Genomic DNA, 71,523 nt, shown 5'->3' with positions numbered 1-71,523 from the left:
TGTCAGATGCCCGAACCACCTCAGCTGGCTCCTTTCGATGTGGAGCATCAGTGGCTCTACTCTGAGCCCCTCCCGGATGGCCGAACTTCTCACCCTATCTCTAAGAGAGAGTCCAGCCACCCTTGGGAGGAAGCTCATTTCTGCTGCTTGTATCCGCGATCTCGTTCTTTCGGTCACTACCCACAGCTCGTGGCCATAGGTGAGGGTGGGACGTAGATCGACCGGTAAATTGAGAGCTTCGCTTTTACACTCAGCTCCCTCTTCACCACGACGGACCGGTGCAGCGTCCGCATTACTGCAGCTGCAGCCCCAATCCGTCTGTCGATCTCCGGCTCCCTTCTCCCATCACTCGCGAACAAGACCCCGAGATACTTGAACTCCTCCACTTGGGGCAGGAACTCATCCCCAACCTGGAGTGGGCACTCCACCCTTTTCCGGCTGAGAACCATGGCCTCAGATTTGGAGGTGCTGATCCTCATTCCCTCTGCTTCACACTCGGCTGCGAATCGTTCCAGTGCGAGCTGGAGGCCCCCACCCGATGAAGCCAACAGAACCACATCATCCGCAAAAAGCAGAGATGAGATTCTGAGGCCACCAAAGTGAAAGCCCTCCGCCACTTGGCTGCGCCTAGAAATCCTGTCCATAAAAATTATGAACAGAACCGGTGACAAAGGGCAGCCCTGGTGGAGCCCATCACCCACCGGGAACGAGTCCGACTTATTGCCGGCAATGCGAACCAAGCTCTTGCAACGGTTGTATAGGGATCGACTGGCCCGTAGCAATGGGCCAGACACCCCATACTCCCGCAACACCTCCCACAGGACACCCCGAGGGACACGGTCGAATGCCTTCTCCAAGTCCAACTCCCATGCACCTTCAAGTATCCTCGAGAGGATAAAGAGCTGGTCCAGTGTTCCACGACCAGGACGAAAACCGCATTGTTCCAACCGCAGTGTATCTGAGGTTCGACTAGCGGACGAACTCTCCTTTCCAGCACCCTGGCATAGACTTTCACAGGGAGGCTGAGGAGTGTGATCCCCCTGTAGTTGGAACACACCCTCCGGTCCCCCCTCTTAAAGATGGGGACCACCACCCCGGTCTGCCAGTCCAGGGGTACTGCCCCTGATCTCCATGCAACATTGTAGAGGCGTGTCAACCAGGACAGCCCTACAACGTCCAGAGCCTTCAGGAACTCGGGGTGGACCTCATCAACACCAGGGGCTCTGCCACCAAGGAGTTGTTTAACTGCCTCAGTGACCTCGCCCCCAGAAATTGGTGGGTCATTCCCCTCATCCCCAGACTCTGCTTCCTCCTCGGAAGACGTGTCAGTGGGATTAAGGAGGTCCTCGAAGTATTCCTTCCACCGCCTGACAATTTTCTCAGTCGACGTCAGCAGCGCTCCGCCAACACTATACACAGTGCAGGTAGAGCACCGCTTTCCCCTCCTGAGACGCCTGACGTTTTGCCAGAATCTCTTCGAGGCAGTCCGAAAGTCTTTTTCCATGGCCTCTCCGAACTCCTCCCACACCCGAGTTTTTGCTTCAGCCACTGCCCGAGCCGCATTCCGCTTGGCCTGTCGATACCTGTCGGCTGCCTCCAGAGTCCCACAGGCTAACCAAGCCCGATAGGACTCCTTCTTCAGCCTGGTGGCTCCCTTCACCTCTGGTGTCCACCATTTGGTTCGGGGATCACCACCACGGCAGGCACCAACCACCTTGCGGCTGCAGCTCAATGCAGCAGCTTCGGCAATGGAGACGCTGAACATGGTCCATTCGGACTCAATGTCCCCAGTCTCCCTCGGAATGCTGTTGAAGCTCTGCCGGAGGTGTGCGTTGAAGATCTCGCGGACTGGGGCCTCTGCTAGACGTTCCCAGCACACCCTCACTACGCGTTTAGGTGCACCGGGTCTGTCCAGCGTCCTCCCCCGCCACCTGATCCAACTCACCACCAGGTGGTGATCAGTTGACAGCTCAGCCCCTCTCTTTACCCGAGTGTCCAGAACATATGGTCGCAGGTCTGGTGATACGATTACAAAATCAATCATCGACCTACGGCCTAGAGCGTTCTGGTGCCACGTGCACTTATGGACACTCTTATGTTCGAACAAGGTGTTCGTTATGGCCAAACTGTGATTTGCACAGAAGTCCAATAACAAAACGCCCCTCGGGTTCAGATCAGGGAGGCCGTTCCTCCCAATCACGCCCCTCCAGGTCTCGCTGTCGTTACCCACGTGAGCATTGAAGTCTCCCAGGAGGACAACAGAGTCTCCAGGTGGAGCACCTTCCAGCACCCCCCCCCCCCCCCCCCCCCCCCGGGACTCTAAGAAGGCTGGGTACTCTGAACTGCCACTCGGTGCATAAGCGCAGATGACAGTCAGGACCCATTCCCCGACCCTAAGGCGCAGGGAACAAACCCTCTCATCCACTGGGAAAAACCCCAACGTACCGGCAGCAAGCCGAGGGGATATTAGAATACCCACCCCAGCCCGCCGCCCACCAAGGGCAACTCCAGACTGAGACAGAGTCCAGCCCCTCTCCAGGAGACTGGTTCCAGAGCCCAAGCCATGCGTAGAGGCAAGCCCGACTATATCTAGCCGGTACCTCTCAACCTCACGCACTAACTCAGGCTCCTTCCCCACCAGAGAGGTGACATTCCATGTCCCTATTGCCAGTCTTGGCAGCTGGGGATCAGTCCACCAGGGCCTCGGCTCCTGGCCGCCACTCGGCACATAATGCACCCGACCCCTATGGTGCCTCCTGCGGGTGGTGGGCCTGCGGGAGGATGGGCCCATGTCTCCTCTTCGGGCTGTGCCTGGCCGGGCCCCATGGACTAAGGCCCGGCCACCAGACGCTCGCCCTCGGGCACCCTCCCCGGGCCTGGCTCCAGGGCGGGGCCCCGGTAACCCTATCCCGGGCAGGGTAAACTGTTCCCTCGATGTTCTCTTCATAAGGGTCTTCTGAATCGCTCTTTGTCTGGTCCCTCACCCAGGACAAATTTGCCATGGGAGACCCTACCAGGGGGCAAAAGCCCCCAGACAACATAGCCCCTGGGATCCCTGGGATACACAAACCCCTCCACCACGATAAGGTAGCGATTCACGGAGAGGAAGTAAAAAATTATGCTAATTTTACATGCCTCTTCAAACACTAGAGAATTGTAATGTAACCTTATCAGATGGAGCCATTTCGTCAAAACAGTAAAATGACTAATTAGTGTGTTTTTAAAAAAAATTCAGATCCCTGTTAAGGCAATGAGGAACACAGCATTGCGGCATATTGAATCAGGAGAGTTTTGACCCAGAAACTGAATTCTACGTCATTACTTCCCCAGATTACACTACTTTGGAATTAATAAAAAGACATTGAAAGCCATGATTGTTTAATTCTGGAGAGATCACTACTGAATAACAGGATTGTGTACTTGTTTAGATCACTAGATTGATGGTAGCCCCAGATTACAGGGAGTGCAGAATTATTAGGCAAATGAGTATTTTGTCCACATCATCCTCTTAATGCATGTTGTCTTACTCCAAGCTGTATAGGCTCGAAAGCCTACTACCAATTAAGCATATTAGGTGATGTGCATCTCTGTAATGAGAAGGGGTGTGGTCTAATGACGTCAACACCCTATATCAGGTGTGCATAATTATTAGGCAACGTCCTTTCCCTTGGCAAAAAGGGTCAAAAGAAGGACTTGACAGGCTCAGAAAAGTCAAAAATAGTGAGATATCTTGCAGAGGGATGCAGCAGTCTCAAAATTGCAAAGCTTCTGAAGCGTGATCATCGAACAATCAAGCGTTTCATTCAAAATAGTCAACAGGGTCGCAAGAAGCGTGTGGAAAAACCAAGGCGCAAAAAAACTGTCCATGAACTGAGAAAAGTCAAGCGTGCAGCTGCCAAGATGCCACTTGCCACCAGTTTGGCCATATTTCAGAGCTGCAACATCACTGGAGTGCCCAAAAGCACAAGGTGTGCAATACTCAGAGACATGGCCAAGGTAAGAAAAGCTGAAAGACGACCACCACTGAACAAGACACACAAGCTGAAACGTCAAGACTGGGCCAAGAAATATCTCAAGATTGGTTTTTCTAAGGTTTTATGGACTGATGAAATGAGAGTGAGTCTTGATGGGCCAGATGGATGGGCCCGTGGCTGGATTGGTAAAGGGCAGAGAGCTCCAGTCCGACTCAGACGCCAGCAAAGTGGAGGTGGAGTACTGGTTTGGGCTGGTATCATCAAAGATGAGCTTGTGGGGCCTTTTCGGGTTGAGGATGGAGTCAAGCCCAACTCCCAGTCCTACTGCCAGTTTCTGGAAGACACCTTCTTCAAGCAGTGGTACAGGAAGAAGTCTGCATCCTTCAAGAAAAACATGATTTTCATGCAGGACAATGCTCCATCACACGCGTCCAAGTACTCCACAGCGTGGCTGGCAAGAAAGGGTATAAAAGAAGAAAAACTAATGACATGGCCACCTTGTTCACCTGATCTGAATCCCATTGAGAACCTGTGGTCCATCATCAAATGTGAGATTTACAAGGAGGGAAAACAGTACACCTCTCTGAACAGTGTCTGGGAGGCTGTGGTTGCTGCTGCACGCAATGTTGATGGTGAACAGATCAAAACACTGACAGAATCCATGGATGGCAGGCTTTTGAGTGTCCTTGCAAAGAAAGGTGGCTATATTGGTCGCTGATTTGTTTTTGTTTTGTTTTTGAATGTCAGAAATGTATATTTGTGAATGTGGAGATGTTATATTGGTTTCACTGGTAAAAATAAATAATTGAAATGGGTATATATTTGTTTTTTGTTAAGTTGCCTAATAATTATGCACAGTAATAGTCACCTGCACACACAGATATCCCCCTAAAATAGCTAAAACTAAAAACAAACTAAAAACTACTTCCAAAAACATTCAGCTTTGATATTAATGAGTTTTTTGGGTTCATTGAGAACATGGTTGTTGTTCAATAATAAAATTATTCCTCAAAAATACAACTTGCCTAATAATTCTGCACTCCCTGTAGGAAGTAAGGTCACTCTGTGCTTGCTCAGAGTCACTCAGAGTTATTGAATCCACATGATTTTCAGAAAACGTGACCTCTGACCTTGTGGGTCAAGGTCACGAGGAGATTTTTAGTAGATGTACAATGGATGACAATACACCATCAGCTTTTTGCGGCAAAAAAGCCTCAAATGCAAAACAGGAATCAATGTTGCTGAACAGACCAATTACAGGAGTTGTGTGCTGCGTTAACCCGACTCACATTTTCAGGGAGGTGAATAGATGACAGCGTAGGGATCATAGAGGTTCAAAGTTACACCACAGGTTACAATGTAGATTTTCTGCTGAAGCTTAAATCCCCAGTTAAGTTACGTTCAGGCAATGTACACTGAATATGGCATGTGAAACAAACACAAAAGGAGAATTCAACATTTCATTCACATGGGGATGATCCATCCATCCATTCGCTTCCGCTTATCCTTTTCAGGGTCGCGGGGGGCGCTGGAGCCTATCCCAGCTGTCATAGGGCGAAAGGCAGGGTACACCCTGGACAGGTCGCCAGTCTGTCGCAGGGCTAACACATAGGGACAGACAACCATTCACACTCACATTCACTCGCACATTCACACCTAGTGGCAATTTGGATTATCCAATTAACCTATCCCCACAAGCTGCATGTCTTTGGACGGTGGGAGGAGACGGTGGGAGGATGACATGAAAATAATACATACAAAAATCTAAAATAAAAAAAACAATTAATTAATTAATTAATCAGTAATAAATAAATGTATACCCCTGGATTGCCAGGGGTACAAAGTCTGTGAGATCAATTTTGGCAGACAACAGACCATAGACGCCATACTTCCTTGGGTTGACTGTTGATGTATGGCTCAACACAAACTGTTCAGCCAACAAATAAACAAAAAAATATTAATACCTTAATATGCCTAGCAGCAAAAATACTTCTCATACTCTGGGGCTCAACCCCAGGACTAGTGAGATAATAACACCCAACTGGCCTCTTTATAAATATTTCAACCTTTCTACCATATGGCTTTAGCTTGCTCGCGAAAAACTGATTCAAATCAAAGTTATTACCTTCAGCTATTGTGTGATGTTTTAATATATATAAAACACAAAAAATATGCTGATTAGTGAAAATTACAGAATAATTCTCCCTCAAAGTTTTGTTTGTTTTCCTCAAACTGACAATTGCAAAATGGACAGATTGCTAGGTTAAATGTGTAATTATTGACAGAATTTCACGGTGCCCTCTAATGTGACAGTAACAAGCAATTTTTTAGAAAGAGAAAAAAGTCCATTAGCTGTAGCAATGGAATCATTTGGACTCATTTAAATGTTTCAGCTCCCAGCCAGCTTCAGTCAACACTGCTTCTCCTCCATCAGCCAACATCACTGCTCGTCCAACCACCAGCACCCGGCCTGCACCACGTCTTCCACCTTTCAGCACCCATCCATTATCACTGTTTTCCCAACTATGAGGTCTGAGTCAACAGTGCTAATCTTTTATCTAACATCACTCAAATAACACTGTTGGGTCCAGACTGTTATCTGTGCCAATGTGCTGAACCACAGCACCCAGCTTTCTTGGAGTCTTGGAGTGGCCATATGTTCTGGACACTCTGGAAGTGAAGAGAGGTGCTAAGCTGTCAAATGATCACCACCTGGTGGTGAGTTGGATCAGGTGGCTAGGGAGGATGCTGGACAGACCTGGGGTGCCTAAATGTATAATTGGGGTGTGCTGGGAACATTTGGCAGAGACCCCGGTCCACAAAATTTTCAACTTCTCCTCTGGCAGAGCTTCAGCAGTATCCTGAAGGAGAATGGGGACATTGAGTTCAAATGGACCATGTTCAGCATCTGCATTGCTGAAGCTGCTGAGTTGCAGCCACCAGGTTGGTGCCTGCCATGCCTGATATAGGAAGAACAATGTGGTTTTCGTCCCGGTCGTGGAACACTGGACAAGCTCTTTACCCTCTCAAGGATACTTAGGGGTCATGGGAATTTGACCAACCAGTCTACATGTGTTTTGTGGATTTGGAGAAGGCATTCCACATACTTGGGAGGGAGTATGTGGTTTCTGGCCCATTGCTACTGGCCATTCGATCCTTATGCAACCATTGCAAGAGTCTTTTTCACATAGACAGCAATAAGTCAGACCTGTTCCCGGTGTGCAGTGGACTCCACCAGGGCTGCCCTTTGTCACCAATTCTGTTCATAATTTTTATGAACAGAATTTCTAGCTATAACCAAGTGGTGGAAGGCTTCCAGTTCCAGAATCCTGTCTCTGCTTTTTGTAGATGATGTGGTTCTGTTGGCTTCATCTTCACCGTGGTGCAGAGAGAGCTGAGCATAAGAGCGAAGTTCTCGATTTACCAGTAGATCTATGTACTCACCCTCACCTATGGTCATGAGCTTTGGGGAGTGACCGAAAGAATGAGAGTATAAGTACAAGCAGTGGAAATAAGCCTTCTCCGAAGGGTGGCTGGCTTCTCCCTTAAGGTGAGGTGTTCAGCTATTCAGGAGGGGCTCAGAGTAGAGCCGCTACTCCACAACCTTGAAAGGAGAAGGTTGGGGTAGTTCATCTGACAAGGAATTCTCCTGTGTGAGGTGTTCCGGGCATGTCCCACAGGGAGGAGGCCCTGAGGCAGAACCAGGACAACGCCTTGGTGTTCCCCAAGACAAGCTGGAGGAAGTGGCTGGGGAGAGGGAGGCAAGTGGATTGATTCTTTTATAGCACTTTTCTACTTTCCCAACGCAGGCACTCAAGCACTTACAGTGCATCATACAACATGCCAGATTCAGCCATTCACACAAGAACTGTCATGATCCGGAGTCTGCGACTCCGTGTTTGTTTAGTTTATTAGTATTCTGTGGTTTTGGTTACCTTGGGTGTTTATACTCTTCTGTTTCATGGTTCATGTTCCTATGTTCTGTGTCCCCCAGTCTGTGTTAAGTTGGTGTGTTATGTCATTGCGTGTATGTGTTTCCTGTTTTATTGTGAAGGTCTGCGTCTTATGTGAGTGTTTCAGTTTGTCTCCCTACTCTCGTCACGTGATCACTCCCAGCTGTGTTCCCACCTGTATGTAATCTCCCTGTGTTCTCTGAGTGTATTTAAGTTGTGTCTTCTGTCATAGTAATTGCTGGTTCGTCTGTGTTGTTTCCCCTCGGTCTCCCTGCGTCTTCCCGTATGTATTTCTCCGGACCTCCCTGCATCCTCGTTTCTGGTTTGTCTTATTAGTTTACCCAGTTTAGGTTTCCAGTTTCATGTTTTGTCGCCACCGTTGTTTGTACTTACCCACCTCTGTGAATAAACACTCACCTGCACCAGAGCTGCCGCCTTTTGGTCCCTTTCTACAATTCCACACGGCTTGCCCCGGCAATCCGTGACAGTACGAACCAGCCACCATGGACCCAGCGGCAGTAAATCCGTCTGAGGAGCTCCGGGACGACGTTACATATAACGTGGAGATTCTCCTCGGGCTGTGGCTTGAGGACCCTCCAGAGGAGCTTCGCCGCGCCGTGGAAAGTCGGCTACAACGGCTCTTTTCCGGCCTGCCATGGCTTCTAACTTCGCTTCCTCCGACCGTGCAGGCTTTTCTCCGGCACACACCCCACCTTCTCTCAGCCACTCCTGCCTCACTGCCCGACTCGCCGGATGTGATCTTGCCCGGCCCGTCGGAGCCGTCTGCGGGGAGGAAACGCAGATCGCGCCGCAAGCGCGCCACCCCACAGCCGGACGTTCGGGCTTCTAAATCGCCGGCTGTGGTGAGTGAGGACTCTTTTTCATTTTCGGACTGCATGACTGTTCATTCAGGGGCTGCGTTTTGTGTGGCGGATGTCAACGCGAGCTGCTTATCGCCTGTGCAGCTACTGGCAGCTCAGTTAGCTCCCCCGCAGCCATTCTCAGCTCAGTTAGCTTCCCCGCAGCCAGTGCTCCTCTCACCTCAGTCTCCTGTGCCTCCTTCAGTTCAGTCTCCTGTGCCTCCTTCAGTTCAGTCTCCGGTGCCCCCTTCAGTTCAGTCTCCGGTGCCCCCCTCAGTTCAGTCTCCGGTGCCCCCCTCAGTTCAGTCTCCGGTGTCCCCCTCAGTTCAGTCTCCGGTAGCTCCAGTGCCGCCTGTAGCGCAGGCCCCAGTAGCTCCAGTGCCCCCGCTACCCGTAGCTCTGGCTCCAGTATTACCAGTTTCACTCATTCACTCCATGCAGGGAGAAAGTCTAATTTCAACTCAAGGTGCTTTTCATAGTTTAGCCGCCATTGGCACAGTTTGCCGCTCCGGGGCTTCCCCAGAGGCTAGGTCTCAGTCCCCAGCTAATTCTGGACCCCTGAAGTTTAAGCAGCCACCTGAGAACTGCACCATGTCAGCGTTGCCTGGGCAGAGCCAGTGCTCAGTGCATTGCCAGTTGCCGTTGTGTCAGCTAGTGGCCTCCATGACTGCTGGCTTAGTGATGACTTCTGCTGGAGGGTCCGAGGGACCGCTCCGGCCTTCGTCTCTAGTCTCCGCTGGAGGGTCCGAGGGACCGCTCCGGCCTTCGTCTCCTGCCTCCGCTGGAGGGTCCGAGGGGCCCGTTCAGCCCCCTGCCTCCGCTGGAGGGTCCGAGGGGCCCGTTCAGCCTCCTGCCTCCGCTGGAGGGCCCGAGGAGCCCGTCCAGCCTCATGCCTCGTCCGCTGGAGGGCCCGAGGAGCCCGTCCAGCAGCCTTCCTCGTCGGCTGGAGGGTCCGAGGGGCCCGTTCAGCCACCTGCTGCAACATCATCATCATCCTCGCCTGCTGCAGCATCATCATCATCATCATCAGCCTCGTCTGGTCCAGCCTCAGAGCCTTCAGCCTCGTCTGGTCCAGCCTCAGAGCCTTCGTCCTCGTCTGGTCCGGCTTCATCCAAGCCTTCGTCCTCGTCTGGTCCGGCTTCATCCGAGTCTTCGTCCTCGTCTGGTCCGGCTTCATCCGAGTCTTCGTCCTCGCCTAGTCCGGCCCCGGCCTGTGCTTCGCCTGGTCCGGCCTCTGCCTGTGCTTCGCCTGGTGCGGCCTCTGCCTGTGCTTCGCCTGGTCCGGCCTCTGCCTGTGCTTCGCCTGGTCCGGATCGCCATCGCCTGAGTCGCCGCCGTTGCCTTCTGCACGGTCGGCCCCCTGAACTGCTCCGTCGTCTCCCTCGTCGCCGCCGTTGCCTTCCGCGCGGTTGGCCCCCTGAACTGCTCCGTCGTCTCCCTCGTCGCCGCCGTTGCCTTCCGCACGGCCGGCCCCCGGACCCTCTTTGCCTGAGTGGCCGCCGTTGCCTTCCGCACGGCCGGCCCCCGGACCGCCATCGCCTGAGTGGCCGCCGTTGCCGTCCGCACGGTCGGCCCCCCGAACTGTGTCCACGTCGCCGCCGTTGCCGTCCGCACGGTCGGCTCCCCGAACTGTGTCCACGTCGCCGCCGTTGCCGTCCGCACGGTCGGCCCCCTGAACTGTTTGGACTCCTGTGCTGTCGGCCCCCTGAACTTTTCTGTTTTGGACTCCGTTTTTCTTGGGCTGTGGTGTGTTTCGTTTCATTGGTTTTCTTGGGTTGGGTCTCGTGTTTTGTTTGGAGCCAGCCTTTGAGGGGGGGGTCCTGTCATGATCCGGAGTCTGCGACTCCGTGTTTGTTTAGTTTATTAGTATTCTGTGGTTTTGGTTACCTTGGGTGTTTATACTCTTCTGTTTCATGGTTCATGTTCCTATGTTCTGTGTCCCCCAGTCTATGTTAAGTTGGTGTGTTATGTCATTGCGTGTATGTGTTTCCTGTTTTATTGTGAAGGTCTGCATCTTATGTGAGTGTTTCAGTTTGTCTCCCTACTCTCGTCACGTGATCACTCCCAGCTGTGTTCCCACCTGTATGTAATCTCCCTGTGTTCTCTGAGTGTATTTAAGTTGTGTCTTCTGTCATAGTAATTGCTGGTTCGTCTGTGTTGTTTCCCCTCGGTCTCCCTGCGTCTTCCCGTATGTATTTCTCCGGACCTCCCTGCATCCTCGTTTCTGGTTTGTCTTATTAGTTTACCCAGTTTAGGTTTCCAGTTTCATGTTTTGTCGCCACCGTTGTTTGTACTTACCCACCTCTGTGAATAAACACTCACCTGCACCAGAGCTGCCGCCTTTTGGTCCCTTTCTACAATTCCACACGGCTTGCCCCGGCAATCCGTGACAAGAACTTTCTTCTATGCTTTAAGTGCTTTCTATCTAAGCATTCAAACACATTCATACTCTGATGAATGTGTTTGAGCATGCCGTAGAGCATGCCCAAAGATACTTGGCATGCAGAATGGGGCAGCCAGGGATCAATCCACCAGGTAGAGCAGGTCACCAGCTCTACCTCCTGAGCTACAGGCAGGTCCATGCTTCTCTGCTTAGGTTACTGCCTCAGATAGGTGGAAGAAGATGAATGGATGGACTTTCAACAGGGCTGAGTTACATCATTATGTAAAAATCCATTACAGAAAGCAAAGGTCAAAATCAAGGTGTTCATAAAGTGCTGGGTTTCTCCATCTTCTGGGACAGGCCTCAGTGGGTCTCTCTATCCGTGAGTCAGCAGAACATCTGGCACAGGCAGTAGTGATGAAAGCCAGCTTGGTCCTGATTGTTTCCCTCACTTGTTTTCCCCCAGGATTAATGTAGCTGTTGATAATAATCTGGATGTTGGATCATGTTATCAAAGTCAAAGTCAACTTGAATCAGAATCAGAATCAGAATACTTTATTGATCCCTGGGGGAAATTATTTTTATTTGTCATTTGTCATTTTATTTTATTATTTGTCAATTCTGCCACATGTACAGGACATACAGAGAATAGAAATTTCGTTACTCTCAAACCCTAGATGAAATAGCAAATGAACATTTAAATAAAGAGAGTGATTAAAAAATGTAAATAAAATAATTAAAAAGTAAAAATTTAAATAAATAAATACAATACAAATTAACAAGAAATCTATGCAATATACAATATACAATATTCAGGTAAGGGTAAATGACATTGAGTGTAAACCAGGCAGAGTAGTGCAAATAGGCAAATAGTGCAAATGGAGATTTAGTAATGTACGGTAAGAGATAGTATAACAACAAAGTCGTATGAGGTAATGGCAGTCCAATGCTCCACAAAGTGACTGGTAACTGGTGCAGGCCAGTGAGTGAGTCAGTGTGTGTGTGTGTGTGTGTGTGTGTGTGTGTGTGTGTGACAGAGTTCAGTGAGACCATGGAGGAGAGAGGGGAGAGGGGGCAGAATCGGGAGGGAGTTAAGCTTCCGGACAGCCTGATGGATGAAGCTGTCCTTCAGTCTGCTGGTCCTGGCCTGGAGACTCCGCAGTCTCCTCCCTGACGGCAGCAGCTTGAAGAAGCTTTGCATTGGGTGCGTGGGATCAGCCGCTATGCAAAGGGCTTTTTTAGTGAGACGGGTGCTGTAAATGTCCTGGAGGGAGGGGAGAGAGACACCAATGATCCTCTCTGCAGCTCTCACCATGCGTTGGAGGGTTCCATGACAGGACGCATTGCAGGCTCCAAACCACACAGTGATGCAGCTCGACAGGATGCTCTCGATGGTGCCTCTGTAGAAAGTGTACATGATGGGGGCTGGTGCTCCTGCTCTTCTTAGTTTGCGGAGAAAGAAGAGACGCTGCTGTGATTTCTTGGCCAGTGCTGTGGTGTTGTACGTCCAGGAGAGATCCTCTGTGATGTGCACACCCAAGAACTTGGTGCTGCTCACTCTCTCCATAGACGCTCCGTCAATGGTCAGAGGAGCATGTTGGGTGTGCATTCTCCTGAAGTCCACAACAATCTCCTTCGTCTTCTCCACATTCAGAGAGAGATTGTTGTCAACACACCACCTGGCCAGGCGTCTCACCTCACTTCTGTAGTCGGTCTCATCCCTGTTGCTAATGAGACCCACCACCGTTGTGTTGTCCGCAAACTTGATGAAGAGGTTGGAGCTATATGATGGAGTGCAGTCATGGGTCAGCAGAGTGAAGAGGAGGGGGCTCAGCACACATCCCTGCGGGGCCCCCGTGTTTAAAATGATGGTGCTGGATGTATTACTGCCGACCCGTACTGCTTGAGGTCTTCCGGTGAGGAAATCCAACAGCCAGTTGCACAGTGAGGTGTTGAGCCCCAGCTGGACCAGTTTTTGAGTGAGCTGTTGGGGGATTATAGTGTTGAATGCTGAACTGAAATCTATGAACAGCATTCGAACATATGAGTCTTTTTTGTCCAGGTGTGTGAGTGCCGAGTGGAGTGCAGTGGAGATGGCATCATCGGTTGAGCGGTTGGGCCGATACGCAAACTGGAAGGGATCCAGGGAGGGGGGCAGGACAGACTTGATGTGTTGCATGACTAGTCGTTCGAAGCACTTCATCAGGATGGGAGTAAGTGCAACAGGACGGTAGTCATTAAAGCAGGAGGGAGATGACTTTTTTGGAACCGGAATGATTGTGGTGGCTTTAAAACATGTGGGGACGACAGCCTGGATGAGTGATATGTTGAAGATGTCTGTGAAGACATCAGTGAGTTCCACTGCACAGTCTCTCAGTACACGACCAGGAATGTTGTCAGGACCCGGAGCTTTACGTGCATTGATCCTGCTGAGGGATCTCCTCACGCTGTCCGGGGACAGAGTCATCACCTGGTCACCAGGAGGGGGTGGGGTCTTCTGTGCAGTGGTGCTGTTTTGGACTTCAAAGCGAGCAAAGAAAGTATTCAGCTCGTTCAGCAGGGGGATAGTGCTATCACAGGTCTGTGGTGGGGGCTTGTAATCTGTGATGGTCTGAATGCCTCGCCACAGGCTCCGTGAGTCTCTGCTGTCTTTGAAGTGATGAGATATTTTCCTGGAGTACTGTCTCTTAGCCTCTCTGATGCCACGGGAAAGGTTGGCCCTAGCTGTCCTCAGGCTCGCCTCGTCTCCATCTCTGAAGGCAACATTCCGAGCTTTCAGCAGCCTGTAGACCTCTCCTGTCATCCATGGTTTTTGATTGGCCCGGACAGTTATGGTTTTCTTGACTGTTACATCCTCAATACACTTGTTGATGTAGGCAGTAACAGTCTCTGCGTACTCCTGGAGGTCAGTGGTGTTGTTATAGGTGGCAGCCTGCTTAAACATGTTCCAGTCTGTGGTGTTAAAGCAGTCCTGTAAAGCCTCTGAAGACCCTTCTGGCCACACTTGTATCCGCTTACGAACCGGTTTGGTGGTTTTAACGAGCGGTCTGTAAGCAGGCATTAGCATGACAGTGATGTGGTCTGAGGCGCCGAGGTGGGGGAGGGGAAAAGCTTTGTAGGCTCCTCTCTGGGTGGTGTAAACAAAGTCCAGTGTGTTATTTCCCCTTGTTGGAAAGTCTATGTGTTGTTGTATTTTTGGAAACACGCACTTTAAGTCTGCATGATTGAAATCCCCAGCCAGGATGAGAAAAGCATCAGGATGGGCTGTCTGCTGCTCACTGATGTGCTGGTACAGTTCATTCAGTGCCTCACTCCTGTTGTTGACATTGGAGGAGGGAGGGATGTACACAGCGCACAGTAGTATGGCTGTATATTCCCTCGGTAGATAGAATGGCCGGCACTTAATAACCATACACTCCAGCACTGGTGAGCAGTGTTTGCAGACCGCAGCAGCATCGCGACACCAGGCATCATTGATGTAAACACAAAGTCCTCCCCCGCGGGTCTTACCTCCCGCGACGATGACTCTGTCAGCACGGTAGCATGTTAGCTGGTCGAGCTGAATGGCGCGGTCCGGGACACTGTCGCTAAGCCATGTTTCCGTGAACACAAAAGCACAGCAGTCCTTTACGTTCCTTTGAGATGAACGTAGCAGTCGGATGTCGTCCAGTTTATTTTCTAGCGAGCGTACGTTGGCCAGAACGATAGAGGGGATGGCGGGTTTGTGTGGGCTAGCCGCTAGCCTAGCTCAGATGCCACCGCGCTTACCCCTCTTCTGCTTCCTCTCACACCGCTTGAGGCGCATCCATTGTGGGCGAAGTGCAGGAGTGGGGGTCGGTGATTGAGTAGGCCTTCGGAGCAGACCCAGATCTTTCAGCTTCTCGATGTCCACAGAGTTTAACTTAAAAAGTTTGTTTCTGCCGATGTCGAGAAGAAGTGTTCGGGCATATCCTCGCTTGCACACAGATAGACGTGACAAAGACTTACAAAAACACTGCAACTTGCAGGACGAAAAACACGAAAAAGTAGTTTGTTTGGGAGAGAGAGAAGCCGCTGCGTGTGCACGCGCCTTATTAACTAAATAGAACAAATTACACTTCTATGAAACCTTTAAGCTTTATTTTTGTACAATGGAAGGAAGTGGGGCCACATCGTCCATCTTTTATAAAGTCCTTTCTTGAACATAAACAACTTAAACAACTCAAGATTGATAAGGCACAACACAAATGCTATGGCAAGGAGGAGCGTGGTGTGTTGAAGGTGTTGTCTGTGAATGTTCACAGTCATCTAGGTCATCGTCATCTAAGGAGCTTAAACACAATAAAAACGAAAACAAGGCCCTCACATCCCCGAGCAAACACCAAAACATCACCATATTACCAAGGGAAGGTACACTGTTGTTCTAAACACAATGGACTATGACACAAAAATTACTTCACTGCTCAGTGACAACAATACCAATGAAGCCTTAAAACGGGGATGCTATACCCTGTATTTACAGACTTCCAAAGATCCACAAAGAAGGAATCCCACTCAGACCCATTGTTAGCAGTATAAACTCAGCCACCTAGAACATTTCCTTTTATTTACAGTGCTCAAAAACAGTCTCAAACATGAAAGAAGTGTAATAGTCCAACAGTGGTTTTCTCCAAGTTCCCAGTAGTGGTGCAGGTGAGTCTCCCCAGTAGTAATCCGAATGTGCTTCTCCTCCCGAGTGATAATCCTAGGGAGCCCTTCTCTCCAACCCTCCGCTCCGTACTTCTTGCTCCTAATGGACGGGTGACAACAATAGATGAGAAGGCTAGCCGGCTAAAGCTACGTCACCAATAACGAGCACACTTTACTACCGAGCTTCGAGTACAATCCAGCGTCGACTGCCGTCTGGACACACCGTTAAATACCTCAGCCCAAACGGGGATGATTAGTGGCAGCTGGGTGGAAGATTAGGTGCAGGTGTGTCAGCAGCTGAGCGGAGACACTTCCGGGTCAGGGGTCGCCACACTCTCACTCTCCCGAAAGCACGGCTCCTAAACATAGACGGACCCGGAGGGAGGGGCGAAGGAAAAAAGGAGACACACACACACACACACACACACAACAAGCAGGTCGTCCAGGGAGGACCGTCCGACCGTGACAAGTTTAGTAAGAGTGAGAAGCCCTTTTTGTTAAAACCCATTTTTTTCTTTTTCCTTCCCACTGTCGCCAAAGCACTTACTCATAGGGAGTTCATATGACTGTTGGGGTTTTCTTTGTCTTTACCTTACAATATAAAGCAATTAAAAACAACTTTACACTCAGGTTGTTGTACAACAAAGGGAGTGGGGAAAAGAACCCACCACCATCCAGATTCCACAGCTACTGGCTTATTCTCAGCCAATAAAATAAGCAAAACAACAAGAATGTTAATGTTATACTTGGTACCAGGCTAGTTGCTTACAGTCATACATTAGCAAAAATTACTAAAATCTATTCCAGGCATACATACAATGTTAACAATGTCTCTCTTTCTCAATCTCTCTCTCTCTCTCTCACACACACACACACACACACACACACACACACACACACACACACACACACACACACTCATACACAATTTGAAAAAAACAAACAAAAACAAAACAATAAAAGAAAATTGCCACGTCATCGTACCCCAGTCCTCCCTGACTTCCTACCAGAGTTTGTTGTTGTCTCTCTCTCTCCCCCTCTGTCTCCTTCTCTCACCTCTTTTGTTTACCTGTGGTCCTCCCTGCTGGTTCCCTGCCCTTGGCCAACTCACCTGCTGACATTCAGACACCTGCAAATCATCATCATCTTCAAAGCCATTGCTTAATTGTCTCTGGATCATTGTGCTTAATCTACTCAGTGTACCCTTGGCTCTCGTACCATCTCTATTTATCTTTCTCATGTTCACGTGTTCTAACGTGTACTTCCTTCTCCTGGCACAGACCTACCTGGATTATTCCGTGTGGCCTTGGACTGTGATGAGCGTGTATTTCTGTAAATGACTGTCAAGTGAAGAGTGTGAAGTCTGGACTTGTGTGCCTTCCTCTGTATTCCCTGGAGCCCTTTCCTCCCACTGTTGTATATAGCACCTGGTGACCACGTTGTAAATAAACACACGTCTGATTGTAAACCTTTGAGTCCTGCATTTGAGTTATGTCTGACTACCATGACAGAATGATCCAGCCATGCCATGGACCTTGTCCACCATGCCCAATTCTAGAGGAGAAAAGGAGATTTTGTGCTACTTGTTTGCCACAAAACATTCAGTGATGGTATGAATTTAAAGTTCATATTCATATTTGGGAGTTAAAAAACCACACCACTCTTGTAGACTTGCTATTGTTGTTTTTTATGTGTTCCAAACATTTGGGCACAGAAACAAAACACACTGGGTAGTAGGAGGGAGGTGAGAGAAGAAAGGGTAGGTAAGAGGAGGGATGGTAGTGTGAGGATGGTGAGTGTTAAGAAGGGCATTTGAACCAGTGGTGCTGATTGGTACTTAATCTTGACAGATGGCTATGTACCAGACTTATTATGTATCTGCAGCAAAAATCATAGCTTGGCTGTGCAAACTCTATACATATTTTCATTGTCTCGATGAAGAATTTTGAATGTTCTGAGAGACAGAAAGAAGAGTTTTATCATTTTTACTTTGTTCAATGTCTATTTCTCAGTCACCACCAAAAAGAATAATTATTAACAAAAGAAGGCAGTGCTGCAGTGAATTATACAAGAATGAAGTCATTTTCATGGTTACTATTGTCATGCCACTTTCGTTTTCCTTTATGTCCTTTATTAAAAGCCTGTGTGACAGGGATCTCCTCTGGTGGGCAGGCCTCCAAAAGCATCAATTGAAGGTGTCATGTGGAATCATTTCATCACACTGGGTGAGGGAATTAACCTTGACGTTCAGTAGCAGGGCTGTAATTTATGATTCGCAGCATTAGAGAAGACTGCCTGTCAATTTTGATCCAGTGCCAGCTTTTTTACTCCATTTGCTCGAGGAGGGAATGGCGTTAGGGTTTGATCTACCATGAAGTGCTTGAGAGTTATTTAAGACAACATTTAATTCATTAACAGTGTTTCTTTGATGTTAAGAAATGTTCTAACATAGAACCAGGCTTTAGCTTTTACTGCTGGTTGAAGCACTGCATTAATCCAGTGCCCTGGAATACTGCACCAAGAAAGGTTCTCAAAGTTCTCTGTTTTTAGATGAATTGTGATCAATGGGCAGAGCGCCTATCCCAACTATCACTGAGCAAGAGGCGGGGTACACTTTGGCAGTTCAGTGTCGTTCTAATGATGTGACAAAGATAATAAAAAAAAGTCAAACATTGTGGCACAATCATTCGTGAAACAGACAAAATGGGCTGTGGGCTTGATAATGCCACGATAACACCAGCTAGTTAGGAAGCATAACTGTGTGTTAACACCAGCAAGGCCTCCTCGCCCTCCTCCTTTGCTAGATTTAAGAACGGTAAAAACTGATGTAGAATAAAGGAAAAATAACTTGAGACCCAGAGAGGACATGTCTGCTGTTTTTCAGTTTAAAAGACTAAAGCTTGGTTTGCTGTTATTTCCATGTGGGAGCTTTGTTTGTAGGTTTATTTGAAATGACTGATAACTTTATAGCTGTGGAAGAAATGAGTAAATGTATGGGCATTATTATTATAGCTAATATTATTAGCTTTATTAGAAAGTGTGAAACCATTGTCTTTGAGCAGTGTCTTTTTATATTTAAATGCTCGTCAATTCACATATATCAGTAAGGATGAAGGCAGTTATCTTTGCATTTTGAGAGATTGGTTCTATTGACTCTCTAATTATAAAACACCTGGCACCTTACTTAAAGCTGCCTTTTAAACAGAGGACAGTTGCTCTTCCACCTCAGCGTATTCACACTAATGCGGCACCCACCGTTCTGTGTTAATTGTTATTCACTGCAGACTATGCATGTAGTAGTTGGGTTTAACAAGAACTTATTCTCCTGTCTACAGTGTGTGCTCAGTGATGCTATAAGTGTTTGTTTTCTGCAAAATACCAATTAACTCTGCGAAATAATCCTATGTGTACTGTGTGTATAGAGGATTACATAGCAGATGACTTGGCCCGGCTGCTGTTGGCAGATTTTACAGCATAACATTTCAAATATGCACCATTGATATGCAGCTGGTTTCATTTCTTCTGATAGGAATGTAACATACTGGACTCCAGCCCTGAATGCAAACATTTAATCAGTATGTTCTTCTCATGAATCATGTTGATGCCACTGTTAGATTCCATTAAGGGGTTAAATGCTGTTTCCAAAGCTTTCACATTTGCGGACTAACTCCCTGCACTATTTTGAAAATGGAAAAATATAAAAATTTCAAGAATTGCCACCAAATTTCATGGATCAGTTCTCAGGTACTGTGCTATATAAAGTCAGTATCCTTGTGAATTCAGAAAGCTGACCTAGCATGACGATGTGTAGACAATACAGCTTGTTTACATTGGTAAATATGTCCTGAATTTAGAGGACACATCTGCTTTACTGTTCACTTTCAAGTCTTACATTCAAAATTCAAAAGTAATCAAATATTAAAAGTTAATTTAAATATTTTTATGGGGTGGTATACTATGACCTGTTACATTTTTAAAGCAGGCTTCACAACACTACTTGTTTATGCAATGTGCTCTACATCTCCAAAAGTTGATTCTGTTCATCTGGACATAGCGTTTTGTGGGAGAAACGTTTCGTCATCATCAGGTGACGTCTTCAGTCTCAGCTGCAGGTTTCAATCTTATAAACAGGACATTTGCATAATGACTGAAACCAGCCCACTGAAGGAACAATGGGCTGGGAGGTCAGTTCCTTAATCATAATTATGCAAATTCTCATGACCATTGATCAACAACCACTGATCAATGGCCATGAGTCCCATTCACAGAGAGCTGGGGAATGGCTGCAATCACAGCGTTGTAAAAACGTGCTCCACAGTTTCATGCATGTTGCCTTCTCTGTGGCATGTTTTCTCCTTGGCTAATTGCTGGTGTTTCTTATTCTTTTTTTTTTCCAAGTCCTGTTATCTTCCCTGTCTTTACCTATGTCCCTCTCTTTGTTGTTACTTCCAGTCTTATTTTATAAGTGGCTTGTGTAACCAGCACAATAGTGCACCTATGTGGAGTTTGCAAGTTCTCCCTGTGGCTCTGTGGATGACCTCTGCATTCTCTGGCTATTTCCCATAGTCCAAAGACAAGTTAGGCCATTCTAAATTGGCTATGGATGTGAGGTAGAAAAAATACCTAGAAAGTATAAAACAAAACACTGTATGTTTGCACGGTTAAATGTGGCCTTGGTGCTCACTTTTCAGTAGGACTAGAAAAGTGCTAAGCAAATCGTTTCTTATGTTTTTTACTCGTCTCCCTGCCTTTATTCTTTCCCATGTCCCATTTCCACTTGTGTTTTTCTTTGGTTCCTGTTTTGTTTGCATAGACTTTTGGACATTTGTGTTCTTGTAAGTTTGAACAAGTTTAGTTAAAACTAACCTTTTATTAGACCATTTGCATTGGGCTTCTCCTTTTGATAATCAACCATGCAGTACATCAACCAGATTATGATGAAATGCTAATATTCTCTGTGCTTTCATTGATCGGGTGAAAAAACAGCCACAACTTCTCTATGATCAACTGATCTGACCACTCAAACAATCACAGTTACTTTCAGCCTTATCTGGCATTAATCTGAGTATGGTTATCACAATACTATTATCCAGTCTTAGACATGTTAAAGAGACATCTGTCTGTTGGCTGGAGATACTGGAGTCGACTGCAAGCACTGTGTTTGAGTCAATAATCACATTTCTGGGTTTCTGTGTTGTTGCTCTGGCATTGGATCCCTGAGAGCACAGCAGGTCATGATAGTCTCACCATCTGCATCTCTGAGCTTCTAACCAACTATAGGCTCAAAGGGAAATAATCTCCCTCATGGAGTATTTAACACTACATGTCCCACATTCTCCACGTTCTGTAAACTGTTCCAGACTTAGCAGTCAGATCACTGCAATCTGCTGACTGTGTGTGTGTGTGTGTGTGTGTGTGTGTGTGTGTGTGTGTGTGTGTGTGTGTGTGTGAAAGTTCACCATGGCTGAACAGCCCAACATCTTCATTCACTGCCTGTCGCAATAATCTGATACACTCCTTCACCTTTCACTGAAGCCTGCACACATGTGTGCGTGTGGATGTGTGTATGAGTGAGTATAGTGTGCGCAGCTTGTGGCATATGGACAGTATCCTGTCACGGTCATCAGCATGCTTTCAATCCTGCAGGTGCTCAAAACTCCTGCTAATATTTTCATGAACAGCTTTGCCACAGCAAAAATCTGTAGAGATGTGTGTGTGTGTGTGTGTGTGTGTGTGTGTGTGTGTGTGTGTGTGTGTGTATTCATAACTACATCTTTGTGTGAACAGAACAGAACTGAGCTTTAGATGATGAGAGTGAGCACAGAGGCAGGTTTGGGGAGTGAAGTATGCCACTGAGGGTAGAACAAATGTATGTTTCCATTTGCTACATTTGAGGAGACAACGTGGAAACACTGCAGACATCACTGAATAAAACTGTGTGGGCATTGAGTTGGTATGCTTTATTTTTCATAATATGGTTTCTGCTGCTGCTGGGCCGTCTGTTAGACAACAAGGAAAACATAATATTAATATTACATAGGATATTACGTGCTGTGCATTTGTCTAGAACATTGCTCAACAATACATAAATAAAGAAGAAGGACCATAGTTTATAAAAGATAAAGATGTCACTGTGACATCATCACAGGTTTACAAAGGCTTGAGGTGTTCTCGCCATCACCTTTTCAACTCTTTCATAACTCAGGCCTCACCGCTGAACTCAAGGACAACACATGCTTATCAGTCAGCAGGTAGTCCTTCAGTATCCTGTTTTTCCTCTAATGTGGAACATAATTTACTAAGTGGACATCACTTAGTGATGTTAATGAGACGTCTTAGAATAAGACTATTTTCAGTCTCATTAGTTAATAAGACATAAAACTATGAAAGAAGGGAGATTTAACACGCATCCCCACTGGCTTTATCTTCCGTCATCTCAGGTACATATAAGACAGTACTACAATATTAGCTAGTTGGTTGTGTCACAGTCTGCAGAAGCAGACAGTCTGGACGGCGCGTTAACGAGCTAACCTCGCGTCAATCCGCGCTAAGACCCGAACTCTTTCACGGCATTTTTAATTTCTCTTTGATATTTGGGCATATTGGGACTCGATGAATTTAAAAACAAAGAATTACCACTTTTTTTTTGTTTTGTTTTTTTTAAATTTTACCTAATTTTTGTTTCTAAGAAACATCAGAGCCACATATGAGGATATTCGTTTAAACTTTCGATAGAACAGTAGCAGGATAATGTCCTCGTAAGTAGATATCTGGCCCTTATAGAGCAAAATTGAGTATTTTGGTCTAAATAACCCAAAATGTGATGTCCACATGTGGACGCCAGGTCCTAGGAGTATATGTATATAACTGAAGCTTCCAATGAGACAAAACGGAGGACAAGGCTCCCAGGGGGCGGACCTTCAGGAGACAGCATGACTTTTGAATATCCTAAGAATATGTGAAAAGCACAAGAACAGAATGTGGTTAGGTGAGAAATACAAACTAGAGGATATAAGATATACATGCAGTGAATTTCCAAATGCAGTAACCTTCCAAATGCCATTTGTTTTTCAGAGCAAAGATGTGCATGTATCCATTCATTTTATTTATCCTTTCCTAATGATGTCCATTCATCTATTTCCTTATTAAACCTATTTCTAGTTTCTTTTTATTATCTCTCTCTTAGCTTTTCAGCTCCACCTCAAAGTGCTTTTCAGCGCTTTGAGTGCTCAGAAGAGTAGAAAGGCGCTATATAAGAACCAGTCCATTCCAACCAGTCCACCTTTTTACATTTGCCTGCCCAACTTTATCAACCACTTCTTCCACACACTTTAGGGTGGGTGCACAGTAGCTCATAACCTGTCATATTACCAGTCCAGCTCTGCTTGTAGTGTGGAGTCTGTCTCACAAGAGCTAGTTACCAGTCTCTTCCCACTTTGCTGGGTGACCTTTTTAACATTGAGGTAGTGGGCACTGTCAGCCCCAGTGGCGAGCTTTCTAAGGCTGCCAGTTTCCATCAAGCTCTGTTGCTGTCAGGAGCCTAGCACAGAGTGAGTGGTCCACAGAGTGCTTTTCTTTGGTAGCCATATCTGTAATCTACATATGTGGGGGTGGGGGAGGGGGGCATCTGCAGGTTGCTCATTAAGCCTGTGTACTGAGGGCTTACCATATAAAAATATCAGGCCATATGCAGCTCATCGAGGTTACAGACATACACCGAGCACACACGCACACATTTAAGCTCAGTGTGGTGCTTCAGCCACAGAGTGCCTTAGCTAATGAGATCTAACCAGCAGAAGTGGGAATGAAAAGCACTCTGTGTATTCTGTGATTAGATCATCCATCATCAGGAAAATGTCATTTCCTTTTGTCTATTTTACTGATTTTATGTTTAAGTTTTGTAATACTTGTTTGCCACGCCACTACAGTCACTACAGTCACTTTTAACCTAATGTCTAAGCATTACTCAAGCTCATTTACAGCTTTTTTCTGTTGATCGCTATCACTGGTCCTGAATGCATCATAAATTAATCAGATAAAATATTTGCGGTTTTAAAACTGTTCATAGCTTTGAAACATATGTGTTCAGGGAACAAAAGGAGACCTATATCTGGCCTTGGTTCCAGAGGTCTGTCAGCAGTTCTGCATCTCGTATACATACATGCTTTCTCCCCCAGTCCAAGGATGAGCTTTTCAAATGGTCTGGAGACTAAACAGCTCATGTGATCATGTGAAACCACCTTCCCAGACTATTGCAGCTTATGGGTGCTGTGCTGGGAGAGGTTACAGTGGGAATGAATGACAGTGAGACTTTTATGGAATACCAACAAAAATGAGGCTGTATCCTTCTGCTCATGCCCTGAAAAAGGCCTTTATTGTGGGAGCTGGCTTAATGCACTGTGCCATGATCATAGGGCATAGACTGCTGACCAAAAAATCATTTCAGTCCAATTAAGTGTTATACTGAACACTTGAGTATAATTAGTTGTTTGTTTCTTTTCTCTAGCCGCTAATCTCCTTATTCACCTTATATTCACCTCTGCACTGCTGTTCATGACAGGGAACAGAGCCAAACAGCTGAGGAAGTAGAAGAAGAAAGTCAGCGAAGGTGATGATCTGGGGCCATAAGGGAGAGTGAAGAGTGCTGAGATGGGATCTGGACACTGCGCTATTCCATGTCAGCTGAAGGGCTTTTTCCATCATCTGTCAGTTTCCTGTAGAGAGAAACCTGCTGATGGCAGGAAGATCCTCTCAGCTGGGTCAGTCTCCTCCATATGTTTCTTGCAGGCTGTGTCAGAGTCTGTTAAAGACTGCGAGGAGCCCTGATGGCTGACAATATCCAGAGTTAACACAGGGCTCTTAAGGCTCTCTACTGTAAAGATGGGATCCCACCACCACAATTCAATTCATTTAATTCAGTTTTACTCATACAGCACCAAATCACAACAACAGCTGCCTCAAATCACGTTATATTGTAAGGTAAAAACCCTGCAATAACACAGAAAACACAAACAGTCTATGAGCAAGCACAAAAAAGTTCCCTTTTAACAGGAAAAAGCAGAACCAGGCTCAGGGAGGGGCAGTCATTTGCTGCAACCATTTCGGGGTGAAGTGAGGGAGACAGGACAAAGACTTACTGTGGAACAGAGCCAAAGATTAATAATAACTCGTGATTAAATGCAGGGTGGTGTGTAAACACCTATTAAGTGAAAAAGGTGTGGAAAAGAATCATGAGAGGCCTCCAGCAGTCTACACCAAGGATTCATATAGTCCTAACTATATGTTCTGTCAAAAAGGAAACCACTAATGGCATGAAAGCATGGATAAGTCTAGAAGTGGTATGTAACTGTGTACATTCACTCAGTACATTTATATTTAAGAACTTTACTGAAGCAGAGTTTTAGTGTATTTCTGTTTCTGCATTTTGGTACTTTCTACTTCAACCTCATATTTTGGATGCAATATTTGACTTTGTACTCATACAACGACCAAGGAGGAGAGGAGGCTGCAGTGGAAGCGGGTCACGAGAGCACCCCGACTGTCACAAAACGGCCGGAGGCCGAGCACCAAAAATCAAACCCACGTGCAGAAAACCCAAAGCGGAGGCTGAAGAAAGGGTTTAGCAAAGGTTTATTAACTAGCACAGAAATGACGTTTACGATAGTCCTTGATTTAAAGCTTGACACATGGGGCATGAGGGTCTTGGCCAGGGGAGAGGGATAAGCAAGGGGACAGGTCCAAGAAAGCATCGGGAGCTGCTGGTGATTAGGTACGTACTGGAAGAGAGGAGAGCAGTGTTAGAGCGGTAGCCAATGAGGAGTTCTGGAGAGGGTGGAAGCTATGAAAATCTTCGTCTTACTGTGCAGGTGGGAGATGGAAGTGTCGAAGGAGAGGTGGTGCGGTTCAGGTGGGTTTGGTGGTGTGTGGCAGCTGTCCTGAGCGGTGAAGGTCCAGAGGTGGTGTAAGGGCAGGAGGGCAGGCAGGTGAGGCAAGGAGATGATTCTGAAAGCAGGCGGGTTAACCAGATTTCCAAGACGAGAGGTTCAGTGTGATGGAATTTCCAGGAGTAACTAGAACACAAGATGCAAGCTAAGTAGAGCACTTGAGATTCATAGACATGAAGCATGAGGCCTGGTTACCAACATAGAGTAGTTGACGAACTGGCGAGGAAGCAGCGTCAGCAAGCAGCTTAAATCTCCAACCTGATTGCCTCAATCAGCTTCAGGTGAGGGAGGCAGTAGGCCCTGCCCATGGGTGGATACCAGGGAGGGCCAGACCTTCAGTGGAATTTTACAGCCACACACCCAGACCATGACACCGACCTGCTCGAGCACCGGAGCTGCCTTCAGCTGTTCAGCGCCAACTTTAAAAAGAATGAAGAAATTAAGAGATATTGGAGAGCAACAAGGAACCATTTACACTGAAGAGAATTCTCGGTCTCACTGCCAAGGAGGGTCTCCAAGTTGTTTTCTGCTGTGGTAAAGAATGTTGCGAGTGAAAATATTGAACTCAAGAAGCTGGTGTACGTGTACCTGATGAGGTATGCCGAGGAGAAACAGGACTTGGCATTGCTGTTTATTAGTATATTCCAGCGGACCCTTAAGGACCCAAACCAGTTCATTAATGTCATGTATATGATTCTGAAAAGCATCTTTCTATATTATTATTATTATTATGTGGCCTTGCAGCAAGAAGATCCCCAGTTCAAATCTGCTGGTCAGCAGGACCTTGGTCTGTGAAGTTCGCATGTGGCTTCCCTCTGTTCATCGTGGTCTATGGACCACCATGAACTTAAAAGGCTGCAGAGACAGATATCACTGTGTGATCCAGGTGATGGCATCCTTCATGCATCCTTTCATCAGGTCCAGCATCCCCCACAGCTTTCTGCCAAACACTAATTCAAAGGGAGAAAATCCTGTGGAGGCCTGGGGCACCTCCAGCACTGCAAACAACAAAGGGTCTAACCAGCGATCCCAGTTGCGTTCATCTTCGTGAGTGAATTTATGAATCATGGACATGTCAGAGGTTGGTAGATGCTGGTCCAAACAGATTTAATGTCCAGTAATTCATACAGTTCTTTTACTTTGTGAGACATGAATATTGTGCACTGGTCAGTCGATATCTCTTTCAGGATGCCAAGTAGGGAGATGACCTGAAACAGCGCCTGTGCTACACTTGGCTCGACAAGGTCCATGCTAATGTGCTCAAATGGGACTTCCATTAATGGTAACGGGCACAAATGCGCTTTTGGAATTACCAACTAGTTAACTAGGCTGAGCTGAGCATAGGGTGTCGTCACAAGTCTGTTCTAGTGGAAAATGTTCCATGAAGTGAGTTACCGGGACCGGCGGTGCCTTCACGCCCCCCTCAGTGTCGGACGACTGCTTCGCTGCTGAGCTCAGCACAAACCCTGTATATACCCTTTGGCACCTTATTACACTCAACAAAAATATAAACGCAACACTTTTGTTACTGCTCCCATTCCCCATGGGATGGACGTAGAGACCTAAAATTCATTCCAGATACACAATATAACCATCCCTCCCAAACAGTGGTCACAAATCAGTCCAAATGTGTGGTAGTGGACACATCTGCTATATTGAGATAATCCATCCCACCTCACAGGTGTGCCACATCAGGATGCTGATCTGACATCATGAGTAGTGCACAGGTGTACCTCAGACTGCCCACAACAAAAGGCCACCCTGGAATGTGCAGTTTTTTGCGCTATTGGGGGTCTGGGGACCCAGAACCGGTCAGTATCTGGTGTGACCACCATTTGCCTCATGCAGTGCAACACATCGTCGCATGGAGTCTATCAGATTGTCAATTGTGGCCTGTGGAATGTTGGTCCACTCCACTTCAATGGCTGTGCGAGGTTGTTGGATATTCGTGGGAACTGGTACACGCTGTCGTATACGCCGGTCAAGCACATCCCGAACATGCTCAATGGGTGACATGTCCGGTGAGTATGCTGGCCATGCAAGAACTGGGACATTCTCAGCTGCCATCTGCCCTGAACAATGTGAACCATGATTCATCCGTGAAGCGCACACCTCTCCAACGTGCCAGACGCCATCGAATGTGAGCATTTGCCCACACAAGTCTGTTACGGCGACGAGCTGGAGTCAGGTCAAGACCCCGATGAGGACGACGGGCATGCAGTTGAGCGTCCCTGAGACGGTTTCTGACAGTTTGTGCAGAAATTGTTTGGTTGTGCAAACCAATTGTTCCAGCAGCTGTCTGGGTGGCTGGTCTCAGACGATCTTGGTCTGAGACCAGATGTGGAGGTCCTGGGCTGGTGTGGTTACACGAGGTCTGCGGTTGTGAGGCCGGTTGGATGTGCTGCCATATTCTCTGAAACGCCTGTGGAGACGGCTTATGGTTGAGAAATGAACATTCAATGCACGGGCGACAGATCTGGTTGACATTCCTGCTGTCAGCATGCCAATTGCACGCTCCCTCATTGCTTGTGGCATCTGTGGCATTTTGCTGTGAGACAAAACTGCACATTCCAGGGTGGCCTTTTGTTGTGGGCAGTCTGAGGTACACCTGTGCACTACTCATGATGTCAGATCAGCATCCTGATGTGGCACACCTGTGAGGTGGGATGGATTATCTCAATATAGCAGATGTGCCCACTACCACACATTTGGACTGATTTGTGACCACTGTTTGGGAGGGATGGTTATATTGTGTATCTGGAATGAATTTTAGGTCTCTACGTCCATCCCATGGGGAATGGGAGCAGTAACAAAGGTGTTGCGTTTATATTTTTGTTGAGTGTAGAACCCAATACGTCTCTCTGGGGGAGGGTGTCAGAGGGCCAGCAACGCAGAACACTAGTCCCACCTCCATCAGACACTGATGCGATCGCCAGCCTCAGCTGTGAGCCTTCCAGCCACACTGACAGGTGGTCCTCGGCCAATTTTACAGCAATTTCCAGGATAACCAGCCGATGAAAGTGGACCCACTCCACCGTTCCAGCCCGAAGCCACTCGTTCCACATCCCTGAAGGTCCTCTCCATGACAGGGAGGCTCATGGTGTAGTCGGGCCTCTCCCCACAGGAGCGGCACCAAGCGGTAGGGCCCACTCCTCCTCCGGCCACCAGCACACCTCCACCATGGGCGCAGAGATCTCCTTCTCCTAGGCGTCATCTCCCTCCACCATCCGGTGAAACATCACAGGGAGTTTTCCAATACCTCTGTCTGTCGCTCGGCTTGGCCCTGCACTGCCTTCAGTCATTTAGGATGACTGTTACATTACCGCAACTCAAATCACCATTTGCGCCAGTGACTCAGGCGGCTGCGCGGGACGAGGCTCCGACATGCCGGCCGGGTTTTGGCACCATTTAAAAGGGCCGGCACAACTCAGTACTAAGCCTGTGTTCTTTGTGCTTCTTTCACACATGCCTGCTTTTCCCAAGACCTCGCACCCAGAGGTGGAGTGCCTGCTTGGTGCTCCGTTCCAGTCGTTGCTCCATCAGCTTCTTCGCACTCTCTCCTCTTCCCAGTGGCTACTAAAATGTGGAAGGCATGATTAGATGACGTTCACCATCTGTGACAATCAGCCTCCCCCTGACACCATGCCCTAAACCCACTGCTCCACCCGTCCTCTGCAGTTGAGCCACCAACCACACCCCACGACAAATTCATTCATTTCTCATTACTATGCATTACTCTCATATACTGGATCATGTATAACATGCCTACAGTCTCACACACTTACCTAAATCCCTATCTAATGAGGACACGCTCCCTTTGAGTGTTTATGTTTTTAACACAAGCTAACAGCATAGCTGAAAATGACGATGCGTGCACTTCAGGTGTTCATTGTCAGCCAAGGTTTTTCTGTCTTGTGCGTAGTTTGCACTTTAAAATCACATTCATGTGATTAAAAATAAAATCAGTCCAATGGCTACTCCTCAGATGTTGCAGACCTCTCTTCCATATCCTCCTCCTTCCACATGAAATGAGCTAGGATGACTTTATGTACTTTAAATATTCTTTAAAGATAAAATTTTGTTACTGTGTCAGGTGTGTATGTGAATTACGTGCACATACAGTGTGTTGGTAAACTTAAAAGCATAAAAATGCGGTAATTTTATTTTTCTGTTTTTGTTGGCCATGGCACCTAAACTATGTAGCATTATCTGTCTGCACTGACATTAGTCAGAGAAGTATTAGCACACAACTTCTGAGGCCAGTAAACAGCCCCCTCTGCTGGGTATCCTAGCAAACTACATGGAGCCGGTCTCTGGTACCTCTGCAGCCTCTTGATTTTCCAGGTAATTTCCAACCGCCTCAAAAGTTTGAAAAAAAAAATCTCACCTATACAATCTAAAACTATACAATCCATTTTTTTCTATCCATCCATCCATTTTCTTTTCTTTGTCTGTGGCTGGGTCGCAGGGGCAGCAACCTAAACTTATCTGAGGGAGCACGAGGCATATCGAGGCCAGTCGAGAGCTGGGGCCTTCTTCTGGTAGGTAATGCCTGAAACACCTCACTCAGGAGGCATCTTAGTCAGATGCCCAAACCACCTCCTCTCTCAGGTTGCTGAACGCCTCACCCTATTTCTAAATAAGGCAGAGCCCAGCTACCCTTGGAAGAAAGCTTTTTTTCAGCTGCTTGTATCTACAATCTCATTCATTACACTAAACACATAAGTGATTGTGGTGTCGTCCAAATCCAGCATAACATTCTGCCTACTGACAGGTAAATTGAATAACAGTGATTATCTCTTCATCATGGCAGCTGTGAGTGGGTGGAATATATTAGTGAGTAGTGAACATTTAGTCCTCAAATGATGTGTTGGAAGCAAGAAAATGTGCAAGTAGAGGGGTTTAAGAAAACAAAGCCCAGATGACTGGATCAGAGTATCTCCAAAACTGCAACTCTCGTGGGGTTTTCCTGGTCTGCAGTGGTCTGTCTAACAAAAGTAGTCCAAGGATGGAAGGGTGGTGAACCAGAGACGGGGTCATGTAGGGCCAAGCACCACTTAAGCCCACGTGGTCCAATCCAATAGATGAGCTACTGTAGCTCAGACTGGGAAAAAGGTTCATGTTGGTTCTGATAGAAAGATGTTAGAATACACAGTGCATTGCAGTTTCTCAACTTACAACTTAAAGGACTTAAAGGTTACGGTTGTCACTTAATTGTCCAGGCTTTCTTCTAGTTCGTTTTTGTAGTTCATGTGTTAAATCAGCTTGCCTTGTGTTTGATATCATTCACCTACCTGCTTTCACAGACCAGTGGATATGGGCTTTGGACTCATAGTAGACACAGTAGAAGCCTGCCTCCACATCAAGCCTGCACAGCATGTCATACATGCTCTTATTCCGGTCTGAGGTGGTGATATCCACCGCTCAGCCGTGATAGTGCAAAGACTCTTCAGAAAAATAGCCATCCTGATATTTCTTTCCATTAGCTTCAAAAATAATTTTAAGTTAAGCTACACCTCATGATATAATAGTTTTCTGTATTTTTGTATTTCCACTTAGTTTTTTTTAACTAAACAATGACCTGGTTTAATATGTCTTGTTGTTGATCTGACTTTGCATTTAAATCATTTTAGAAACTGTTTCGGACCAGCTGATTCTTTTAAATAGCATCCTCATATGCAAACCATTAAAGGTGGTTGGGTGTCATCAAGGGGTGTAGACTAGATCTCCTGAAAGCTGCACGCTCAGTCCTGTCTAAGTTTACATCCACAGTCACAGTTTGTATTTGTGAACATTGCAGCATCTAACCTTTGGATGAATTAACTGGGATATGTGCATTACCCGTAGATTAAACAGAATATAAAAGAATTTAAAATGAGCTTTAAACCTTCCCCAAAGGTTGATTCGGTTCATCTGGACGCAGCGTTTTGTGGGAGAAACGCTTCGTCACTCATCCAGTGACGTCTTCAGTCTCAGCTGACTGCAGGTTTCAATCTTATAAACAATATATTTGCATAATGACTGAAACCAGCCCACTGAAGGAGCAATGGACTGGGAGGTCATTTCCTTTAACTGACCTCCCAGCCCATAATAATGAAAACACAGATGACATCTGACCAGGATTTTTACATTTAGTCTTCAGTATGAGGTCCATTTTGATTTGTTTGAGTTTAGGTACCAGAACTACATCATTCGGCTTTGGAAAATATTTAGAACTGGGTTCAGACACAGCCATTTAAACCCTTCAATACATTCAAGAAAAGTCCATTCTCTTTGATCCGTGTCGGTTCTTAGCCATCCAAGTCATTGTAGAATAAGAAGCTTGGAAAGAACGCAGCTGGACTTGTTTAAGTTTCGTGGAGAAGTTTCACTTCTCATGCAAGAGGACTCTTCAGTTCTGAGAGTACTCTGAGCAGGTCATCTTGAATACATCTGGATGCCTAAATACACTTCCTGCAATTTAACTATCCAATTAGTATAACCGCACAGTAATAAACGGGTATACCTAATGAAGTGATTGTTGAGTATTAGTACACTGTCTAAAAATACCTTAAGCTCAAGTATAAATCTTAGGGGTTTTTGTTTGTTTTTTAAAATAAGGATTCCAATTCCTTCATGTTCAAATGACATCCACCTATACAGTGTGTAGTGTTACTTTCCTAAACACTTAAGTCACCCTCGCCAAACTCCCGGTGGCGCCATCTTACCTAAGGTGTCCTTCTGTTCAACTTCCCTGTCAGACATGCACCATACACACAATGCAGTTAACTGATAGCATTATTTAAAAGCTTTATTCAACTGAAGCTGGATATCTTAGTTTAATATCTTAAGTGACCTAGCCTACCTACTTCCAGAGGCGCAATATCCACAGACTCAGTCAATACAGGCTGATGGACATCTCATTCTGCACGCGTGCGATTGTGACTTTATGACGACACTTACCTTTGGTTTCAGACGTGGAGCACCTGAACTGGCTGCTTTCCAAAGCAATGCTGAATGGTCTGTGACAGACAGGGTAAGGCTGTAGCTCAGGAGGCTGAGCATCTACTGATCGGCAGGTTAATGGATCAATCACAGGCTGTTCTGGTGAAGCGCTTTGAGTGCTCAGAGTAGAAAAGCACTATATAAGAACTGTTCTAAATATATTCAAATTTTGATAATTATCAATACAAATTTATATACTATGCCATCCAGAGACCTGAAAGCGGCACTGTTTAGTGCACAATGAGATGGAAATGTCCAGTGAGATCCCATTTGTGGTCGTCTGTCCTTTCACAGTGGCCTGACATCTAATTATGACACCTTATTTATTCATCATTATCTGTTTCTTATGTCATGAACTGGCTCAAAGAAAGCAGGAGATTGCAGGGTTTACTTTAATATCGAGTCAGCAAATCAGTGTATGCTACTCGCTTCAAAGTCCGACACATTTTAAAAATGCTTTTTATGCTTTACACTTCAGTGTACACCATTTTAACCTGCCTGTCACTCAAAGTACTTGAGTTTGCTTTACAGTAAAAAAAAATGCAGCATTATCATTGGCAGTATTCCAGTCATCCTTCAAGTCAAGACCGTAAGCAGAACTACTGCCTACCACCTACGTCATCAGCAAGATTTACTGTATACGGTCCACGTTGACTGTGCATCTGAGAAAACCGTGATGATGGCTTGATAGTATTCTTACTTTCCGGAACACTAAGCAGCAAACAAAAAACCTTAAATTAAATAGAACTTGAATAGTTACATAATTATCATTAAAATACAAACTATTTATTCAGAAAGGTGTTCTGCACTTGCACCGATGGATTAAACATTTCCCGTGAAACGCTAATGTACATCTATAATAAAAATATCTCACAGGCTACACTGATGTGGCTCCGTTGAAAACTCACCACCATCAGCTGACCATATTACTGTATTGACTATATTTAAAAGAATCAAATGTTGAACTGTTTTCCCACTCAGAAAGATTCTGTGGAATACTCGGCCACGCCCACTTGTTGGAGATTTCCCACCAGGTGTTTCTTTCAGCATTATACAACTTCTCTTAACTCTCCTCCAACTTCTTTTGAAATGTTTTGCTGGTATAAAATGTACAAATGCATTTCAAAAAGGTCGTGATTGGTTTCGTTTTGTTTTTGTATCATTTCAATGAGGTCTGCAAATCCCAGGATTATATTTTTATTACATTTTGCACAGTTGAGTCTAAATTCTAGCACAATATGTATTGTATACATTACATCAACACAAATATTAAATGTATTAATAGCACAGGGCATCTCTCCAAAGCACGGAGTTGGTATCTAATCAAAACGCTGATTTTGACAGTGGTCAAATTAAAGGAAAAAGAGCATCTCACTACGAGTTCAAGCCGCCATGTGCCACTGATTCTCCATGTCTATGGATCTGTAGTGGAGAGATGGGCCGCGATTCTTCTGTAAGATATTCCATGTTTTGATGATGAAAGTGGAGAGCGTTATCTAACACTGGTCCAAACTCTCCCCGGACGGGGGAGATGTCACTCATTTGCAAGTCTTCCTTGCAAAATGTCGCACAGAGCCGCCTCCCGTCTCCACGGTGCTGCTCATCAAATCTGAAGCAGAGCGCTGTAGCTCTAGTCAGGCTCACTGCTGCTGGGAGAGGACGGATGGAGCTGGGTGCAGTACTTCAGAGGGACGTCCAGACCCACCACAGGACCCACCACACTGAGCCACAACAACACATAGTTCACTGGCCTGCCCACACACACACAGAAACACACACACACACACATATGTATGAATCCAGCTTTTCAAAAAACAGAGGAAGCAACAACTGCATCAAAAAGAAAACTGCAAAGAGTCACGATGTACAGAGTCGACACCCTCTGTCAGCTCAAACTTTTATATACTGGGACAACAAAGGAACCAGATCTTTACCAGGTTTTAAAATGATTTAAATACAGACTCGGATAAACAACAGAACATGAGGTATTATACCACGCTGTTACTTATTGAACAAAAACTAATCCAAAACGCAGAAGCAGAGATGTCGACAGCAGGACTGTATTTCATGTTACTGTTCTCAGACTGGTTTGATGTTTCAACGCACGATCGTAGTGATGTTAAACTCGTGTTGCAAATGACTCTGAAAAGCAACGAGACTGAAAATGTAACGAGTTGAAATCACAGATATTCGTATAAAAATGAAGGAAGATGTTAGAAAAATAAAGAAAAAAGTACCTGAAAATTCTACTTAAGTACAAAATCAAAGTACTTGTACGTACACACACACACACACACACACACACACACACACACACACACCTGTATTTCTGCTTCGTTTTGTTAGTTCCAATATGTCTTGTTGTTGATCTGACTTTGTATTTAAATCATTTTAGAAACTTTTTAGGATCAGCTGATTTTCTTAAACAGCATCTTCATATGTCACCATCAGAGGTGACAGAGGGTGTAGACTAGATCTCCTGAAAGCTGCACGTTCAATCCTGTTTAAGTTTACACCCACAGTCACAGAGTAACAACCAGAGCTACGAGTGGACAGCTGCAGAGTCCTACGGTTCCCGAGTTAATACTTTGAACCAAACTGACATTCAGTTAGTGAAAGCAACAACACGGTGTATGCGTCAGTGTGACACCATGTGTGTTGATGTGATCTGATTTTGCAGCAGCAGAGTTGGTCTTGAAAAAGCGTCCAGTTTTCACTAATGTGGACCTAAAAATAAGTTTGTTTTTTGAAATGCAATCCAAATCCAACCAGGCTAAAAATACAAAATCAGAAACATGCCACAAAAGCCTGAGAAATATTTTAATACAGGAGTCAATGTTCCCGAGCTGCCTGATCAACAGAGCAACACTGAGCTACCTCAGAGTTTTACATCAACAGCGCTGTGGTTCGGCGACCCTACCTGGGCTGTTCCTGAGCCTCCTGCAGCACAGGCCTCATGAACTCCTCCGTTCTACAGGGGTGGAGCATAAAGAAAGGCTGACCCAGCAGAGGATGCTCCTGGCACACAGACACAAGAGTAAGTGGACTGTCAGGAGAAAAGTAGAGATAATGATGCCGAGACTTCCTTTACCTGTTGAGTGATTGCAGTCAAAGGACTGTTCTGAAGGCAGTGTCTGAAGTTTGGATGAACAGAGCTCCACACGTCCTCTAACATCAGACTCCGACCCTCTGACAAAGAGCAGTGCAAAACGGGTGAGTTTATACCACAGGGACCTGCTGAGGGACGACCTCCTGCCACAGGTTAGTGCATCATCACCAACATTAAGTCTGAGTCGCCTTCATACTGATGAGTTTAGTTTTCATTCTTCTGCCCTTTGTTCTGCTGTTTATGTTTCGTGGTTGTGTTACTCGAGTTTAACCAAACATCATCACTTCCACCTGTGTACTTGATTTACACAAAATACCGAGTCCCTTGAAAGAGCTACACAGCAGTTGTGGAGAAAGCTGCTGCGGTGAAACACAGCTAACATCATGTTGGTGGCGAGTGGCAGCAAAGGCAAACGCTGCGGTATCCTGCTCAAACAGGAGGACACGGGGGTAGGTGTGTGTGTGCCGTGGCTGCCGTATGTGTGACTAACCCAGGGTGAAAGCTCTGAAATACAGCACAGGAGCGCTGTAGCTGCAAGAGTACAGGATGTGATACTCGTACTGAAGCACGTGGCTGCTGCCTTCAGACAGCACGCAGACTGCATCGTCCTCATCACCGCCGTCGCCTGTGATGCCATCAGAATGAAAACGGGTAGCAACAACAGGCTGTGGAGGAAGAGACACATTTAGTGATATTTACTGGAGAGACAGCTGGAAAATGAAGCGCTGTTCAAGTTTCACCTGCGTCCTTTCCTGCTGCTGCAGTTCTTGGATGGGGTGAGCGAAAATAGGGGAAACTGAAGCAGCTTCCTTCTGTTTCTGTGCATCACAGCAGTCAGCTACGACTGACCTGAGAACAGTCTTCCTGAGGTAGCCCTCTTCTGAACCCTGTACCAAAATCAGACTGCCTTTAAAGCACAGCTCCAGGCTGCTCATCAAGATCAAGATTGAGAGGCCTCCTCACCTGGACTGCCTCCCAGCTCCAGCCATCTCTCAGATGCTCAGACTGCTGCAGGAGGAGCTGACAGCAGGAAAAGAACTCCTTTTCATTCAGCGCACACCCACTCATCTATGCAGAGGACACACAAAAACAAAACAGTATTTCATGTATAGTCAGACTGTGGATGCACGTGTGCCGATATAAGTTGGGTGCATAAATATCAGGACCAAGACAACTCAGATGCAGGTGAAGTGCAGCCTTTCAGCTTTCATTCAGCAAGTTGAACTAAAAGTTTGCATAAAAATATAAGTAACTAAAGCATTTATTTAACACAATCCCATCATTTCAGGGGCTCAAAAGTAATTGGACAAATCAAATAACTGAAAATAAAATGTTCATTTCTAATACTTGGTTGAAAATCCTTTGCCGGTGATGACAGTCTGAAGTCTTGAACTCATGGACATCACTAGATGTCCTCCTGACTCTCCCAGGCCTTTACCGCAGCAGCTTTCAGTTGCTGTTTGTTTGTGGCCTGTCTGTCTTCTACATGTGAAATGCTCAGTTGGGTTAAGATCAGGTGACTGACTTGGTCATTCAAGGATATTCCACTTCTTTGCTTTAATAAACTCTTGCAGTGCAAGCTGTCCAGCGTTCTTCATGGAACACTGGATATGGACACGCCTTACTCATGGAGAGTGTTGTTCACGTGATTGGCTGTTGTGAAGTCTTTTCTCATCACCATGGTAATGATTCTGCAGTCATCTGTAGACGTCCAGGTCTTTTTGTGTTTCTGACTTCACCAGTGCTTGCTTTCTTTCTCAGGATGTACCAAACTGTAGATTTTCCATATTGTAAAGACATTTCTCGGATGGGTTTGTTTTTGCAGCTTCAGGATGGCTTGTTTCCCCTGCATGGACAGCTCCTTTGACCACATGTTGTCTGTTCACAGCAAAATCTCCAAATGCAAGCACCGCACCTCAAATCAGCTCCAGGCACAAGGAAGGAACTGCCCACACCTGCCTGTGAAACAGCCTTTGAGTCAACTGTCCAATTACATTGGTCCCTTTAAAAACAGGGTGGCACATGTTAAGGAGCTGAAATTTCTAAACTCTTCATCCAATTTGAATGTAGATAGTCTACACATCATGTCCACGTCCATTATAGAACTATAACTGGAATATGTTTCAGTAAACAGGTTAAAAAACTAAACTTGTGTCAGTGTTCAAATATATATGGACCTGATTGTCTTTGAGCTCATTTTACGTACAGATGCACTGACCTCATATTTAGATGGAATATTGCTTAAAGGCAAGATGACTCGTGTATTTCACCCTTGCTGTGACAGCGTTTTTCCTACGTTTGCATAAGTGTTTAAGTTGACTGCTAACTGTGAGTTACCAAACCTAAATGCGCTCACGCTAGAGATGCTCTTCTGCTTCTTCACTCCCTCTTGCTCATTATGGTTGATGTAACAGTTGTTGGGACACTTTTGTTACACTTACAGTAACGTAAAGCATAGTCTTAATTGATATTATCCCTTATTGTCAGGGATTCCACATGGGAGGTGAAGAACCACAAATTGTTCATAGTTAAAGCAAAGTTACGTGCTACATATCTTTATGCATGCTCAAACAACTGGGTAAGTACATCCCAGAAAGTTGATTCTTTTCATCTGGATGCAGCGTTTTTGGTGGGAGAAACGTAATGCAAGCTCTTCAATGCAACCACAGCATTGTAAGAGCTTGAAAGTACCCTTAGTGCACAACCAGCCAAAGCGCCACAAAGACTGCGGGCGCGACACGTGATGGGACACAATCAGTCTCCTCAGACCGTGACCTGTCCTGATGATAAGAGGTTAAAAACAGAGCCAAAGGGTCCGACTGTCCAAGGTGGACGGCTGTGCAGGTCTTGGAGGATCCTCTGATGTTGGTGTAAACCTGATCCAGTGGTTTTCCATTCCATGTTCCAATGGGAACGTTTTTGTGGCACTTTGGTAACACAGACTTCAGGTTTGTGTGGTTAAAGTCCCCCGCCATAATAAAGGAACTAGCCGGAAGTCTTGTTGTTTACTGATGGCATTATGCGGTCTACTCACAGCTAATTTTGCACTGGTCCATAGATGACTGTACACAGCAAAGACAAACAGTGTGCTACGTTCAATGCTGAGATGAAAAGGTGTCCATTTTAGCAATGTGAACTCCGAGTCTATGGAAAATGTTTTTCTCCAACAGCAACATCAGTCCAGAAGTTGTCTTTCAACAAATGCACACACCTCTTCCTTTGTTCTTCTCAGCCTCTGGTGTGCAGTCCACTCTGTAGACACTGTGTCCCTGTGTTTCCACAGCTGCATCTGGCATGTTCTTAATACAGCCATGTCTCGGAAATTATTGTTCCACACCTGTCACTGACAAACTAGAGCCTCAAATCATCCGTTTTGTTGAAAAGTGAGCGAGAACTAAACTGTGCCGAGACTAACATAGCCCGGCTCTAATCAGAGAGTGTGCAGGTCCAGTCGGTTTTGATTCCAGGGCCGAATTTCTAAAAAAGAGATTTAGCTTTGAGGTGGATCAGTGTTCTTTTTGTACTGACGAAAATGAAACCCTAAAACATTTCTTCCATGCCCTATCACACAATGCTTTTGGTGTGACATAAAAAATTGGATTTCTCTAAAAATGAATGATGTGCCACCATTTGAACTAAATCATGTTTTTTTATATGGATCATCTAGCTTTGGATGTCTCTGTCAGAGATATTTACCCAACATGGTATTGAGTAAATATCATATCCATTGTGCTAGATGGGGGAACTCTAAGCCTTATTTCCCTGGTTTTATTAATGATTTTAAGTTTTTTTTCTTCGCTTAAAAAGACAAAGAGCAAATATGCCAAACATTTTTACCAGGGTATTGCCCATCTCCTGCTATTCTAAATTTTGACTTATTTTATGTTTTTTGTTTCACTGCTCCCTTTTATGCACAATTTAAATGCCTGCCATGTATCTTTTGTTTTTTTAATTGTACTTTTTTATTCATTTACTTTTTTATTATTCCCCTAATTCTGTATTTCTTGTACTGTTTCTAATTTTCATTTGCATTATTATCCGTGTTCCTCTTTGAGAGTTTGTATTTTGCAATTGCTCAATAAAAAAACAGTTTGTTTTCCGGATCACGTGACCACTGCGTTCATGATTCATACGTGGGTTCCTCATCCGGCTCCTGAGACGTGTTTATACCGCCGCCATATTGCAACGGGGTTCCTCGGGTCAGCCCAAAATAACAGAACATGCCAGACTTCTGTGCCGCTCTCGGGTGCTCTAATCAAAGGAACGCCAACACCAAGCAGCAGGGAATAACTTTCCACAGGTGAGCCGCTACAATACTACTGCTGTACGAGCATAGCATCTAGTTTACGACTATTAGCGTTTCTTCACACAGCAGAGTGTCAACAGCTTTAACACAGTTATTTAACTTTAAGCTGCCAAACCATTAAAGCGTCAGTGAGGCTGAACATGGAAGCTGTGAGTCAGCTGGGTGCTGTAGTACTGACCCACGGCACGCGACGGATGCGTTGTCTGTGGTAATGTTGCTCCTGTGTGCGGGTAGAAAACGGCTCCAGTTTATTTCATCTGCACTCACCAAGCACAGCACTGCGCGACGGGTCCCGTACGAAACTGCCACATCCGTTTTACGACAGTTCCTACCGCTTTCTGTCATGGCACCGAGTGACGTTGCAGCAAACGTATTTATTATTTATGCCACAGTGATGTGCGACACCACTGATTTCCTTTCCGATCCTTTGTACAGAAACTTAATGTGTGATTTAAACTTCTAGCTTCATAACGATCACAGGACATCAGACAACTTGTCCTTATTGTTTAATTATGAAGGATTATCATGTAGAAATAAAAGCCTGAAGTTGTGCGTTAACTGACGTTATGTGAACACGTATATCGTGTCATTTAACATGTATGTACTTGCCTGGACATTTCAACAAAAATACTCTATTCACACTTTCCCTCATCCACGGTAGTGCAGCGCCACACTACAAATTTTGGTATCAATCCAATACCAAGTAAACACAGGGCCACTATTGCCGATATCCGTACCAATAATTGTAAGTTATTCAGGCAGCTGATTGGGGGAGAGTGGTGTGCCATCACTTACCAGATTAAGTCTCAATTTGCAAATTCTGAGCACATTTTGTTCACCACTATATCACTGTCATTGTTACTTTGCAGAATAATTAGTTAACACAACAAAACACACCTTTCAGCTTGTCATGTGTTTTGAAACTGGGTTTTTGGGGACCTGGAATGTAAATGTTTCTGTCTCTAAAGCACACAAAAAGGTTTGGAAATTTTTTGTAGTGCATGTTTGAGGTTTATTTTTTCAAAGAAATAATTAACACAGTTCAGCGGGCTACATACTGAATTTGAAGGATGAAAGCGAAGTTGGACCGATCCACCCGCCTCTAACGTTTACGTTGTAAAGTGGGACTCCAGTTATTGTTCAGACAACAAGAACAATGAATTGCATGGCCTTCTAAAAGTGATATTGGAAAAAAAATAATAGCTGATTTTTGAATCCAGTAAGTTCAGGTAACAGATGTCTTCATGTACCTGTATGGAGATATTTCCCCATTCAAACAGCAGTGCCCACTTTGTCCCAATGCGCCTAAACAAGAGGAAAATGCTGCTCGTTTGTTTCAGGCAATCCAGCACACCCAGATCTTTGGAGAGTCTCAGCTGCTGGAATAGTTTTTGATCATTTCAGTTTCTTCAGATGTTAACTGTAATTATTAGAGAGATTATTATATTTTTGTCACCACTCTTCCTTGAATACTTGAGATAAAAAAAATCTAACTTTAGTGCTTTGTATGTTAGAACTTTACTCTTCTCATTGACTGAAGCACCAACAACAGCACAAGCAAGCTTGGGCCGGGGGCTAGTTACGTGGTGCAGACGGGGGGGCCTGTGACTGCCCCTGCCATGCTTTGTGTTCCCCTGCTGAAGCATGAAAGAGGCTGGGGGTTTATGAGTCGTGGTTCAGTAGAGCACGCCTGTCCTTGCAGTGGTTTGTAGCCTCTTGGATGTTGATGTGACTCACAGCCACAGGTTCAGATTCAATGGGGGAAAACAAGAGACAGTTCATCACGAGAATGTGCTGAATTTCAGATCTTATCTTTCAGATATCAAAGTGAACATGAAGCTCATTTTCCACATTATGGTCATTCTAGGAGCCAGAAAAGAGAATTCTCCTGGGTATGCCCACAGGGTAATGACTTGCAGCCAATCAGTGCACAGTGTCCTTTGTTTCTCAGTCAGAACCAGCACTTCCACACGGTCAAGGGAAAAACGGCTTAAGGCTCCATAATGGGATATGGTGAACACAAAAACAGGCAGCTGTGTTGAATCAGCAGTGCTAACATGAAATGAGAAAAGCTGAGAATAGTTCATTAAAAGGAGGACAGGGTGCATCAACATGTGGTTGTGTGTATACAGCGTTGACTTTGAAGCTCAGAGGGGGGAAACCTCTGAGTTCTGAGGGACCACAGTAGTGTACTGTGTACCTTGTTGCTACAGACAACAGGACTACATGCTGTTCTCCTCATAAGGCTCTTATCTCTGTAGGTTCCCGAAGGACAAAGTTAAAAGGCAGTTATGGAAAATGGCCCTGAAGAGAAGAGACTTTGAGCCAAATGACCGCTCGGTTGTCTGCAGCTGTCATTTTAAAGCAGAAGACTTTGACAGGACTGGACAGACAACTCGTATAAGAGAAGGAGTGATCCCATCAGTTTTTTTATTTACAAGACATCTTGGCAAGGTGAGTATCACATATCACAGGCTGTGTTGAATCAAGTGATAACTGTGAGGAAAACCTTTTGCACTCTGAACCTTCCCAGGCACATACTGCAACCAGAACAAGCAGGACCTCTCAGAAAGCTGCAGAAGAACCCCCACAGGTGCAGGATGTGGAGCAAACAGCATCTGTGAGTGACAGCTGCCGTTTACACATTCTGGACCGTCATCAGTTAGAAAGCCACTTTTCATTCAGTCGTAATATTTTTCAGGATCATCAGTATGCGCTAGACCCAGTGCAAGTAAAAAAGCGGTTAAATGAGGCCCGGGAGAAGTTGGAAGAATTGCGTCGGGACTTAAGAAATGCTAAGGATCGGGAAAGAAGGCACAAAAAGACAGTAAAAAGCTTGCTGGAGGATTTGAAACACAAACACATGCTCTCAGAAGAACTGCAGCAAAGACTGGATGATATTCTGCTTGGCTAAACTGTGGCCTCTCTTTGTCGCTCCACTGGCCTGCGATGTTCCTAAAAAAACAAAAAAACGTTGCTCAGATTTGATATTAAAGTTCTTAAAAAAACAGTGTTTCCGTGACAACATGTGGGTTATATTAGTGTGATCCTTTGTAAATGTTCAAAATAAAATCTATAACACTTTTTTAAAAACCATAACAAGTGAAGTGATAAACAGTGATAGAAGTTTATCAAACATAACATTCATACTGGAAGCAAAGGAACCTCTCACTCATGTCTCATTAAGTGCTCGTCAGCAAGCAGTAGACAAACGTAGCAGCACAGGTCGCTGTGTGCTGCTGTTCCAGGCTTTAGAGCAATTTAATGGAATAATCTGACAAATAATCTGACCTGCTGTGTTGTGGTTTCAAGGCCTGATATTGCACATAACCTAAGTAGTCTTGCAGACACAGCATGCTAACGATGTCTTAGTCAGGAGCGTCTAAGATCCACTCCAGAAGGCTCGGCTTGTATCTCAGGGCAGAGTTGTGAATAATCCCGCAGCTTTTTACTTTCACATTAGATTTTATGTGACTATTATCAATTCTTTCCCGTTTTGTTGAACTATTCCATTGTCTGCTACACAAACCCAGATTCTTAAGCATTAACAAGCTGTTCTTTTAAGCTTGGTTCATGCGTGTTATAGAGCTCAACCTTCGTGCAGCTCCTCTGCAGTAACATTAAGCACACCTTTGATCTCACGAGTATCCAATCAGATCTCGAGACATATTTTTGTACTTACAATAAATCATTTCATCTCTTATAGTCACTCCCATTTATATTTATTTAAAAGCCCAGCTCCATCATTTAGAGTTGCTAGTATTGAACCGATCATTGTAATACTTGAAGTTAACAACCTTCACCTTGAACGAGTTCAGTTTATTTCTGTAGCACCAGATCACAGCAGTCGTCTGTGCCAGCCCAGCTTCACGTTTGGACTGAAGAGAGCAGCCGCTGCTCAGGTTCCACCATCTTAGTTTAACAGGTCAACACTTACAAACATGAGCGGCAAGACATGGGAAAAGAAGACATTTATTGAAATAATGCAAAAGAAACTAAACACGAAGACATTTTTGTAATTTTTTTCTCCCAATCAAGCAAAATGTAACAGTTTCCACATCAAAAAACATGATCAACACTGAAACAGTCATGCCCGGCTCAATCCGACAGTTCTGTTTGAGGGCAACAGCAAAACAGCAGAGCTTTGTTCCCGGTCTTTTATAACACAGAAAAAACTGAAACACAACACACCGTCCTTTGAAAATCAAATATACATTTTCTTACAATATTTACACTTTGAATGAAAAGTAAAACAATTACCACTCTACATCCTTCTGTCCCGGAGTCAAAGGAAAAGCACATCATGTCGACAAAAGTGAAAATGGCACACAATGTCGCTGCTGCCGTACCATGCTGTCAGGGAGAAGCAGCAGGGTTTGCTTGATTCCACAAAGGATGCTGGGAAGACGTGAGACAAATGAAGGGTCAGGAACATGCTCAGCCTCAGGACAGGGCCAGTCCTCCAGCTGGCTTCACTTCACATCCACTGTCTTAGGAACATTAAACATCCCGCAACTCATGACAACTGTGTCCACACACTTTAGGATCACTTGGTTGGTGTTTTGTCTAATAACTCTGAGCTAGGGGTGGGGTTGTTGCTATTGTGAATGGGTGTATGTTAACCTAAATCATCAGAAGCCCCTCGGACACTGCACGACTATGGTAACGAGTGTCCTGCTTTACTGTTAATTATCTTTTACACAGGAAGCATCGCATTGTGTTCACTAAAACATCAAACTAGTGACTAAGACCAAAAACATAGTAAAAAAAGGGTTTAGGAGAAGTGGGCTAATTGTGTCACACATTTGCATACATGCAGTTGGAGGGCTCCCCCTGCTTGTCATTAAAAACAATGCTTTGACTTATTAAACATTTTAACCCAAACCACATAACCTGCAGCTGATAATCGGGTGTTGTCGCTGCATGTTCCTAACCAAACAGAGTAGAAAAGCGCGATATAAGAATCAGAGTTTAACAATGAATTTCATGACTTTTTTTTAATGTTTTCAGAGCACTAGTTTGACATTTTTAGAGGTCATATTTATATTCAGTATGCTGACAGTATCACTGTTCAGCATCATCTAATTATATCCTCTCCAATGTTAAGTGGGTATCTTCAGTTGCTTTCATGTTTACTACCATTTTCACTTGTGCTGGCAGTGTGTGCTCGCTGACTGAAGAATCAAGCGCTGGTTCGGGATCTGACGAGAGCCTTTTATACTGACACTTGGACTCAAGACACAACTCATTGCGTCTCCTCTAAGGTGCAGAGGCTGCTGGGAGAATGATGAGTCCTCAGAGAAAACCACTGCTTTCCTGGTACTTGTTTCCTTGTTTCCTTGCAGCTGAACTGAGTTTTTGTGTTTCACGAGGCACGTGTTATTTTCAAGAATTTGATGTTTGGAGGGTTTTTGAGATTATTACAGCTGTACACTTTGTTCATAATTACTCAGAAGAACAAGCATTATACTGTGACCCTAACTGCTCCAGCTCAGCAAAGACACGTCCCTGTGCATCATTTCAGGAAACAAGAACTTGTTCCTGTACCTGAGAGCACTATGTGAACAGCTAACCAGTGATGTACATTTAGAAATGTTTCATATGTTACATTCACTTATGACTGCATCTACGCTGCACCTGGAGTTCTGCAAGTATGAAACATTCAAAGCTGTAAGACATCTGGCAGCAGCTGTGTCCATTAGGTGAAGCTTTTCCATTCTGACACTGATTGTAAGCACGAAGGTGCTTTGAGCAAGCACCTTGTTTTTGGTTGCATTTGAAAGTGGACGGCTTTATAGGGAGCTTAACTAACATGTGAGTCATCTTACCCCCAACCCAAATTCAGTTTAACGTGGCAGAGCAGACTCCAGCTGTTTCAGACGTTTATGCTTCCACAGCACCAACACTATCTGCAGTGCAGGATGAGGGGCAGTGAAGTGAAGCCAGCAGGGTGCTTGGACCTTTGCAGACCTGTAAGTGAGCTAAAAGGAGGTGGTGGTGGGGTAGATGGAACTGCTGGCTGAGGCACTGCATTCACACCCATATGGCTTCAGGCCTTCAGACATGTCAGCGGCTTGCAGACAGATGTGAAGGGTGGTGTGGAACTCAGTAATCCGGCCACCGTCATTATTAGGAGCAAACAAAGGCAGAACGAAAGACTTTGCTCCTGTGATGGACTGACTGAGGGTTTGGATACAGTAGAGAGATGGAGTCAGCGCAGGGTGGCAGACGCACTGCTGGAGCTGTGTGTGGCTGCAGCGTGCAATCAGCGTGAGCAACACTTCAGTCTGACACCTTCATACACTGTTCTGCACTGCAATACGGTATGCATAATATTGCTTTCAGTGTAGGTGTTTGCACGTGGTGACACATGATGATTTGTACCAACACTGTTTCGACAGGAGAGTCTTGGTGTCCTGCAGCTTCACTCACGTTCTCATTAGGTTTCCACTGCAATAAAGGTTTGGACCGTCTGTGGATACATCTACAGGTCTGATTGTTTCAGCTTCTTCAACACCGGGCGTTTGGTTTATTTGGCTGCCACCAAAGAAAAGTCAGTAGTTGTGGTCTGTTTAATAGTCCCACTGACATCGGCGGCATGAAGTCAAGGTTTGGTACTTTAACACTTCTGTTGATGTCACCCTACGTCATGAAAGCAGCCTCACGGAAGAAATCTGTTCATTACCACAGTTAATTTTGACTTGAGTGGTACAATGGCTGTCTGAATGGGGAAAGGCTCCAACCCTCTGTGACCTTAAGATGGAGAAGCAGTTGGGAAATTCCCATTAAAACCACGGCTCTAATATCAAAAGCTTTCAAATTGAAACTAGAGGTCATGGTTTTCTCTAGAATACTGTAGACTCTTCACTTTACAGTGTAAAGTGCTTTGAGGTGACTGCTGTTGTGATCTGGTGCTAAATAAATACACCTGAATTGAATATGTCGTCTACAGATATCCCACCACAGGACACCTAAACTCTCCGCTGAAATGTTCTGTTGGCTGACATGGCAGCGTAATGAGACATTTGGCGATAAAGGCCAAAGAGTGCAATGATTTGATGGTGTAACCACATAAATATGCTCAGAGTTTGTGACATTAGTTTTTGTTTCATGTTCCTTGCTTTCCTTCTTGTCTCACTCACCACCCGCTCCGATGTCTTTATTTCGCAACTCTAACACCGTCTGTATTTCAGAGTTTTTCAACAATTTGCAGCAGCTTCATTGAGGCAAGTGACGAAGTCATCAATCCATCCTTTAACAGTCACTTTACGCAAATATCAAGTGATTTTACCGAGTTTGCTCTGACAGTTCAGTCGTGTTTGCAGCGGCGTCTTTCACAAGGTGTGTTTAGCAGCCTCATCAGCACTGCATGCGGGCTGTTCTCACAGTGGACATTTGGACTTGTTACTGTAGGAAAGCACAGACGATGACTCCGTTCCACCAACTTATGAACAGTGACAAGTTATGGAAACAGGTGCTACTTGATAAGGATTTTCACTTTTTATTTAAAATTCATGTGCTGTTTAACCGTGGGTTATAGCAACAGGCATTTTATTGGGGCCATTTGTTAACTGCACTGTTACCCAAACCTCACAGTGTTGCTGTCTGGGGTTGCCAACTGCCCCGTTTTAGCTGTATAATGAGCAAACACTGGTTTGCCCCTTAGTCCACTTTAAATGTCCCATTTATTGACCATTACCTGCAATGTCACATACAGTGCATATGTGCACTACACCCAGCTGGTTGTGTATTGTGCTTCTGGCATGCCAGAGTGTCCCGTATTTGTTAGCTAAAAAGTTGGCAACCCTATTACTGTAAGTGAATGATGCTACTGATGTTTCTGATAAGGCAAAAAGCTGGAAACTGGGGAGCTGATCACCTCAAACAATCAGAAAGGTACTGTGAGGAAGAACTTCTGTGAGGTGCTAGACAAACCACAACGAGTGTGACGTCATTCACCAATGGTTTAGCAATAAGCTACATGCGCTGCATTGGGTGCAAATTTAGGCAGATTGTGTGAAAGACAGCTGCCTCCGTCCAAGAAATGTGCTGATTTAACGGGTCTTTGTTGTTTAAGCTTTCAGTTTATCACATGTATACATTTACTATGCAAACTTAGTCACAGGGTCAGAGGTTAGGTTTTTTTTGTTTCTTAGTGTCCCAAAGGGAGAACATATCCAAAGTATCTGTAATGAGCGATAAATGTAAGCAAGACTGAGGCCTGTATAAAATATTTCTGTGCTAGCTAAAGACAGTTAACCTGTAGCTTTATTTTTCTAACAGACAGCATTTGTGAGGTAAGATGATGTTCAACCACTTACAACTGGCCGACTGTTTCCTACTTAGGATGTGACCATGAAAGAGCACAAAAGTGGACTGAGGAACATTTCAAAGACGATGAGTGCAGGTGTCAAAGGCTACATTCAACAGAGTGTCAGTCGTACTGATGTCTGACAAGTCCAAATGTCCTCTGTGAGAAACGTCTTCAATCCTTTCTACTGCGATGGCCACATTATGGATCCTTGGACAAATGTAGTGCATTTCACTTTTGTTCCTGTTGCTTACACAACAGTTCATACAGTGTCCACAGAGAAGCAGTTAACGGCCACTCTAGAGTAAGCACTGAATTTGCTTTTCCTCTTCCTGTTCTTGGTGTTTTTCTTGTTCTAAACTTTGGAGGACTGCAGTCTTTGTCTTTTCTATAATCTTCAGACACTATTTTGTCTCTTTCCTTACCTGGCTTGGGTTATACCTGTGCACTCCTCCCTCTTTCATTCAGCTACACACAGTTGAAAAAGTTTTCGTTCAGCAATAAGACAACAGCCTCTTTATCTGTGAGAAATGCCGCTGCAGTGATTCCTTCAGAGATTAGGACAGTTTGTCTTTAGCCTAAAGAACCTCCACTTCTAAACATGGGACACTTTGTGTGACTCTCTCGCCTGCTTAATGCTATATAGCCATTTAATGACCCTTGCATTTCGCTCCACAGCCGAAATGCCATATGGCACACGCTCCCCAGCCTCCTCCTCTTCGTCCTCACCCTCATCCCCATCTGACAGACCATCATTGGAAGATCGCCGAGAACGGTCGCAGTCAGAGGAAATCATAGAAGCTGATCGGAAATTCAAACTGACGATATCCAAGTTGGCCCGTGCAAAGTTCTCCGGACCAACCGCCTCCAGCTCCTCAGGGTCGAGTCCGCAGTAGTTAAAAAAGCGTTCCACATCAGCTCCGGCCCGGGCGTAACGGTCTGACAGGTCTGATTTAGATCTGTGCAGCGAGGAGCGACGTGCCACTGACGAACCAGGTTCTAGCTCGAGGTTAGGATCAGCTAACATTTTTGAAGGATCTCCAAGATCACAAGGTAGCGACTGAGGGGTGGTGTTGTCACAAGGTGAGGGGGATGGGGCAGGACGAGGGGGAGGCAGTGACAAAGAAAGTGCAGGAGGAGGGAGGGAAGCAGGTTTGGGTTTTGGAGGGAGGGGCGGAGCTGAGGAGCTACTGGATCGTGCAGTACGGAGCGGCTTGCCATTGCACAGTCGCAGGAGGTCGGAGGATGAGTGGGAAGTAAGCAGAGGTGGCAGCGGGGACCGAGAACGAGCCATAACGCCTCCTTCGCCGCTTCTCTCATCTTGGACTCGTCTGCTGAGATTTAGGTTTCCTCCCTGTTGCGGACTGCGACGCCCCCCGCTGTTGATCGGGGGAACCTTCAGTGAATGGGAGAAGGATCGGAGGGAGTGTGAGGTGCTGGGACTGGGAGTCGAGTCGGGTGGTTGTTCGTTAAGAGTCATGGTAGACCGATAGGTTAACGGCATCCTAGGAGCAGAAAACAGAAAGCTAAAATCCAAGGAGTCCAGCACAAACTAAATAAAGACACAGACACAAGTATTTGGATGGTAGCTTAGCTTTTGAAAACTTGCCTTTATAAACCACCACCATCAGCAGCCAAGTTAATGAACACCAGCCAACTGAGCGGTTGCTATAAGCACAGAGCTAGATTTACTTTTGATGTGCACCAGAGCAAGCCCCGATTTTGATGTTGGAACCTCCTGGTACTAAAGAGAATCCGTGACCGCACAGCTGAATGTTAGCACCGCCCACAGCTCTTACAGTATTTGGCTACGTTAAATAGGTACCATCTGTGGACAGCCGAGTCAGTCTGGGCTGATGTCACCACGTGGATTAGCATTCACAGCGGAGTATGGAACTATATTTATTTCAAAAGTTCAGAGTGAGAAAAAACATTATCTAAAGTCCTGTCACGTAATTTCAAAGTGCGTGCTGTGTGCATGCTTCTGCCGTTTAGCACACGCATGCCGCTGAACGCGCTCAAAGCCAAATCCTGCTCGCCAAATTACTTTTCACAGTTTGGAGGCCAAAGAAAGAGACGCCCTGATGTGACAATGTAAAGTTTGTGAGTTGCATCATGGCAGCAACACGAGCACCGTTTTACATCGGATTTGTTTACAATTTGGAAAATAAGTTATTATCAGCAACTATTGTTTACTGTGTAGCAGTAGAAATGCTGACGACTGTCACTAGATCACTTAAATACTGAAGAAACACTTCAAACCAGAAGATTTTAAAGTGTTGAAACCATTATTCTGGTGTACAATATAACATACCTTTAAAAAAACAAAACAAACAATCGTCATATCAAGGAGCAATAAAAAGGAAAAATATTTTTTGTAGTCAGTTGAGTAAACTTCCTTTTTCAGCAGCAGTCCTGTGAAAACTAAACTGAACCACCCTGAGCAGCCATAGCTGGAGGAGTCGTTTTCTTTATGGTTTTATCAGACTCTCACATTGCTGTGGAGAACTTCTGTCTCCCTCTTCTTTACAAGTCATCGAGGTTTTTGGATCTTTGTTTGTGCTCGGCTAGCTTAAGGTCTGTCCACAGCTTTTCAGTCAGGTTGAGGAAAAGAATCAAGCCTCTGCAGTGGCCCAGTCATTCTGATAGAGTTGTTTCTGTGATTGGGATAACTGGGCCTTATCACTAATACGTCCCAAGAAATATCAGGATTCTTGAAACGTGCCCACCAACCTATTTTGTTCTTACAACTAAACTAAACCAACAGCCAAAGTGGAGAAAGAGGTAATGATGCTGTAAGACAGAAGCCTGCACCGCTGAGGGAAAAAGAAGGACAAAGTTTGACTGAACCTGAAACTATCAGAGGAGGAAGCCAGAAAGTTGTAGTGATGACTGCAGTGACGAGACAGGAAACAAAAGTAATTCACCAAGAAAGCAGCAAAGCTCGAGCTAATAAAAACAGAAACCAGGTACATTTCTATCAGAACAAAAAAACTCACAAAATTGAGATTCTCCAGCATCTCTGGGAAATGAAACTGTAAGACATTCAGCAACAACGGAAATCATTTCATTCTTATTATCATCAGTAATAGCAAAAGCAGTTTTCAGTGTCAAGGCTTGTCTATGACAGCCTGGTCTAAATCGTACTTCATCGTCTTCATCTGTGGGTCTCAGTGAGTGTGAGGCGCTCAGATCATCATCCCACCGCCGCCATGCTGACAGTTGGTGTGAGAGGTTTGTGCCGTTTGGTTTTTCTCTTAAAGTAGAGATGCTGCTGTCTCCACTTTGGTCTCGTCTGTTCATAGGACATTAAACCTAATTGAATCGCGAGTACACAAAAATCTGTACGTAAATTGTGTATACAAACGTTACACGTACAAATGTTGGTTATTTATCATCTAGCTGACTTTGTTTGCGCTTCATGAACACATATTTAAAGTGCAAACAAACAAGTTATGACGGCCCGGCTGTCTTTTGGTCATTATCTATAGGTTTCGAATACACCAGAAGCCACATTTGTCTTCACTGCAGCTCATCTCAGGCTGACACTTCACTTCCTGCTTTCTTATTTTGCTTGTCATATTTTTGTCTTTTGCATATCAACATTGACCTCCAGACTTTTTGTTTAACTTAGTCACAGTGAGCATCTTAGCAGAAACTATTTTCAGAAGCTTTTCCGAGCTGGAGCTTTGATTTTTCATTATTAATATTTTTTAAAACTGTCCTCACAACAGTGGAAACATTTTGGGAAGCTGTGCCTTTTCAGGCTTCCTCTTTGGACACAACTTTTACTTCTTTCAGTCAGAGCTTCTCCAGTTTTGCTGGAGGCGGTCGTGTCTCAGGTGGTAGAGCACGCCATCTACCAATCAGAAAGATGGTAGATCTATCCCTATCAGCACTTTCTCTGCTTCACCTGGAGGTAAACACTACACGTCTTTGGAACTTCATGTCAGGGGTTTGATTCCTGACCAGGGCATCTGTATCCAGTAAGGGTCCCTAGGCTAGACCCCACTTCAGACTCTGCAGGCCTGCTAACTGAGGCCTGCAGAGTCTGGCGTGTAGCTCGTGGGCTTTTTGCAGTTTCTCTGAAGGCTGCATGGTCTGAGCTGGGGGGAATTTGCTGGAACGTGCACTCCTGGGAAGACTGTGGCATTGTGTTAACACACCTGACTGCTGCAGACTAGCAAACTGCCAAAACCTCTGATTTTACAGCTGCGGTCACACTTGATGATCAGTTAATCAAATGCTTTTGATTAACTGGACAGCAGTGAGGTTGTATATAGCTTTTCACAGGACTGTACCAAATATAACATACATTACCAAGTTACACTCAAAGTAACACGTTTAGAGAAACTTTCTGAATGGAGATATTTGAGCGCCACATAATTATTGATTACATATGTACACAAGATAAAAGTATATTATTTTACCCCGATGGTGTCCAACTCCTGGGCATTCCACCTGTTGACCTCATATGCACAGCACTCTTAGCTCCACCTCCAGATCCTGCTGCTGAAGAAGACGATGAGTTTAGCAGATTTTTTAGGATCTCTAGGTTTAAATTCTCCCGTTTGATGCTGCCACAGCTTGTTGCGCACGTGTCTGACTTGGCATTGTTATTGGATGCTTTGAAAGGTAACCCGCCTCCACTGCCTCCTCCACCGATGCCAGGACCTCTCTTGGATAGCAGGGGATGGCCAGCAGGTGGTTTAACGAGCACAGGTGGTTTGATTGGCTCCTGCTTGGCATTGATGACTTCCTGGCTCTTGACATACTTGGCCTTATCAGCTTCTAGTCTTTCAACAGCACTGAGGCGCTTAGGGTTTGGTTCCACCTGAGACACAGGTTAAAAAAGAGAGATGGCATTGAATCAGTCCCTTACCTTATTCTATATGCGTGCAGCAGGGGTAGGAATCGAGTTGTTTTGGGTTATTTCTGTGTGTTTTTTAAAAATCTGTTATTGTGTTCTTCTCACTCCTTGTCTGAAACAAGCGATAGGAGACAAACATGATACAACCCCGTTCATTTGGTGATGCAGCTGCAGATCATCTCGGAAGAGATTCACGAGTTCATAAAGTCAGGAAGTGTTACACTGCCTAATGTTGGGATACAACGAGTGAGCATTGGAAATTTATCCACTCATCTTTTTTCCCTTTTGCATCACATAACGTTTGGACACTATAGAAACAGACACTGATACATCCTGATTTTTACCAAAGTCTTTCTACAAGCACGTCTCACCTATGCAGCACTGATGTACAGAATCAGCAAATGTTATTAAAAATGCTTTAAAATTTGGCAGCTTTGCCTTAGAAAAAGCTTTAAAACGCTTTTTCCCCAGCACGTTATATTTGTACTATACAGGCACAGCTTCGCATCTGTACGAATTCTCTGGCTCGCCTCAGCGTTTTAAAGGAAGAGTGCAGAGGTGATGAGCATTACAGGAACAAGAAAAACGACAGCACGCAGCTCCACCTCTGATGTGCATTTGGAACTGAAACAAGATAATGGCTCTGTGGTGATCGGGGCAGGTTAACTGCCATCTTTGCCATTACACAATTCTATTCTATGCTTATTTATATTTAGGACTTTCTGAGTTTCTCACAGCCCTAAATTTGCAACAAGCTTCCACACTTTAAACATTTACAGCTAAGTGCATATCTACAAGGTCATGTAAAAGTTGTTGCAATTGTGTCTACGAGCAACTTGACGGCAACAGTGACAGCCTACATGATCAGCAACAGACGATGGAGCCCCGTCAGCAGAGCACAGCAATACTTCATACAACTCTAACTGTGACGTGGATTAAGACCAGTCAAAGGAGCTTGCAAAGAAAAGCGTCTGGACTTCTTTAAGTTGCTTGAAGACGTTTCACCTCTCATCCGAGAAGCTTCTTCAGTTCTAAGATCAAATGGTGGAGAGTCCCAGATATAAACCTAGTGGGAGTTTCCCCCCACAGAGGGACAAAAGGACCCCCTGATGATCCTCTAATCGCCTGAGTCAAGGTGTGAAACTGGGCGTGGGTCCCAATCAGCCAGAGTTTCGGGTGTGTTCATTGTGAAACCTGGCCCCACCTTATCATGCGAATTCCTGAGGTCAGCTGGCCCAGGATGTGAGTGGGCGTTAAGGCGTCTGGGAAGGGATCTCAAAACTGGATTATAGATGGCAGAGAGTTGGTGTCGTAAACCCCCGCCTCTGTTCAAAGATGGTCGCTCACAGTGGACATAGATGGCTTCTTTCACTCCTCTTTCAAACCATCTGTCCTCTCTGTCCAAAATGTGAACATTGGCATCCCCGAAAGAGTGACCTTTGACCTTTAGATGCAGATGGACAGCTGAGTCTTGACCTTAGAACTGAAGAAGCTTCTCGGATGAGAGGTGAAACGTCTTCAAGCAACTTAAAGAAGTCCAGACGCTTTTCTCTGCAAGCTCCTTTGACTACAATGACCTGGATGACTGAGAACCTTCACAGACAGATTAAGACCAGTGTTAGTTCCAAATGGATGGACACCTTTTTCTGACAGTGGTACAGTGGGTGTTACTACAACAGGATATTAATTGCATTGTAAAGCGCTAACTAGTTCTTTTTAAGACAAGTTTCACTGTACAATACAGTCACAAATGGTGCAGGCATTTTGATCAGCGCTTATTAAAACACGGTATTATACGACTCACAAATGACCAATTATTATGGAATTATATTGGTTATACAAATGAGCTCGACCCTGGAATTTTGTGGCCAAAACACTTAAAGTTATGACCTCTGATGCTTCAGTTCAATCCCACATTTACCTGAACAGATCTCTGTACATCCTAACACACACAGTACCTGTCTCCTGAAGTACTCGGGGCCCTTGTTGAGGATGCGGAGGGGTACAGTGGAACTGAAGGGCGTTGCAGGGCCAGCAGCCTTGCTATCTGGCAGGGCTGGAGTCAGTGTCTCTGTCGGCATGGCAACAAGGCGATTGGGGTGGTCTGCCGTGGTGGCAACGGGTGTGGGGGGGTCGACACGGGGTGGGGGCACCTGAGGACCCCCAAAGCATGAAGACAGAAGGTGTAGAAGAAAGTGTCTAGAGAAAGATGAAGCTCCTGGCTCGTCTCATCGCCCGTGGGACTGAACCGAACTCTGTGGGTGGGGGCAGTTACATCCACTTGTGTTCTTTCTATTAGCAGTGCTTCTACAGAAACAGCTGAGATGGTCTCCTAGTCTTTGGCGCTTGGATTCTGTTGACCTATTTGTCGAGCAAGATGGGCAGATAGATGATAGGAGAGTGAACGAACAGGAAGAACAGTAGGAGTGTACTGGGCAGTGAGAGAAGTGGAGTTTCCAGCAAAAACACGGGACAGCAGGAGACCAAAGTCCTGCTGCTCTCCACCTTTGCTTCAGCGTTCTTTTCAGTTCACCACACGATCTGAAAGAGGTTAAAAAAACAGAAAGAAAGACAAAAGCCAATCAGATTAGGGTAACACACTGACATGCACCTAGCAACAATAGCAGGAATAGCCAGGACCACAGAGGAAGTCCCTGCAAGGTGTCATGAATGGTTTGTCATCACACCAACAACAAGCTACACAACATTAAAAAGTGACAACAGTTATATAAACATCTTAAAACGTTGTTGCCTTCATCCAATCTGGAAAATACATTTGTTCAAACACAAGGCGCTTATTTTGGGCATTTCATCAGTCACACAAACTGATGGCTGCACCAGGGACAGTTTAGGATTCAATATCTTGGTCAAGGACACCTTGTCATGCTGTGAGCCACAGTGGGCCCACTGTCCACGCACAGTTCAAAGCTAGCATTTTGCACAGCACGAGTAGCTTAGAAGATCTTTGGGGGTGTTAAAGCAACACATGTTGGTACCCAGATGTCTTCTTCTGGAAAAGTCTTGATTACTTCAGAAATTCAGTATCAGACCACACTCCTGATGTACAGCAGCATGGCTCCATATCACAGACTGCTGGTTTACCTGTCACCCACTGAAAACACTGGGACCACTGTAACACAACAACAGTCCTGGATGACTGAGCAGCTGAAATCCTCTATCAAGCACCGATGGGAAAACCTTTGCCTTCCAAAGAGCTTTCTGTTTTCAGAATTTCTTCTCTTTTTATTTTCATTGAATTGCTAGTTGTGCCTTTCTGTTTAGCTAATATCCTGAAACCAAACGCTGTTCTTCGACCATGATTATGCAGCAGAGATTATTCAAAACGTAGAGACTGCAACGGGATAAAGAAGGCACTAAAGGAGAAAGGCATTCGTTTACAGACACTAATAAGAGAATCGACTGTGACAACGGAATCCGAACCTACAGCAACGCACACGAAGCAGCGCTGGAACTAAAGAGACGCAGCTTCAGCGTAGTGGTATCCGCTCTGAGAGAGGAGGATGCCTCAGCTGCAACCAGACGGAAGGAGCAACTAAAATGGCAACGCCTGGAAAAGAGCCAGAAGGAAGGCTGATCTACAGCTGCAGGGAGAGCCAAAGAAAAACTCTGGATATTCAAAAGGAGCACCCCGGAATGACTACGATGGTGTGGTGTGGGAACAACAACGGGTCAGATGTAAATTTGCTTCAGATGCTTATAGCTGGGAGCAGCTTTCGAAATTAAGAGCGCTGGACAAATAGGATGGTGCTTGTTTCATCACTAGCCCCCAGCGTAGGGCCTTGTCTTTACGACAGGCCTTTCCCATGACCCACCAGCAGGGTTATGGAGCAGGACAGTTATCTGCCCCACCATTGGAGTTCACAGTATTATTTGGTCTTCTTCCATGTTAGATGTTCCATTACAGTTCTGGACTCTTATAGAGTATCATTTTTGTTCATAGGGCTGACTGTTGGAATGTTAATGGTCTTGGCAATCCTATAAAAAGGAGTAAAGTCACTGCAAAAATGAAAAAGGCAAGAGCAGCTTCTCCCAGAAACACACATGAAAACGAACATGAGAAGATGAAAAGCTAGGCTATATAAACTCTTTCTGCAGTTCATGTAAGAACAGCAGAAGGAGGGGGGTTATTACACTAATATCTAACCGCGTCAATTTTGAAGTGATGAAAGTGGAAGCCAATAAAGATGGTAGAGATGTCATTGTTAAAGGCAGAATCAACAGCACTGTGTCAATATAGACGCACCTCCAGAGAGTGACCTGACATGTCTCAGGCTTGTTTTTGATCAAGTAGTCTCCCTGAGTGAAGGTATTTATAAGAAGAAGGAATATTATATCAAACTACAACGAGCACTGGACAGCATTCACACAACATACTGTCTCTAAAAATGTGGAAATGTTTTAAAAAATTAAGGAAAGTGAACTATTTGAGGTGCTGAGGGATTTCCATCCAGAAGAAAAAGACATTACACATTACTCTGCAACTCACAAGGTCTATTCCAGAACTATTTCCTGATGAACACTACAGAGAGACAGAGGGTCTCAGATTGTACAATTGGGACAGCTGACACATCAGATCATAACACCATTCACCTGACAGTTAACCTGGAAGACTTAAAACGAAGGACCCAACAGAGACTAAACATTGGAATTTTGAACAAAAAAACAATAGTGCAGGAAATAAAGAAAGAAACTCGAGATTGTAATAATTTAAACAAAGATAATGAAGTGGAACCCACAACAGTCTGGGATACGGTTAAGGGTGTAATGAGAGTGCTGTGGAAGTTTTAACATAAACTGCAAACACTGATGAGCATCTGGTTTAATCACATTGTCAAACACCAAAGTGGTCTCTAACAATGAAAAACAAAGCGTTTCTTTAAATACAGGGGTGAACAAAAACACACCTCTTACATATTGTCCCATCGCATGAGCCTATACCCTCAGCTCCCTCCTTCAAACCTTTCCTTTAAACAGAGAGATGCACCCTTGTTTTTCACTTAGCCGTCACCCAGAGATTTACCTCTCGAATCCTCCCTGATAAGGGAAGGAGCCTCACCATCTGTTTAATGTCTCCCATGAACTCACAATGCCCCACTGTGTGTGTGTAGAACACATGCGATGCTATCCTACATGTATATAACTACAGTGGCTTGCAAAAGTATTCGGCCCCCTTGAACTTTTCCACATTTTGTCTCATTACAGCCACAAACATGAATCAATTTTATTGGAATTCCACGTGAAAGACCAACACAAAGTGGTGTCTGTGAAGGTTCTCAGTCATCCAGGTCATCATAGCCAAAGGAGCTTGCAAAGAAAAGCGTCTGGACTTCTTTAAGTTGCCTGAAGACGTTTCACCTCTCATCCAAGAAGCTTCTTCAGTTCTGAACTGAAGAAGCTTCGCAAGCTCCTTTGAATACAAAGTGGTGTACACATGAGAAGTGGAACAAAAATCATACATGATTCCAAACATTTTTTACAAATAAATAACTGCAAAGTGGGGTGTGCGTAATTATTCAGCCCCCTGAGTCAATACTTTGTAGAACCACCTTTTGCTGCCAGTCTTTTAGGGTCTGTCTCTACCAGCTTTGCACATCTAGAGACTGAAATCCTTGCCCATTCTTCTTTGCAAAACAGATTAGATGGACAGCGTTTGTGAACAGCAGTTTTCAGATCTTGCCACAGATTCTGGATTGGATTTAGATCTGGACTTTGACTGGGCCGTTCTAACACATGGATATGTTTTGTTTTAAACCTTTCCATTGTTGCCCTGGCTTTATGTTCAGGGTCGTTGTCCTGCTGGAAGGTGAAGCTCCGCCCCAGTCTCAAGTCTTTTGCAGACTCCAAGAGGTTTTCTTCCAAGGTTGCCCTGCATTTGGCTCCATCCATCTTCCCATCAACTCTGACCAGCTTCCCTGTCCCTGCTGAAGAGAAGCCCCCCCAGAGCATGATGCTGCCACCACCATATCTGATAGTGGGGATGGTGTGTTCAGAGTCATGTGCAGTGTTAGTTTTCACACACAGCGTTTTGCATGTTGGTCTCATCTAACCAGAGCACCTTCCACATGTTTGCTGTGTCCCCCACATGGCTTGTGGCAAACTGCAAACGGGACTTCTTATGGTTTTCTGTTAACAATGGCTTTCTTCTTGCCGCTCTTCCATAAAGGCCAACTTTGTGCAGTGCACGACTAATAGTCGTCCTATGGACAGATTCCCCCACCTGAGCTGTAGATCTCTGCAGCTCGTCCAGAGTCACCATGGGCCTCTTGGCTGCATTTCTGATCAGTGCTCTCCTTGTTCGGCCTGTGAGTTTAGGTGGACGGCCTTGTCTTGGTAGGTTTACAGTTGTGCCATACTCCTTCCCTTTCTGAATGATGGCTTGAACAGTGCTCCGAGGGATGTTCAAGGCTTGGGAAATCTTTTTGTAGCCTAAGCCTGCTTTAAATTTCTCAGTAACTTTATCCCTGACCTGTCTGGTGTGCTCTTTGGACTTCATGGTGTTGTTGCTCCCAATATTCTCTCAGACGACCTCTGAGGCCGTCACAGAGCAGCTGTATTTGTACTGACATTAGATTACACACAGGTGCATCTATTTAGTCATTAGCACTCATCAGGCAACGTCTATGGACAACTGACTGCACTCAGACCAAAGGGGGCTGAATAATTACGCACACCCCACTTTGCAGTTATTTATTTGTAACAAATTGTGGAATCATGTATGATTTTCGTTCCACTTCTCACGTGTGCACCACTTTGTGTTGGTCTTTAACCTGGAATTCCAATAACATTGATTCATGTTTGTGGCTGTAATGTGACAAAATGTGGGAAAGTTCAAGGGGGCCCAATACTTTTCCAAGCCACTGTAAGTGAGAAAGTGATATTACTATTACCAAAGTGATCAATACATTAAATAAAGGAATTTCCATTACAAGAGGTAAACTGATTTCTTGAGTTGAATATGACAATTTAAAAAAAGGGAACTAGGAACTAGGCAACACCAAACTGACCGGAGTGAGGAATTATCAAAAGAAATAAGAATAATAAAACACACCCTGGACAAAAAACACATGTGAAGAACGGGGAAAGAAAATGCTAAACAAACATTTTATGAATTGGGATCAAAAGCAACACAAATTCTAGCGAGGCGCCTTAGAACACAAAGAACTAAACACTCAATACCTAAAATTAGAGACCTATCTACTAATGAATTTACATTCGACCCAGAGATGATTCAAACAATCTTTAAAAGTGCCTATGAGATGCTGTGCTCCACACCTACTGATTCAAATGTGACTGAAATCCAAAACTACTTGTTCAAATTGGACCTTCCAACAACAGACACAAACCTGAGCGAAGCATTAACATCTATGAAGGAATTAGACAACGTTAGCAAACTGAAGGCAAACAAAAGCCCCGGGAGTGACGGAGCTTTTCCTTTAACTGGACACTTAAGGCTACTATCCAGCCCTCAGGGACGCTGTCATCCCAGTAATCCCAAAAGAAGGCAGAAACAAAGACTACTGTGAGACTACTGTTCTCTGTTATAGAGAGGATGGGTTTTAGTAGGAATATACAAGCCCTTTACATTGAACCAATGGCACCCTTCCAGACAGATTGACACTCTATAGAGCCGCTACACTTGCTGTTTAAGCCCCTCGTTGTTTGTCTTGTTCACTGAACCCTTGGCCCAAGAAATCAGGCAAAACAGTGACATTAGAGCAGTGGTTCACAAGTGTGTGGCGCACCCCACCACACACTTGTGAACCTCGCAGAAAAGTCATGCAGAACTAATGTTGAACATCAGAATCACTTTTATGGCGCAACAAAGAAATTTAATATACTATTTAATAATATGTGCATCCGCTGCAGCCGCTGAAAAGCTGCAGCCGCTGAAAAGCTGCAGCCATGTGTGTGTCGACAGCCGCAATAAGAAGTGTACTGAAAAGTGTGAACATGTGGTCGGGTCTGTCATACATCGTTTACAGTGATGCCGAAACCCAGGATTGGGGCACGAGACACCCAGCCACATGTTCGCACTTTCAACTTACACACGCGGCTGCAGCGGCTGCGCATATTATATATTATATAAATATCAGGCAGGCAGGAGGCCAAGGGTTTAATTCAAAACTTTGCAGTTAGAGAAGGAGCACGGAGGACTCTCTTTACCGAATTTAAGATAACGTTTGTGTCATGGTCCGTGGTCCTGTGTCTGTGGAATGCGTGATGCTCGGGTAGCCACACCCCCGGGCTGGGCCATCACCAGCACACCTGCTCTCCATCCCAGTGGTTACATGGAGATCCACTTAATCCGGCGCTGACGGATGCTCCACGCCAGTTCGTAGTCATCCCCACAGTGGTAACCAGACTTCCACGAAAAGTGTGCATTCTCTTCTGCTTGGAACTTTGTTTAACCTGCCTACTTCTGTCCAGGTTTCTACTCGGCGTCTGCTACCTGCCTGTCCTCCGGCTCAACTGGATCTCGCGGTGCTCACCTGGCCCACTCGCCATTCCACGGACTTCCTGCCCCCACGGACTGCCACACTTCCCTCCCGAGCTCCCACGGTTCCGTTCTATCGTAAGCCCCTACTCTAACTCAGTCCTGATATGTTCTCCCCGCTTCCTGGCTCCCTAGTAATCATCTCCCCTTTCTATTGCAGCCCCCCGCCGTCCCGATCCCGGCTTCCTCGTGTCATTGTTTCCCCGGATTTTTAGTTTCTGTTTTGCTCTCTACTTTCCCCGGGTCGCCTTTCGTTGTTTTATTAAAGTGTCTTTTTGTTAGCTCGGAGTCTGCGCCTGGATCCTTTCGTGCCCGCGCACCACGGCGCATGACAGTTTGTAGTCCACCCAAATGAGATAAATAGTGTGTTGATGCTCTTCAGACTTCCACTTCCAGAGTTCCACCTCAGGCCAGAATATGAGAGAAATATATCAGACCCCAGGAAGAGGATAACATACTTGTAACAGAAACACTGGCAGTATGGACAGAGATAGTAAAGAGATATGAACTGGAGGGAGAGTGCCATCTGCTGCTGTGGCCTTCACACACCAGGAGAGACTGACCAGACTTTTACAAGTGGACCGACAGAGGCATAACAGCAACAGGCAGCGTGGCTGATGGAAATACCTTTAAGTTATTGGAAAAAGTAAAAGAAACAAATAATTTAAAATAGAGAATAAAGACTTGTTCCAGAATCTGCAGACACTTCTATAGTCGTGTCCAAATTCATGGGCTGCATCCTCCTGAGGACCCGGCCTTCGCGGTCTACGTGGGCCGGGTCCTCAGAAGGTCGGGTTGGCCGGAAGTAAACGGCTGTGAAATTGGACGGTCTAGCCTTCTGATTAGCGTCACCGCTGTCTCAGCGTCTGCTCCTTGATATCTAAAATATAACAGGACACTGGTGTAAATTCTCGACCATCTCACACTTCTGTTTAATCAGTTTTCTGTTTGATGTTTATTCAGCTGTGTAAAAACCACCCGGGGGATTAATAAAGTTTTATTTTATCTAATCGAATCTAATAACTTTAATCTCAGCCAAACCGATTTACTCACGAACAAATAAAACACTGAAAAAAGCCAAACATTAACATTTTTAGATTATCTAAGTGAATTATATATTACGTTTAACCTGAGTAGCGAAAGACCGCGGTGATCTGAAAATGATGTGCCGGGAGTTTGCTGTTCTCGGCGGCTCCAGTGACCCTCGAGCTTCCAGCTATCTATCGAGCTGGTGGGTAGCAGACGTCTCCGAAAACGTCGGAGCACTTTTGAAAATATGTGATAAGATAAGATAACCTTTATTAGTCCCACACGTGGGAAATTTGTTATCTTGATAACAAATAATATAATATCTTGATAAACTGACAACCAACAGCTACATTCTCGCCTGAAAATGTTTATTTATAAAAGTTTATTTTGTGACCCAGAAAGAGTAATAAGAGTAATATTAAAAACTTAGTAGCGTCCGCCATTGTTGAAAACTGGAATTGGCTGAGCTGTGCTATGAATTCTAGGATAAGGTGGGCCACGAAGGACACACCCGACCCATCCTTCAAATTCGGAGAAAAGGAGGACACATTTGTCGGCTGTGTTCAGAGGAGTCTACGAATTTGGACAGCTTTCCGTCGCATCGCTGTGATGTAATCGGCCTACAAATGCCTCAGTAGGATGCAGCCCATGAATTTGGACACGCCCTATGACACTCAGGTGAAACCACAGCTACCAGTTAACTGTAGTATGCTGATGAAGACGATGTGGAATCCTATCAAACAGGTGCCATCTACAGCAGTTTCTAAACTTAACAATTGGTACTTTTAAATACTCTAGGAACAACAAGTAGGCCTGCAGAGCGAGAGCGAAGTGCTCTAATGGGGTGATATGGTACTACAAGGTCATTAAGATAAGATGGGGCCTGATTATTTAAGACCTTGTATGTGAGGAGCAGGATTTTGAATTCAATCCTGGATTTAACAGGAAGCCAATGAAGGGAAGCCAAAACAGGAGAAATCTGCTCTCTCTTTCTAGTCCCTCTCAGGACTCTTGCTGCAGCATTTTGGATCAGCTGAAGGCTTTTCAGGGAGTTTTTAGGACTTCCTGATAATAATGAATTACAGTCGTCCAGCCTGGAAGTAATAAATGCATGAACTAGTTTTTCAGCGTCACTCTGAGACAGGATATTTCTAACTTTAGAGATGTTGCGCAAATGGAAGAAAGCAGTCTTACATATTTGTTTAATATGTGCATTGAAGGACATGTCCTGGTCAAAAATGACTCCAAGGTTCCTCACAGTGTTACTGGAGGCCAAGGTAATGCCATCCAGAGGAAGAATCTGGTTAGATACCATATTTCTAAGATTGTCAGGGCCGAGTACAATAACCTCAGTTTTATCTGAATTAAGAAGCAGAAAGTTAGCGGCCATCCAGGTCTTTATGTCTTTAAGACATTCCTGCAGTTTAACTCATTGGTGTGTGTTATCTGGCTTCATGGACAGATAGAGCTGGGTGTCATCTGCATAGCAGTGTAAATGTATGCTATGTCTTCTGATGATGCTGCCTAAGGGAAGCACAGAGATGAGTCCACTGTCAGAGGCCATAAGAAGATCATTTGTAACCTTCACTAAAGCTGTTTCTGTGCTGTGCTGAGCTCTGAAACCTGACTGAAACTCTTCAAATAAACCTCTGCAGATGATCTGTTAGCTGTTTGACAACTACTCTTTCAAGGATGTTTGATATGAAAGGAAGGTTGGAGATTGGCCTATAATTAGCTAAGACTGCTGGGTCTAGAGATGCTTTTTGAGTAAAGGTTTAACTACAGCCAGCTTGAAGGCCTGTGGTACATAACTGATTATTAGAGATAGGTTGATCATATTTAAGATCGAAGCATTACTTAATGGCAGGACTTCTTTGAGCAGTTTTGTAGGAATGGGGTCTAAAAGACACGTTGATGGTTTGGAGGAAGTAATTATTGTAGTTAATGTGGTTCTCTTATTTAAAACTGAAGTAAAAAAACAAAACAAACAAACCCTGATTTTCTTTTTTTTTTCTTTCAATTTGAATTAAGCTGCAAGCACCAATCAGCAGGCCCTGGCACCTTTGCTCACCTCCGTAGTCATAGCCCTTTATTGTGAGGATGTAGCCCCAAATGTAGTCATGTAGTTCTAACAGTGATCAGTATGAATACATATTGTGCACAGTATCATTTAAGCAATGCTATCAAACCAGATTAGATCAATATTAAATGTGTTCTATATTTGAAAGGTAAGCAGCAGAGCTGCTCTCCATGCTATTCCAAATAGCCTTCTATAATCTCAACTTTGGTCAGACCCCCCCTAACCCTGACCCTTATAGAAGTGCTCTATAAGGGTGACACGGTACTATGAAGTCTTTAAGATTAGATGGGCCCGGTTATTAATGACCTTATCTATGAGGAGAGGGATTCTATGTCCTTTTCTTTTTCAAAGTCCTCCATTTGGAAACAAATGTCTCTTTGTCCAAATTATTAATTATTAATTAACTGTATAAAATTACAGTAAAGTAACAGTAAAATTTGTTTTGTTCCCAAATGATTCTGGAGATCATCACAATGAAAAGTTAGTCGACACGTTTGCATTGCCCTTTTTAAAATTATGCTTTTGTGACATGAATGTGCGTCAGGTGGTGGTCAGGGCTATCCAGACTGACAAGTGGGACATTGAATTCCACCTCTCTGGTGGGGAGGGAGCCTGAGATTGTCTAAATTGGGGTCAATATTGTACAATAGCAAATGCAGAAAAACATGTTTTAAGAAAGCAAATAAGTTGGTGTTCAAAAGAATATGATCGTTTGCTTGCAGAACACCAGGAGAGACGAGTCCTCCGTCACAGATGGTGTGGTCAGTGAGGATGGTCACCTGCAGGTTCAAGGTCATTGCATCTCCAACCCACATCCACTGCCACTGTACCTAAGGGAAGTTCTTCTGCACATACATTTGGATCACCCAAATCCATGACAGTCGTTCAGGCAGTCATGCCTGGACTGGAAACAAACATCTCTAAAATATTACAACATACCAGCTTCTGTGACTGAATGCAAAACAAATGTGTTGTTTGACCTAGAGACTGCACTTGTGACTGAACAATAAATACATTTTATATTGATTATATCAGTAATGTACCTTCCAATACAAAGTTATGGAAAGTCTAACCTTCAGACTAATTTCAGAATAATTAAATCTTTCTTTCATTGTAAGGTTTAAATTGTCCATCAAATAAATGTAAAAAATTCTTTTTAAGGCAACGAGTTTGCAGATTTTTTAAGTTCAAAAAAGTTCAAACTAATTCGATTGAACAGTAAAATTACAACAGGATTTGAAACGGTGCAGCATATTGAACTGAAGGTTTTAAATTCTAAGGGCAATGGAGAAAGCATCATTGGATGGCTGTTCCTGCTCTTAATGTGTTATAGCCCGGTCCTCTCTGGCACAGCTGGCTGCCGGCAGAGCCCGCGGGCACGCCACTGCAACCCCCTCTGGCCTCTGCTCCGTAGCTGCGGGGTGACCTCTCGTTTGGGGCTCTACTCAGCTCTTCCCAGGATCGTGGCACGCCCCCCCCCCCCCCCCCCCCTTTGGTGGTCCTCCTCGGGTCCTTGTACTCTGGGGCCTCTGGATATCTGGGGCCTGGATCTCCTCCATACCTGCTTCATGCCCTGGAGGACGGGGCTGTGGCCCCCCCACACCCTAGCAGATCGTTACATGGAGAAACCTTTGGAATACAAGCATGCTGATCCACACAGGTGTGCACACAGGTGTACACACGGGTATTCACAGACGCGGACTACAGCTTTCTTGGCTGCTGCCTCAAAGCACATTGTGCGCTGTCTATCTTGTGTGCTGCACAATATCGTTTATTATTTAATATCTACTGATATCTACTGCTAGCTAGTTTATTGTGATGGTGCTGTTTTTTTTTATTATGTTGCTCTTTGTTGTTTGCTTTCTCTTCTGTTTTTTTTCTCCATACAGGTGACCCAGGTGTTTTGTTTGTTTTTCTTTTTTTTCTTTCTTCCCCCCCTTCTCACCGTCTCTTCTCCCCTCTGGTTTTCTTTCTCTCCCTCTCTTTCTTTCATTCTTTCCCCCTGTCCTATCCCCCAGTCATGTCTGTCCCGTTTGTAGCAACTGAAAATAAAATAAATTCATAATTTAAAAAAAAAAAGTGTTATTGCTACTGTTTTTTATTTTATTTTTCATTATTTTCCCAGTTATTTGGTTATATTGTAGCGTTGTACGGATATTTAAAACAGGTCACGTGTCTTAGTGACAAGCTGAGCTTGCCATTATTAGATTTTGCCAGCAACAAAGATTTGGAGAGGAGATTGCTACGTTGTCAAGTGGGAAAGGTTCTGTGAGCAGACACAGCTCAATTTATAGATTAGATCCTTATCTTGACGATGAAGGCCTCTTAAGAGTTGGGGGACGACTGACAAAGGGCTCCTTATCAGAAGAAATAAAGCATCCCTTTGTTCTTGCAAAGGATCAACATGTAGCAAGTCTCATCCTAAAGCACATTCATCAACAGCTTGGTCATAGCGGTCGTAACCACACCTTATCCACACTAAGGAGAAAATACTGGATCACAAAGGCCAACTCAGCTGTAAGGAAGGTTATCGCAGAATGTAATTTTTGCAGAAAATATCATGGAAAAGCCTTGGAGCAAAAGATGGCAGATTTACCCAAGGAAAGAATTTTGCCAGATAACCCACCATTCACCAACGTCGGAGTTGATTACTTCGGACCTATTGAAGTGAAAAGAGGACGAGGTACAGCTAAACGCTATGGAGTCATTTTCACCTGTTTAGCCAGCCGAGCAGTGCACTTGGAAGTGGCTAGCTCTCTAAGCACAGATGCCTGCATTAATGCTTTGCGCCGTTTTGTGAGTCGAAGAGGTCAAGTTGCTCACATCCAATCGGACAATGGAACCAACTTTGTCGGAGCAGACAGAGAGTTAAGGGAGGCTCTTGAATTGCTGAAACATACCCAAATAGCGGATGCTTTGCGACACATTGGAATAAGATGGAGTTTTAATCTGCCTGGAGCGTCACATCATGGTGGAATTTGGGAACGGATAATTCGTATGATCAGAAAGATTCTGAGATCCGTTCTTCAGCAACAACAGTTGGACGACGATGGATTAAATACGGTTCTATGTGAAATTGAAGCAATTTTAAATGACAGACCCATCACAAAGCTTTCTGATGATCCAAAAGACCTAGAGCCACTTACACCAAATCACATCCTCCTGATGAAAGGAAAACCATCTTTACCACCCGGACTATTTGACCCTCAGGATATGTATCTGAAGAGAAGATGGAAACAGGCTCAGTACATCTCAGATCTTTTTTGGAAACGATGGATACGCGAATACCTGCCTTTGTTACAGGAGAGACAAAAATGGAACCAAAAGAAGAAGAATCTAAAACCTGGAGATATAGTCATTATAATGGATTCTTCTGCACCACGTGGTTCCTGGCCACTTGGAAGAGTTCTGGAAGCCATTCGTGACAAAAAGGACTTGTGCGATCTGCACGTTTAAAAACAAAGACTAATATTCTGGAAAGACCTGTAACTAAACTTTGCTTGTTACATGAGACTGTAATCTAAAAGTGTGTTACTTATGTTTATTTATGTGAATGTATAGGTCTAAAGTAGACTGTATTAGTGGCTCCTTATTTTCTTTGTGATTAGAATTGCCATGTCTGATAGCCATTTCAATTAGGGGCCGGGGTGTAGGAGCCATTCTTGGGTTAATACCTTATGTGGTCACTAGAGGTCACCTTTTTCTGTTTTGATTATGTAATGTAAAGGTATTTAAGGTAGACGCACGTAATCGGCGTCAGGTGTGTCATTAAGAAGGCAAACAGTTTGTGACCGTTGCGCTGTTATGCTAAGTCGATACGGAATAAAGACCAAAAAGGACAAGATACATACTGCTGGATTTATTGGACTGTGAACTTAATTCATGCATACCAGTGACATCGCGTCACCCCCGTTAACGACCACCTCAGTGGCTTCAAGCGTAGGCTTAGCCTCTACAATCTGTATAAATAAAGGTGAAATAAAAATTAAAAAAAAAAAACCCTCTGCAACAAAAACATAACAACATGGTCAAATACTAAAGCTGTGCTAAAATGATAACAGTCCCCGCTTTAAACATTTCTCAGAGAACCAGTCATATAACAGATAAAAATGTGTTGGTTATTTTGTTGTTTTAGAGCCCGATGGGGAGTTTACAGGGGGACAGGACTGATGGTAAATGGAAATGAACTGGTTCTTATATAGTGCTTTTCTACTCTTCCTGAGCACTCACAAGTTTTATACAACATGCCTCATGATGATGGATGCATCAGAACTTGGGGATAGTATTTTGCAAAAATATATTTGGGCATGCAAACTGGAGCAGCCAGACTGAAAAAACAGCCTTCTGATTAGTACATGAGCTGCTCTACCTCTTGAGCTACAGCCACTCAATCAGGAAGTCAACTGGAATTCACTTTGGAAGATTTATTGGCTTTTTAGTAATCTAAAACTGTATGGGCACAGCCTGGGTCTTCTTTATTTATTTGTTCTTGTCTCCTACATTTAGGCAAAAGTAAAACAGACGCCTGTAGCACTTTGACCATGTTGGGATCTCAGTGTTAGCATGGTTCACACCAGCAGGTTGGGAAATGAAGGGTCTTCTCACTGAGTCGGCATCAAGAAACCGTGTGTGATGACTCAACTCCACCTCCTCTCTTTTTTCTCATTTCTCTCTCTCTCTGTTACTTCTAGGCATAGAGCCAAGGAACACAAGCAAACACACACATGCTCACATAGCCTCTAGCTCTTTCTATTTCCTGAGTTAGCAGCATGGTGAGCAGAGGCAGTACACTCCACATTCCCACCAGTATTCATCATACTTCAGCGTCTCTTTCAGAAATTAGCTTTTGGTTCACAATAACCTGGATGAGCAGAAATATTGATTTACATGACCTCCAAGCTGTATTTTTACCAACAGACAGGTAGTGAGGAATAAAGCAAGCTGACACCCATCAGCTATCTCACGTCAACATTCAGATGCAACATTTTCTTTTTATATGATTGTTTCTGAACCTCTGCGCTCTCTCTACACTATACACTGAGAGGGTACCAACCAAGAAAGAAGGCCCTGCTCTAAGATTGACACCTTCAAGTTTGACTGACATTTTCAGCTGCCCACATGAGCAAGCCAAAAGCCTTCAATCCTAAGAACACTGTTCCAGATGTCAAGCATGGTGGTGGCAGCATGATGCTCTGGGGCTGTTTTGCTGACAGTGGTACATCACACAAAGTACACTGAATAATGGAGGACAGCCTCCAAAATCTTCAACTCATCTTCAAACTCAACAGCTAGACATGTGACACTTGGAATATCAGGCACCTCTGGCAGCTTGGAACACATTGAGGTAGTTACACAGCTGATCAGAGAACCCCAGAGAACACAGGTGATCTAGTCGTGCTGTGGTTGGATCTGGCTAATGCCTACGGATCGATACCGCACAAACTGATTGAACTTGCACTTCACCACAACCCTGTTCCCAAGAAGATTAAAGACCTAATCCTGGATTACTATAACAATTTCAGGATGCGAGTCAGAAAAATCAGAATGGCATTGCCTAGAGAAGGAAAAATAACAGGTTGTACCATCTCTATAGCTGCGTCAGCTGAGGTTGTGTGCAGAAGACCCCTGTCCAAGTCTCAAGTATGGCAGCCCCACCTAAGAGCCTACATGGATGTGAAAGAGTGAGCAGCAAGGAGCATGGTCAAGGTGGGTACACTCCAGTTTAGGATTACCAAACTGAATGCAGGCAGACACACGGTTGGGCATTAAAGGAATCGCCAAGGAGAAGCCCATTCAAGCCACACAGACAAGGTGGCTTTAGATTAAGGGGGCTGATCAGTGGACTGCTCCTGGGACATAAGTCGAGGCCTGATCAACCCCAACCGGGTCACTTGGGTGAGTCAGCTAAGACCCAAAACGCCCCATGACCCCAGGCAACGGGACTGTTCATAAATGGTAAATGTACTAGTGCTTATATAGTGCTCTCTACTCTGAGCACTCAAAGTGCTTTACACAACAACACAATATCAATGATGATGCACACCAGCGCATCCTAGGAGATGTTTCTTGCATATGTACATATCCTTGTTTCTTTATGATCACTTCCACCTAGATGAGATTCCCAGTTCCAGACTCACTGAAGCTTCCCCGCAGCATATTACTCCAAACACCATGTTTCACTCACAGTGTGCACTGTGTCTCTGCAAAAGTGGAGGCAGTCCATTCTTGTCCAGGGTTTTGGTGCTTTCCTTCTTTGAGACTACGATGGCCGACTTGACAAACTCATCCATTAGAGTCTTTCTACAGTTACTCTGTAGAAATTTGGAGCTAACCCTCAGTTTGAACTTGATTTTGCAAGCTTTGTGCCTTGGCTCAATAAAATAAAGATAATTTGTGCTTTCTGAAAAAAATAACTAGTATGTTTAAAAATGCACTTTTCATTTTATTTTTATAGGAGGGAAAATAATTTTACCCTCATCTGCACGCGGCCATTTGGTTATAACATCAGTGATACTACAGCCTGGGGAGCTGCTATTC

At 44.8% G+C, this 71,523-nt stretch overlaps 3 protein-coding genes across 4 annotated transcripts; 1 reads left to right on the top strand and 2 right to left on the bottom strand.

Annotated features, from left to right (window-relative positions):
- Nucleotides 1-33,954: 33,954 nt before the first annotated feature.
- On the bottom strand, nt 33,955-40,447 carry atg10 (ATG10 autophagy related 10 homolog (S. cerevisiae)). The gene is made up of 7 exons (XM_085377793.1): nt 40,360-40,447; nt 36,839-36,943; nt 36,616-36,762; nt 36,366-36,540; nt 35,858-35,955; nt 35,687-35,784; nt 33,955-34,517 (listed from the first exon to the last, which is right to left on the bottom strand). The coding sequence occupies exons 2-7, from the start codon at nt 36,941-36,943 to the stop codon at nt 34,397-34,399; spliced, it is 744 nt and encodes a 247-aa protein (XP_085233919.1). The 5' UTR covers nt 40,360-40,447; the 3' UTR covers nt 33,955-34,396.
- LOC146614190 (THAP domain-containing protein 6-like) lies at nt 40,063-43,152 on the top strand. 2 transcript variants are annotated; one of them, XM_085377795.1, is made up of 4 exons: nt 40,063-40,175; nt 42,443-42,635; nt 42,715-42,801; nt 42,883-43,152. In XM_085377795.1, the coding sequence occupies exons 1-4, from the start codon at nt 40,096-40,098 to the stop codon at nt 43,093-43,095; spliced, it is 573 nt and encodes a 190-aa protein (XP_085233921.1). In that variant the 5' UTR covers nt 40,063-40,095; the 3' UTR covers nt 43,096-43,152. The 2 variants fall into 2 exon arrangements, with proteins under 2 accessions (XP_085233921.1, XP_085233920.1); XM_085377794.1 differs by having other exon boundaries at nt 42,715-43,152.
- A 5,903-nt stretch (nt 43,153-49,055) lies between these two features.
- On the bottom strand, nt 49,056-55,540 carry fam110b (family with sequence similarity 110 member B). The gene is made up of 3 exons (XM_085378068.1): nt 55,321-55,540; nt 52,923-53,326; nt 49,056-49,997 (listed from the first exon to the last, which is right to left on the bottom strand). Exons 1-3 carry the CDS (start codon nt 55,441-55,443, stop codon nt 49,088-49,090), a joined length of 1,437 nt encoding a protein of 478 aa, XP_085234194.1. The 5' UTR covers nt 55,444-55,540; the 3' UTR covers nt 49,056-49,087.
- Between the last annotated feature and the right edge of the window lie 15,983 nt (nt 55,541-71,523).

The sequence above is a fragment of the Diplotaxodon limnothrissa genome, linkage group LG18, assembly GCF_057381915.1.
Source record: "Diplotaxodon limnothrissa isolate DT_005_m linkage group LG18, D_limnothrissa_male_GT1.1, whole genome shotgun sequence".
Lineage (NCBI taxonomy): Eukaryota > Metazoa > Chordata > Actinopteri > Cichliformes > Cichlidae > Diplotaxodon > Diplotaxodon limnothrissa.
Note: the sequence above shows the minus strand (reverse complement) of the source record. Positions and strands in the feature narration are given on the sequence as shown.

Coding starts and splice junctions, on each gene's coding strand:
- LOC146614190 (XM_085377794.1), top strand. CDS start 40,096: ATGCCAGACTTCTGTGCCGCTCTCGGGTGCTCTAATCAAAGGAACGCC. Junction 40,176..42,442: donor CAGGGAATAACTTTCCACAG/GTGAGCCGCTAC, acceptor TTATCTCTGTAG/GTTCCCGAAGGACAAAGTTA. Junction 42,636..42,714: donor TTACAAGACATCTTGGCAAG/GTGAGTATCACA, acceptor GAACCTTCCCAG/GCACATACTGCAACCAGAAC.
- fam110b (XM_085378068.1), bottom strand. CDS start 55,443: ATGCCGACAGAGACACTGACTCCAGCCCTGCCAGATAGCAAGGCTGCT. Junction 53,327..55,320: donor CCGAGTACTTCAGGAGACAG/GTACTGTGTGTG, acceptor CCTGTGTCTCAG/GTGGAACCAAACCCTAAGCG. Junction 49,998..52,922: donor AGGAGTTGGACACCATCGGG/GTAAAATAATAT, acceptor TTCTGCTCCTAG/GATGCCGTTAACCTATCGGT.
- atg10 (XM_085377793.1), bottom strand. CDS start 36,943: ATGAGTGGGTGTGCGCTGAATGAAAAGGAGTTCTTTTCCTGCTGTCAG. Junction 36,763..36,838: donor GGAGCTGGGAGGCAGTCCAG/GTGAGGAGGCCT, acceptor ATTTTGGTACAG/GGTTCAGAAGAGGGCTACCT. Junction 36,541..36,615: donor AGCAGCAGGAAAGGACGCAG/GTGAAACTTGAA, acceptor CTTCCTCCACAG/CCTGTTGTTGCTACCCGTTT.